This window comes from Schistocerca gregaria, chromosome 9, assembly GCF_023897955.1.
Source record: "Schistocerca gregaria isolate iqSchGreg1 chromosome 9, iqSchGreg1.2, whole genome shotgun sequence".
Classification (NCBI taxonomy): Eukaryota; Metazoa; Arthropoda; class Insecta; order Orthoptera; family Acrididae; genus Schistocerca; species Schistocerca gregaria.
The window spans coordinates 24,922,640-24,994,728 of NC_064928.1; the positions used below are offsets into that span (position 1 = coordinate 24,922,640).

At 44.4% G+C, this 72,089-nt stretch overlaps 1 non-coding gene across 1 annotated transcript; it reads left to right on the plus strand.

Moving 5' to 3' along the window:
* Positions 1 to 71,315: 71,315 nt before the first annotated feature.
* Trnad-guc (transfer RNA aspartic acid (anticodon GUC)) lies at positions 71,316 to 71,387 on the plus strand. The gene has a single exon. It is a non-coding gene; the product is annotated as a tRNA-Asp (tRNA).
* The last annotated feature ends 702 nt before the right edge of the window (positions 71,388 to 72,089 follow it).

The window sequence follows — 72,089 nt, forward strand, 5'->3', positions numbered from 1 at the left end:
CTAAATTTGTGATCCCTTGATGCCTCAAAACATGTCCTACCAACCGATCCCTTCTTCTAGTCAAGTTGTGCCACAAACTTCTCTTCTCCCCAATCCTATTCAATACCTCCTCATTAGATACGTGATCTATCCACCTTATCTTCAGTATTCTTCTGTAGCACCACATTTCGAAAGCTTCTATTCTCTTCTTGTCCAAACTAGTTATCGTCCATGTTTCACTTCCATACATGGCTACACTCCAAACAAATACTTTCAGAAACGACTTCCTGATACATAAATCTATATTCGATGTTAACAAATTTCTTTTCTTCAGAAACGCTTTCCTTGCCATTGCCAGTCTACATTTTATATCCTCTCTACTTCGACCATCATCAGTTATTTTACTTCCTAAATAGCAAAACTCCTTTACTACTTTAAGTGTCTCATTTCCTAATCTAATTCCCTCAGCATCACCCGATTTAATTTGACTACATTCCATTATCCTCGTTTTGCTTTTGTTAATGTTCATCTTATATCCTCCTTTCAAGACACTATCCATTCCGTTCAACTGCTCTTCCAAGTCCTTTGCCGTCTCTGACAGAATTACAGTGTCATCGGCGAACCTCAAAGTTTTTACTTCGTCTCCATGAATTTTAATACCTACTCCAAATTTTTCTTTTGTTTCCTTTACTGCTTGCTCAATATACAGATTGAATAACATCGGGGAGAGGCTACAACCCTGTCTCACTCCTTTCCCAACCACTGCTTCCCTTTCATGCCCCTCGACTCTTATTACTGCCATCTGGTTTCTGTACAAATTATAAATAGCCTTTCGCTCCCTGTATTTTACCCCTGCCACCTTTAGAATTTGAAAAAGAGTATTCCAGTCAACATTGTCAAAAGCTTTCTCTAAGTCTACAAATGCTAGAAACGTAGGTTTGCCTTTTCTTAATCTTTCTTCTATGATAAGTCGTAAGGTCAGTATTGCCTCACGTGTTCCAACATTTCGACGGAATCCAAACTGATCCTCCCCGAGGTCTGCATCTACCAGTTTTTCCATTCGTCTGTAAAGAATTCGCGTTAGTATTTTGCAGCCGTGGCTTATTAAACTGATAGTTCGGTAATTTTCACATCTGTCAGCACCTGCTTTCTTTGGGATTGGAATTATTATATTCTTCTTGAAGTCTGAGGGTATTTCGCCTGTCTGATACATCTTGCTCACCAGCTGGTAGAGTTTTGTCATGACTGGCTCTCCCAAGGCCGTCAGTAGTTCTAATGGAATGTTGTCTACTCCGGGGGCCTTGTTTCGACTCAGGTCTTTCAGTGCTCTGTCAAACTCTTCACGCAGTATCGTATCTCCCATTTCGTCTTCATCTACATCCTCTTCTATTTCCATAATATTGTCCTCAAGTACATCGCCCTTGTATAAACCTTCTATATACTCCTTCCACCTTTCTGCCTTCCCTTCTTTGCTTAGAACTGGGCTGCCATCTGAGCTCTTGATATTCATACACGTGGTTCTCTTCTCTCCAAAGGTCTCTTTAATTTTCCTGTAGGCAGTATCTATCTTACCCCTAGTGAGATAAGCTTCTACATCCTTACATTTGTCCTCTAGCCATCCCTGTTTAGCCATTTTGCACTTCCTGTCGATCTCATTTTTCAGACGTTTGTATTCCTTTTTGCCTGCTTCATTTACTGCATTTTTATATTTTCTCCTTTCATCAATTAAATTCAATATTTCTTCTGTTACCCAAGGATTTCTAGCAGCCCTCGTCTTTTTACCTACTTTATCCTCTGCTGCCTTCACTACTACATCCCTCAGAGCTACCCATTCTTCTTCTACTGTACTTCTTTCCCCTATTCCTGTCAATTGTTCCCTTATGCTCTCTCTGAAACTCTGTACAACCTCTGGTTCTTTCAGTTTATCCAGGTCCCATCTCCTTAATTTCCCACATTTTTGCAGTTTCTTCAGTTTTAATCTACAGGTCATAACCAATAGATTGTGGTCAGAGTCCACATCTGCCCCTGGAAATGTCTTACAACTTAAAACCTGGTTCCTAAATCTCTGTCTTACCATTATATAATCTATCTGATACCTTTTAGTATCTCCAGGGTTCTTCCACGTATACAACCTTCTTTCATGATTCTTAAACCAAGTGTTAGCTATGATTAAGTTGTGCTCCGTGCAAAATTCTACTAGGCGGCTTCCTCTTTCATTTCTTAGCCCCAATCCATATTCACCTACTATGTTTCCTTCTCTCCCTTTTCCTACACTCGAATTCCAGTCACCCATTACTATTAAATTTTCGTCTCCCTTCACTATCTGAATAATTTCTTTTATTTCATCGTACATTTCTTCAATTTCTTCATCATCTGCAGAGCTAGTTGGCATATAAACTTGTACTACTGTAGTAGGTGTGGGCTTCGTATCTATCTTGGCCACAATAATGCGTTCACTATGCTGTTTGTAGTAGCTTACCCGCATTCCTATTTTCCTATTCATTATTAAACCTACTCCTGCATTACCCCTATTTGATTTTGTGTTTATAACCCTGTAGTCACCTGACCAGAAGTCTTGTTCCTCCTGCCACCGAACTTCACTAATTCCCACTATATCTAACTTTAACCTATCCATTTCCCTTTTTAAATTTTCTAACCTACCTGCCCGATTAAGGGATCTGACATTCCACGCTCCGATCCGTAGAACGCCAGTTTTCTTTCTCCTGATAACGACATCCTCCTGAGTAGTCCCCGCCCGGAGATCCGAATGGGGGACTATTTTACCTCCGGAATATTTTACCCAAGAGGATGCCATCATCATTTAATCATACAGTAAAGCTGCATGTCCTCGGGAAAAATTACGGCTGTAGTTTCCCCTTGCTTTCAGCCGTTCGCAGTACCAGCACAGCAAGGCCGTTTTGGTTAATATTGCAAGGCCAGATCAGTCAATCATCCAGACTGTTGCCCCTGCAACTACTGAAAAGGCTGCTGCCCCTCTTCAGGAACCACACGTTTGTCTGGCCTCTCAACAGATACCCCTCCGTTGTGGTTGCACCTACGGTACGGCCATCTGTATCGCTGAGGCACGCAAGCCTCCCCACCAACGGCAAGGTCCATGGTTCATGGGGGGAGGCGTCTTACTATATAATATGGAAATGTTGTTTTGCGTTGAGCAAACGCAAATCCTTGTTATATCAATAACCAAACGTTTTTCGAAGAAGTTTCTCTCTCTTCAGTGGGCCCATTATTTCTCTGTCAAATTACATATAAAAAATTCTGAGATTGTGGTATCGATATGAATAAAGGTATTCACAGAAAAATATAAAAAGAACAAATACATACCTTAGTGCTACATAATGATGATGCGACTGTCTGGCAGTTTGCTCCAGCTTGTCAGAGGCAAATGATTAAGGTTTTGCAATGTTATGTTACGTAATTTGCCAAAATGTTTGGCCTAAAATGAAGTTATCGTCTTTTCCTCCTGTTCTGATGTTACATTGTAGTACTTATGCCGTTAAATTACATTCTGCTGTCAACAGTTGCTGTTTTATTCTTTAACTATCGTTTTTTATGTTAAACCACTAGTTTCGGAAATTTTGAGCAGTTAAGTTGATTATGAACGGGCTTTGTAAATTGGTTGAATGGGGAGAATAGGGAGGGTAGCTGCGTGTACTTACTTTTTATTTTATTTTATTTATTTTTTCGTGCTGTTCAACTTTATCTGCATATCTGTCCGGTTTGAGATTATTACCAATAAACTATAAATTTTGTAGACAACCCGCCCCTATGTTGGAGTTAGCAAATTAATTTTATTTGGTCCCCTTTCTTTGTAATATGGATTGGCCTGGACAGCCGTTTTGACGCCACAAGACGCGTTGTATACCTTCAAAAAGTCTCCACGTCATAAGATCATCAGTACATAGGGCCGATATTAGGTTAAGCGAACTGTTTAGTTGTAACCCAGTATTTATTCTAGAATTGCAACTACGAATTGCATGGTCAATATACCGAACAGCGTAGGGTATAAACAACAGACTTGTCTCACTCGTTTATTCGTTTCTGCATATATTTCGTTTATATCCAAGATCATTGATGCTTATGTATACAGATTTTGATAGCTGAAACACGCTGTTAAGAGCAATCTATATGCTTCATTATTCTCCATAAATATTCTCAAACCAAAGTTTTAGATGCCTTCTCATAATCTATGCAAAACAATGTGTGTATGTAGTGTCAAAACTTTACTGAACTACAGAACTCGTTTCATATAAGTGGCACATTGGCAACAGCAGGTGAAAGATGGGAACAACCGGAAACATGCTCCTAGGTTAGCACAAAAAGTACAGATACACTTCCCTGTAAAAGACTGTGATCAGCTGGTACAATGCTGAGCCTCGTTCACCACCAAAACTTTTGGCATGCGAAAATGTTCGCGCTTTTTTGTGCTGAAGGAGAGTAGCAGAGGGAAAATGGCATTGTAAGGAACAGGAGACAGTGTCATTGGCACTGAAAGAGATACCAGAGAGTGAAAGAGAAGTGGATGAAGATAATAGGAAGGAGCGAAAGAGAGAGAAGAGAGAGCCATGGTCAGTGAGAGACAGTGACAGTAAAAGAGAAGGGGAGATGAATGGAGACGGAAGCAGTGGGACGAAAAGAGGGACGAGGCAGTATAACTGGAAAATAGAGTGAGTAGAGACCATACATAGGCTTGGGGAGGGGAGGGAGGGGGCTGGCCGGGATCCTCTCAGAGCGCCGCAGGGAGAGGAGGGTGCATTTTGGACAGAAATTTTAACTATGCTAGTATAGAGGAAAACGTGTTGGACCATCCAGAAATTTTGGGCTGCTGAGGTGTGGTAGTGGAAAGAAAGACAAAAGGAGACGTTGTGTAGACAGAAGTCAGTGACACTGGGATATATTGTAAATCAACAGAAGAAAAGGAGGCAGTGCGACAGAGACATACCAGATCTGTTTAACAAATTCCGGAACATTCGTAATTTTGCGTCAAAGTTGTATTGGAATGAAATGCGGTTGGCATTGGTAAAGTTCAGATGCTAATATTCTCTGTTTGGAGGTAGTACTTGGCTCACACTTGCAGTTGTGTGGGGCAATCACGCAGATTATGGCGGCCTTGAAGCCTTTCCTGATACTAATATTCTCACTTGTGTTAACGCGCCACAGCAATGCCTCTGCGACGTGCATGGCGTCGTCGCTGGCGGCGCAGTGTACCTGTGTATCACAGCTTGAAGGCTATTGATATCGACCTTGTAACTGCCGTAAGTTTAATCGCTGTGTGACGGTTACTGTTGAGTGTTGCACCGAGTGGAACGTTGTGTCGCACAGTTTGCGAATTTCGAAATAGCAGAGTTACAGGACCAACGCGTCTGCATTAAATTTTGCGTGAAACTCACGAAAACCTTTACAGAGACACACCAAATGATGCAGGAAGCCTACGGTGATGAGTGTTTAAGCCGTAGTCAGTGCACTCAGTTCACACGGTTTAAAAATGGACAGGCGGAAGTTCAAGACGACTCTCGTCCAGGGCGCTCGTGTCTACCTTCGACGCTCATGTCAGGAGCATCAACGAAATTCTGCGTGCCAGTTGAAGGCTGACTGTCCGAGAGACTGCGGGAGAATGTAACATTTCAGTCGGATCACGCCGTGAAGTCCTGACAGAGCATTTTGGAGTGCATCATATTGCAACCAAGTTCGTCCCACGGCCCATGAGTCAAGACCAGAAAGACCTTGGCCTCGCAATCGGTGAAGAGCTTTCGGATCGCAAAAATGAGAGCGAGATTTTTCTTAAGAGAATCGTAACTGGTGGTGAGACATGGGTCTACGGTAATGATGATGAGACAAAGGTTCAGTCTTCACAATGGATCGGGAAAGGCTCTCCAAGACCAAAAAAAGGTCGTCAGGTCAGGTCAACTGTCAAAGCCATCCTGCCAGTTTTCCTGGGCTTTGAAAGATTAGTTCATCATAAATTAGTGTCACATGGAGAAACTGTTAATGGTACTGTAGGGACGTGTTGCGACCTCTGCGACAAAATGTGAGAAGGAAGCGGCTTGACAATTCATGGCTCTTGCATCATCATAGCGCACCCGCACATTCATCTGTGTTGGTGCGTGACTGTTGCACGAAAAACGAAACCACTGTGCTGCCTGATACGCCGTACTCTCCGGACATGAGCCGTAAGGACCTCTTTTTACTTCCAAAGTTGGGAACCCTGTTCAAAGGACGAACATTTGCAACGATAGGCGAGATAAAAGAAAATTGTGAGGCGCCGCTTTGCGTGATGCAGCAAGAGGCGTGCCAGGACTGCCTCCTCAAGTGGAAGCGGCGGTGGGAGTGGCGTTTCGATTGTGGAGCAGAGTACTTCGAAGGAGACCACGAACAATAAGTAAAAAAAAGTGTAGAAAAATTTTGCGGCCCAAGTTCCGGAAGGGCAGTGCCAGTGAGAGGGAGATATTGAGTATGAAGGCTTAATTAACAACAGAGAAAATCTGGGCAAAAGGATTTAAACCACGAATATGTTCGGATGCCAAATGTTTTACTGAGGAGGGCAGAGCGGCGACTGTGGCAGCTAGTTCCGTATTTTTATGACAGTCTTTTACAGACGAACGTATTCGCCTTCTTGTGCTCCGACAGGAGCGTTTTTCCCCCGGTACCAAAATACTCAGAAAATATACGTGAAAAGCTTGGGAGTATTTTGTTGGTGTAATTCGAGTCCATGTAGATGTAGCTGTTGATGACTTAGTCCTCGACGGGAGCTTTCAAAGTCGCATCCCTGCTGACGTCAGCACGTGCTCGTGGCGTCGTGCTGAGGGGGGAGGATGGACTTGCCGGCAGGCACTTTCTGCGTTTGCGACGCAACTGCGCCGAGTCTGCTGACTCGAGAGTCGGGGAAAAGAACTCCTGCTGACTCTGACGCGAGTCAGCTGCTGACCACAGCAACGCTGCGCCGAGCTGCCTCACACTCCTCTCACAGGCCACACAACGTCAACAACCACAGTTGTGCGTTGTAATCAGTCCGCAAGTCACGCCGAACTCGACGATGCCGTAAAGAGGCGAATGGAGTGCGTGGATAGTTGGAGAGACATTTTGCGGAAGTTTTTATTTTTTAGATCCCGTACCTTAATCGGTAAAAATAGAATCCTTATAGGAGCATTTTGCTGCCGTCTGTCAGTTTGACTGTCTGTTAAATACCTTTCTTCTCAGGAACGGGTGAACGTATCAAATGGAAATTTATCTCGCATACTAAGATCTATGTTTAAAAAAATGGGTAAATGGCTCTAAGCACTATGGGACTTTACACCTGAGGTCATCAGTCCTCTAGGCTTGTTGTTGCTGTTGTTGTTGTCTTCAGTCCCGAGACTGGTTTGATGCACCTCTCCATGCTACCCTATCCTGTTCAAGCTTCTTCATCTCCCAGTACTTACTGCACTACATCCTTCTGAACCTGCTTAGTGTATTCATATCTTGGTCTCCCTCGTCGATTTTTACCCTCCACGCTGCCCTCCAATGCTAAATTCGTCATTTCTTGATGCCTCAGAACATGTCCTACCAACCGCCTCTACACTTAGAACTACTTAAACCTATCTAACCTAAGGACATCAGTCACATTCATGCCCGAGACAGGATTCGAACCTGCGACCGTAGCAGCAGCGCGGTTCTGCACTGAACCACCTAGAACCGTTCGCCCACAATGGCTGCCAATCTATGTTCCATAGGCTGTGTAAAAACCTTAAGCTTCTGAGTCAATGTAATCAAAAAATACGACCATTTATGCTACATAATTAGATACTCGCAAACTGACTCATCAAAATGTATAGTGTAATTCCCGCTGACGTAGAAACGTGAATTTTGTAAAGAAGCAACGTTCCACTCTACAACTAAAGGAAAAAATCTAAAAAATAGTTAATTGTGCCACACGAAAAAAAATATTTTTGTCATTTTTTTTATCCAAATGCCTGTCTGCTAAGACCCCTTTTCTGCAGGAATGGATAGACGTATAAAGTTGAAATTTATATCACATACATCTACATCAGATGCTGAGAACACTAGCCCCTTACCGATGTGTTAAATGTAAGCGTCTAAGTCAATGCAATCAGAGGGTACGGCCATTTAGTCGGCCGGTGTGGCCGAGCGGTTCTAGGCGCTCCAGTCCAGAACCGCGCTGCTGCTACGGTCGCAGATTCGAATCCTGCTTCGGGCACGGATGTACATGATGACCTTAGGTTAGTTAGGTTTAAGTAATTCTCAGTCTAGGGGACTCATGAACTCAGAAGCTAACTCCCATAGTGCTTAGAGCCATTTTGAACGGCCATTTTGATGCGTCCAAAGTCACTCATCAAAACCTGAATAATAACCTAGAATCTTGAAATTTGGTCTGCAGAAAGGCTTCACAGTACAATCAAAAGCGAAAAAAAATATTCGAAAATTGTTGATTTGTAATTATATCACACCGAAAAATGTTTTTTTGTCATTGTTGAAAGTATTGGCAATTCTGGGATCGATATCTTCCCAGTATCGATACCGATAACAGGCAAAAATCTTCGAAATTCTCGACTTCCAGGATGGATGAATTATCTACACGCACGCTGGCGTTCCTACCGTGTGGCTGCACGGCGGCGGACAAATTCCGCCAACATGCAATGATTGCAACTATTGCACTGACTGGCCCGACCGCATGTTATGTATTACCGAGTACTACAGTTTCATACACCTGAAGATGGGATTTTAAAATCTCGAAAGCGCTCGTGGTCTGCATAAATATTAACACAACTGAGGTGGCTGCACGTAAATACAGCTCACACCAGCAGCTCGCACAGTGCCTTGTTGACAACTTGTATCCACAGCTTCGTGGGGTCTGCGCCGCACCCGAGCCCTACCATCTGCTCTTACCGACTGAGACCAGGACCCGTCTGACCAGGGTACGGTCTTCCAGCCGTCTAGGGTCCAGTCAATATGGTCTCGAGCCCAGAAGAGCCGCGGAGACTATGGGAAAGAAAACACGATCATTCCGGATGTGTGATGAGTTCAAAAAGATGTTCTTTAGTCGCTACTGGTCGCGATCGACGTAAGAGAGAATGAAACACGAACTGATGATGTATCGAGATATCGAGTCATGTGGTTTGAAAAGTGCTCTAAAATTCTTCGACCAAAGACCAAGAAAATCTACTTTCTGGACACTCCGAGCAGTGACAGCGAAATTGTATGGCTGTTCTTTACAAAACTGCTGCTTTCACACCAGCGAGTGCTGACTGGAAAGTGCGGCGACCACACAGTAACATTCCAAGGAATTTTACGAGAGGTCCAGTTCGTTCAGAGAGAAGAGCCAGCCAAGAATAAGCGAGGACAGAGCTACATGCGAGCAGCCACACAAAAATCATGATAGTCATCACCACAATGAAGGGGACTTGAGAAAACCAAATAATTGGAATGGAAATTGGAGCGGGCAACAATACAGCGCTCAGCAATTCTGGAACCAGAACAATCAAAGAAGAAACTGGAATAGTGGCGGCAGAAACAACGGAACCCAGTTCCAACGAAATGGGAATATACAAGGCAATGCTCAGCAAGAAGATCAATTTATAGAAGTTCGCCCACCAAACTTGGGTACGAAAGTTAAATACAAAACAGATACAGAGAGAAAAAGAAGTGTTAATATAAAACAGGTGACGGCGGCAGTCGATTGGGGTCACTGAATGCCGTAACGTCCTCGAAATGGGAGGCGGGCGCCAGTAAAAAGGAGTTAGATAACGCAACTTACTAAATTCAGCTAACTGTAGTGGTATAGGCAGCAGAATGTGTAGACTAGTAAACTAATAAAACACGTACTGACTATACACTTGTATGCTTACTAACCAAGCATTACAATTGCTAAACCACTGTAGCACTAACCTGTGTGAAAGTGACGTTCCAAAAAATATGTATAGACGAAGATTTTTCAGAATGTTGAGTCAAACATTTGAAGAATAATAAAGTTTTTTCAGTATTGCAAAGGATTTGTAACTCAGATTAATAAACCAGAAACAATATTAATGTCAACATTTACGTCGTTTCTCTTTATTACAAAGAATTCAACCCTTAATTCAAACTTAGAATTTAAATGTCATTTATGTAAATGTAAAGATGTTGTACTATTAGTCATAAACAGTAGATTACGATTTGATGTATATTTTGTGGAGATTACTGTTGTGGGGGCACTTAGCAGAGAAGCAAATGTTTCTCCGCGCTGCGGACTTGGGCGTGATTTTTGAGGCATGCTGTTAGTACCAGGAAGCCGGGCTGTCAGCTGGGCCCAGGTTCGAATTCCAGCGGAGCCGGGTGACGGCGATGAAGCAGGCGTGAGACCCCCCCCCCCCCCTTCCAAGCGGACGACCAGCCCTGCCATCTGCTGGTGGAGGTCGGTACCTCAGATGCACAGGTCTTGTTCTGGCACGCTGCAACCCAGTTGTCAGCTGCAGCAGCCACGACCGCAGGCACCAGCGTCGAGCGTCTGGAGTGCTTGCATGCAGTGCATCGGCTCCACCTGTGGTTGAGCAACCGACGCGCCTCAACCACTGCAATGCAGCACGCACTCTTTTGGTAGCGCATAAGTCGAACGAGTGCACTGCCTTCTACCACAGAGCCGGCAATACAATGCCTTCTCTATTCCAAACATACTGCCTCCTCTACTAAAAAAACACAGCATTCCCTGCTCAAAATACAGTGCTTCCACTGTTCAAATTCGGTGCTCAACCATTTACAGTGTAAGGTCAGTTCTTTAAAAGCAGTTGTACGGCACACAAGCAAAAGATCATTTTTGCACAAGTTATAATAACGTCTAACATTTTCAATATGTTTTACGTTTCTTTTTTCGTATTCAAATAATACTTCCAATTCCTGTGCAGCTTTTAACAATGGTATATCTTTTATGTTTATGCTTCCGTATTCATGTGATATTTCTTGTTTTTTATCATCAAATAGCGTCTCCGTTTGGCAAAGCCATCTGACACAATTTCTTTCTATGTCCTGTAATACTTTGATGTTTGCAAAATTTATGTTTCCAAATAAAATGTTTATGCACATGTGTGTGTGTGTGTGTGTGTGTGTGTGTGTGTGTGTTTGTGTGCGTGTATATATGTTTATGTGAGTTTTGGCTATTAATGATGACCAATACGAAAATAAAGTTAAATGCAGGCCATCAGTAGTTTATTATATACATTTCTTTGTTACGTTATAGTTGTGGTGCTGGTTGACATGCAACTTTCAGCATTCAACGAACGTAAAAATAAATGCAGATCTCTGCTAGCTTCTGTGTTAACATTCATTCACAGTGGTGATCCTGCTTCATTTTTGCTCTTCTTCTTTTTTTTTTAAAAAAAAAAGGAAAACAGACCAGTGTAATAACGTAAAAAGTAAATAATGCGGATCAGAATAATTCTAGGTGTATTACCAGATTAAGGAGGGGTCACACCAACTTTTGCACCTAAAAATGATTTTTCTGATACACTATTTCAGATGTCGATTGCATATTGATAATCAAAAGAATGTCCGCCCCCAGTACCTGGTAATTAATTTTAGTTTGTTTTATTACTTTTAAATGTCAGTTCAAAATTATGTATTACTGTAAAATGTTATGAACAATAAACTGAACATCTCAAAAAAAATGGCCAGCACGACAGAATGTCAATCACAAGGGCTCCAGTTCGATTCCAGGCTGGACCGGAGATTTTCTACGCTCAGGGACTGCGTGTTGTTTTGTCCTAATCATCATCATTTCATCCCCATCGACGCCCAAATTGCCGAATTTGGCATCAAATCGAAAGAGTTGCCCCCGGCGAACGGTCTACCCGACGGGAAGTGCTAGTGACACGACATTCATTCATTTAAAAGGATTATGAGGAGGAACGGCACAGACTTTCACTTTTTCATATTTTTTCATTTTCATTTAGAGTGTGTTTGTGGACGGATGGCATAAGTAGACTTGCAATCCATTACCGTACTTAAGGATAGTCTGAAGGGTGCATTTGCCAAGCAGACAGTCTAAGGAATTGTCCTCATCAAGGCTCATCTGCAGTAAATTTGCTTTTTGTGCCTTTGTCCTTTAGCCATTCTAAATGAAACCGCCGGCCGGTGTGGCCGAGCGGTTGTAGGCGCTTCAGTCCGGCACAGTTCGACCGCTGATGACCTCAGATGTTAAGCCTCACAGTGCTCACAGCCATTTGAACCAAGCACCAGATCACGGAAACCAGAGTTCTTCATGAAGAGGTGCCAACCAGTGAGGGAGAAATAATGGTGACAGGATAAATTCAGTAACTGATGGAGTCTCCAAACAAATCTCTCTCTCTTTCTCTCTCTCTCTCTCTCTCTCTCTCTCTCTCTCTCTCTCTGTGTGTGTGTGTGTGTGTGTGTGTGTGTGCGCAGATTGGCACAATACAGACTACGGCTATACTGATGACAACACGAGAATGGAATGTGTTCCGTAGAGCAGATTTTCAGCGTGATCAAGCAACGTCTCAACTATTGCCTGATCATAGCAGAAAATTGGTCGTTAATGGATGTGTTATGTAAGGAGCTGTCCCGTAGAGCAGACCAGTTAGACCGTTGTCAGAGGTGCCCGTGAAAGTTGAAAGGAAGCACTAAGCAAGCATCTAACAAGAACCGCCTGCAGTTTTTTTGCACTCTGTCAGAACGCGTCTCCTGGCATCGCTCACGAGAGCCTACGGTTTCCTCAGGCAGAATGCGCAGCACTTTCCCGCCGCTTTTTCCAAGACGCCCTGTGACTGGCTAAGCCCTTCAGGCAGACGTTTCTTTAAATTGTTCGAAATGCTTCTAGAACATTTTTCTATGAACTGCTCGGGGCTGGCTAGTGGTTTCATGTCTAGAAAGAGGGGGAGGAAATCAGGTTGTAATGAAGGCTAAGCCGCCAGCCCACATTAGTTAAACGATGCTTGCTAATGTCAAGGCAGAAGATATCGCCGACTTCCTGTTCAGTGTTTAGCCGACACACTTCGCTGGAGTGCGTATTATTTGTTTGAGACACTGCTGGCAAAGCGTCCAGTGGTCATTCTCAAACGTACTTCTTTGTCGACTCCTGTTTCTTTTCCTCCCACGTCACAGAGCCCAGTGAACATATATAACACACGCCCGTTGGGCATTTTGATCACAATAGCCATGCATCAACACGATATCTACCTTCTCCGCATTTTAACACGGGTAATGTACGTTTGTGAATATTACAGCACCATCTATCACAAACCGAAAAAAGTGGTCCAACTAAAACATTCGTATTTCTTTGCGTGCTGCGCGAGTGTGCAGTGAAAACTGGGGGTTCATATTTGGGCGCAGCTGATGTCCGTTTGACCTGTGTCGGCGCCGTCTGGCGGTACGGCTGTCGCGCTGTCTGGTTTCCTTCCCCCTTCGGGTTGGACGGGTTTCGTTCTTTGCGGTTTTTTTGTTTGACGTTTGTTTCGTGAGATGTTTGGCTCGGTCATGATCAGTGGACCACCCTGTATATAAATGACGTAGTAGAAAGCGTCAGATGCTGTTTAAGGCTATTCGCAGATGATGCAGTTTTATTTATAGGAAAGTAGCAACGCGAGAAGATAGTAATAATTTGCAGAACGACCTGCAGAGAATTGATGAATGGTGCAGACTCTGGCAGTTGACCCTCAACCTAAATAAATGTGACATATTGTGTACACATAGGAAAAGAAATCCACTACTGTACAGCTACACTATTGATGACAAACAGCTGGAGACAGCATCTGACGTAAAATATCTAGGCTTTACTATCCTGAGCGACCTTAACTGGAATGACCATATAAAACAGAAAGTGGGAAAAGCAGGCACAAGACTCAGTCAGATTCATTGGAAGAATCTTAGGAAAGGTAGGTCATCAACGAAAGAAGTGGGTCAGAGAGTGGTACCCTCCGCTATACACCATTAGGTGGCTTGCGGAGTATGATGCAGATGATGTACAGAGGCTTCAAGGTATTGTATTCATTTCACCTATCCGTTCTCTGCTCTGCATTCAACAGTGGAATTCCCACTCTGCTCTTAATGTTACCACCCCAGTTTTTAATTTCAACGAAGCAGTTTTGACTTTTCTGTGTGCTGTGTCGGCCCTTCCTAAAATTATTTCTTTTACGACATCCTCACATTTTTCATTTAACCTCGAGTGATTTCACTTCCTTACTTTTTCACCCTTTTGCGTGTTGTGGCACGGCGTTGGCGCCTCCACTGGCTGCTGTCACGACCAGGGTGGCAGCCGGCGTGAGGAGTTGGCGCGGTGGAAGGCGGGAACGCAGCTGGGCTAGCGAGGACTGCCGCCGCGCCACCTCCTCGCGCCGGCAGCAGGACGCGGATGTGCAGGGAAGCTGCTAGGAAGTTTACTTACTGTTTACCAGTCACTGTTTATTTATCTCCACGACATGTTTCAAAGGTTTAAACCCCCATCATCAGGTTGATTTACATTTGTTAGTATGACATTTGTGTGTGTGTGTTGTGTTACGATTTTTTGGAGAAACAAAACACTGATTCAGGGTATGGTTTTGGGTTTCCTTTGACAAAATATTACACGTGTATCTAACGGTGAACATAAAATATGTAAGAAACATGCACCTCAAGTGGTCACAGGTTCATTTCACTATCGTAACACATTACGTGTATTTTGTAAACAAATATGGAGTCGGAAACTATTGGGTTTGATCGTATAGCAGAAGAGAAAACATTATTACAAAGTACAAAGAATATACACGTCCTAACAACATTATTACAGTATAAAAATTAAACAATTTGGAGGTGTTGTTTTGAAGTGTCGAATACATTTGTTGGAATAAATACTTCAGGTGGTATACTGTATAAGTCCGATTTTGACAAGTTACAATAGCTAAAACTTCATACTCGTTTATACAATCAGGTGAAGTGTTACAAACTTTAAGTACAATAATCATATTGGCTACAGTGGTAAAGTCATACACAAATAACAATTTTGATTGGGACTCATAGATAGATATGAAAGGCTCGAAGCAGGGTGGGAGGAAGAGAAACAGAAAGTGACAGGGTGAGAGAGGGTGGAAAGAGTGTTTGTATGTGAGCAAACTTCACAAGGCAAGGGCTCTTAACATTCTATCTGTTACAGATAGCCGGCCGGAGTGGTGATGCGGTTCTAGGCGCTACAGTCTGTAACTGAGCGACCGCTCCAGTCGCAGGTTCGAATCCTGCCTCGGGCATGGATGTGTGTGATGTCCTTAGCTTAGTTAGGTTTAATTAGTTCTAAGTTCTAGGGGACTGATGACCTCAGAAATTAAATCGCATAGTGCTCAGATCCATTTGAATCACTTTTTACATGTAATAACTGTCTAAAGGTTAATTAATGGACATCGCCGCACCGTTTCAGTGGAACGGAATGGAAACCAGTCGCAAAAAATGGTAGATATTCCTTTCTTCATCATGTACCCATCAGAGAACTTCTGCGTACTACCAATGAAGCTTTGTTTAATTACATACTTGTGAATTGTATCTGGAGGAGTTAAATGCACAGCAATCTACGTATTTATCAATTTTATCTGGTGAAAAGAAGAATTAGTCTTTCAGCACATAATAAATGAATGTGTATATTGCTTTCTTTTAGTTTGGGAAACCCACTGAGATGTCATCGTGTACACCTGAGGGTGGGTCGGGCCACCCTCTGGCGCTATGTGCAGCCCAGTTTACTCCGGGGTGTGGCACGTAAAACCTGCCCCAAAAGACAACACATGAACATAAAATGAAATGTAAGGTTTTGAATATGATTACTTACCTTCACAGTAGGTGCTGAAAGTTCGTCCGTTCACTTCAGCACACATATGAGCACACTCTTCGTGTAAACCCATGTCAGTTCTTCTGCTGTGATGCTATTGATGAGATCTTGGTCTTGAGTTCTTCAACTGGGTTCAAAAAGTTTTCCACAGTCGTCTCTAACGTATTTTATTTTTTGCAGGAGGAGAATGAAACTTTTTTACGATCATACTTGGAACATTTAGTATAAGTTGACATATAAAAGCATTTTCTTTTATTTACAGGTGAGCCATAATGGCCCGTGAAGTAGATGTCAGGTTGCGACAATGGATAGTGATGGAGTTCCTCTTCAAGACTGCTGATACCTCTGCCACATCGATTCACGAGTAGTTGCTCCTCGTTTATGGGGAGAACACAGTGGATCGCAGCAGTATCCAGCGGTGGTTGCATGATTCCTCTCTACTGGACAGTCCACGATGCGCTAGACCATCGATGGCAGTGAGTGATGTGAATAAGGAGACTATTGATCAAATCATCCCAAGTGACAGATGTGTGACGGCACGACAGCTTGCTGAAATGACTCGTTTGTCATTGGGCAGTGTGGTATCAGTGGTACAGTCACTGGGAAACAGAAAAGTCTGTGCACGTTGTGTGCCTAGATTACTGACAAGAGAAATTAAAACGATTAGGAAGAATGTGTGTGAGGGTCTCATGAAGACCTTTACTGAAGAGTGGAAACTATTACCCAGGATGAAACATGGTTGTTTATGTCTGAAGCTGAGAGCAAAATACAGTCCATGGAGTGGTGCCAGATGCGTCACAGCTGATTGAGGCTACATTGAGTAGTCTCAAGGTATAGCTAAAAGTTCCAAGTATGTTCACAAAACATTTCGGTCTCCTCTTGTAAAAAATTAAAAAAATTGGAGACGACAGTGCAAAACGTTTTGAACGCCCTTTGTATGTTTCGCATACTCTTCCCTTTGACAGTGTTCACAAGCAAAAGTCACAACCGGACAAGCTTGGTGACCGAGGAGGCTACAAGTCGTTGTTGACTTTCCTGACTGGTGTAAACATCTCATGCACATTGGACAATGAGGCAGCTGATGTGTGGCATTTTGCAATGTCCCGGTGAAAGTAATATAACGGACGCTCCTCTACAGTCATGTCTGAATAAGACTCCTCCAGGATTCCCAAATACATGTCACTGTTCACTGTCTCTCGAAGAATATGGACCCCATAGGGCGTGTGGCGGAAATGCCACACCAAACTCCAACCTTCTCGTCACACAAGGGTACCTGGTGGATCGGGTGTGGATTTTCTGTCTGCCAATACCGGATGTTTTGGGAATTTATGTACGCAGACAGGTGGAACCGCGCCTCGCCACTCACGATGAGCCTTGGTGGCTCCAAACACTACTGGTAACATTTCTCAACAGCCACGAACAGAAATGCACTCTTTTGTGCAGATCAGAGTCTCTCATGTCTTGCAGACACTTACAAGTTCTGGTTGACTTACGAGGACTTCTCGTCATTACCTCCTGCATCTGCCTCTTTAATTCAGGAGTGCAGACAGATGGTGCTCTGTTTCTGGGAGCATTTTGAACCTATCCTGTACACCGCCATTTTTCAGGTAAGTACCGGTATGGTACTTTTTGCTGGCACGGAAGGTCCTGGAGATTTCTCCCGAAACAAATCTTTGTCTTCACAAAAGATCCAGTGTCAATGAATGCTTCGACATTGGCAACGCACTCGGGCAATGAATACGGCATTATCATACACAGATAGAAACCCCGCTTCACACAGCGAGGTCTTCTTGTCAAGTGGTTTGAACGAGTTTCACTGGCTGCGGCTGCAGCTGCTTCACACAACACCAAATTTCCGTGCAGTGTCGGTACACCAGAAGAAACTGTTAGTTCGTGCACGATTTTTTGGACAGCGTTTCCCGTGCTCCATTATTACTGAGAGGTCGCGCGCACTGGAACATTAACGTTGCATACGGCGGACCGGTTATAAGCCCCGCGCTCTGTACTTACTGCTTTGTTTCACCAAATGCGTGTGCTACAGTCTGCTTTCACCAAATGCGTGTGCTACAGACTGCTTTCACCAAATGCGTGTGCTACAGACTGCTTTCACCAAATGCGTGTGCTACAGACTGCTTTCACCAAATGCGTGTGCTACAGACTGCTTTCACCAGATGCGTGTGCTACAGACTGCTTTCACCAAATGCGTGTGCTACAGACTGCTTTCACCAAATGCGTGTGCTACAGACTGCTTTCACCAAATGCGTGTGCTACAGACTGCTTTCACCAAATGCGTGTGCTACAGACTGCTTTCACCAAATGCGTGTGCTACAGACTGCTTTCACCAAATGCGTGTGCTACAGACTGCTTTCACCAAATGCGTGTGCTACAGACTGCTTTCACCAAATGCGTGTGCTACAGACTGCTTTCACCAGATGCGTGTGCTACAGACTGCTTTCACCAAATGCGTGTGCTACAGACTGCTTTCACCAAATGCGTGTGCTACAGACTGCTTTCACCAAATGCGTGTGCTACAGACTGCTTTCACCAAATGCGTGTGCTACAGACTGCTTTCACCAGATGCGTGTGCTACAGACTGCTTTCACCAAATGCGTGTGCTACAGACTGCTTTCACCAAATGCGTGTGCTACAGACTGCTTTCACCAAATGCGTGTGCTACAGACTGCTTTCACCAGATGCGTGTGCTACAGACTGCTTTCACCAGATGCGTGTGCTACAGACTGCTTTCACCAAATGCGTGTGCTACAGACTGCTTTCACCAAATGCGTGTGCTACAGACTGCTTTCACCAAATGCGTGTGCTACAGACTGCTTTCACCAAATGCGTGTGCTACAGACTGCTTTCACCAAATGCGTGTGCTACAGACTGCTTTCACCAAATGCGTGTGCTACAGACTGCTTTCACCAAATGCGTGTGCTACAGACTGCTTTCACCAGATGCGTGTGCTACAGACTGCTTTCACCAAATGCGTGTGCTACAGACTGCTTTCACCAAATGCGTGTGCTACAGACTGCTTTCACCAAATGCGTGTGCTACAGACTGCTTTCACCAAATGCGTGTGCTACAGACTGCTTTCACCAAATGCGTGTGCTACAGACTGCTTTCACCAAATGCGTGTGCTACAGACTGCTTTCACCAGATGCGTGTGCTACAGACTGCTTTCACCAAATGCGTGTGCTACAGACTGCTTTCACCAGATGCGTGTGCTACAGACTGCTTTCACCAGATGCGTGTGCTACAGACTGCTTTCACCAAATGCGTGTGCTACAGACTGCTTTCACCAAATGCGTGTGCTACAGACTGCTTTCACCAAATGCGTGTGCTACAGACTGCTTTCACCAAATGCGTGTGCTACAGACTGCTTTCACCAGATGCGTGTGCTACAGACTGCTTTCACCAAATGCGTGTGCTACAGACTGCTTTCACCAAATGCGTGTGCTACAGACTGCTTTCACCAAATGCGTGTGCTACAGACTGCTTTCACCAGATGCGTGTGCTACAGACTGCTTTCACCAAATGCGTGTGCTACAGACTGCTTTCACCAAATGTGTGTGCTACAGACTGCTTTCACCAGATGCGTGTGCTACAGACTGCTTTCACCAGATGCGTGTGCTACAGACTGCTTTCACCAGATGCGTGTGCTACAGACTGCTTTCACCAAATGCGTGTGCTACAGACTGCTTTCACCAAATGCGTGTGCTACAGACTGCTTTCACCAGATGCGTGTGCTACAGACTGCTTTCACCAAATGCGTGTGCTACAGACTGCTTTCACCAGATGCGTGTGCTACAGACTGCTTTCACCAAATGCGTGTGCTACAGACTGCTTTCACCAGATGCGTGTGCTACAGACTGCTTTCACCAGATGCGTGTGCTACAGACTACTTTCACCAAATGCGTGTGCTACAGACTGCTTTCACCAAATGCGTGTGCTACAGACTGCTTTCACCAAATGCGTGTGCTACAGACTGCTTTCACCAAATGCGTGTGCTACAGACTGCTTTCACCAGATGCGTGTGCTACAGACTGCTTTCACCAAATGCGTGTGCTACAGACTGCTTTCGCCAAATGCGTGTGCTACAGACTGCTTTCACCAGATGCGTGTGCTACAGACTGCTTTCACCAGATGCGTGTGCTACAGACTGCTTTCACCAGATGCGTGTGCTACAGACTGCTTTCACCAAATGCGTGTGCTACAGACTGCTTTCACCAAATGCGTGTGCTACAGACTGCTTTCACCAGATGCGTGTGCTACAGACTGCTTTCACCAAATGCGTGTGCTACAGACTGCTTTCACCAGATGCGTGTGCTACAGACTGCTTTCACCAAATGCGTGTGCTACAGACTGCTTTCACTCACAACAATAATTGGATAACCGTGCGGACTGGGGCGCCTTGCCAGTGTTTGCTCCGCTCCCCCGTCGGAAGTTCGAGACCTCCCTCGGGCGTGGGTGTGTGTGTTGCCCTTAGCGAAAGTTAGTTTAATTATTATACAGGGTGGTCCATTGATCGTGACCGGGCCAAATATCTCACGAAATAAGCGTCAAACGAGAAAACTACAAAGAACGAAACTTGTCTAGCTTAACGGGGGAAACCAGATGGCGCTATGGTTGGCCCGCTAGATGGCGCTGCTGTAGGTCAAACGGATATCAACAGCGTTTTTTTAAATAGGAACCCCATTTTTTATTAAATATTCTTGTAGTACGTAAAGAAATATGAATGTTTTAGTTGGACCACTTTTTCGCTTTGTGATAGATGGCTCTGTAATAGTCACAAACATATGGCTCACAATTTTAGACGAACAGTTATTAACAGGTAGGTTTTTCAAATGAAAATACAGAACGTAGGTACGTTTGAACATTTTATTTCGGTTGTTCCAATGTGATACATGTATCGTTATGGTCTTATCAGTTCTGAGAACCCATGCTGTTACAGCGTGATTACCTGTAAATACCACATTAATTCAGTAAATGATCAACATGATGTTCGTCTGCCTCAATACATTTGGCAATATGTGTAACTACATTCCTCTCAACAGCGAGTAGTTAGCCTTCCGTAATGTTTGCACATGCATTGACGATGCGCTGACGCATGTTGTCAGGCGTTGTCGGTGGATCACGATAGCAAATATCCTTCAAATTTCCCCACAGAAAGAATTTCGGGGACGTCAGATCTGGTAAACGTGCGGGCCATGGTATGGTGCTTCGACGACAAATACACCTGTCATGAAATGTGCTATTGTGTACCGCTTCAACAGCACGCGAGCTACGTGCCGGACATCCATCATGTTGGAAGTACATCGCCATTCTGTCATGCGGTGAAACATCTTGTAGTAACATTAGTAGAACATTACGTAGGGAAGCAGCATACATTGCACCATTTAGATTGCCATCGATAAAATGGGGGCCAATTATTCTTCCTCCCATAATGTCGCACCATACATTAACCCGCCAAGGTCGCTGATGTTCCACTTGTCGCAGCCATCGTGGATTTTCCGTTGCCCAATAGTGCATATTATGCCGGTTTACGTTACCGCTGTTGGTGAATGACTCTTCGTCGCTATATAGAACGCGTGCAAAAAATCTCCACGAACCACCTGACACTGTGTGGTGGAGGTACGTCTGGTACCACTAAGTGATCCCGCCTTCCCTGTTCCACTCGCGAATGGCGCTTAGGAAGTGTGCCGGTAAGCGTCTATAGTAGTTCAAACTTCTCGAACTTTCTAGTTGTGGTAATTTTGTGAGATGTATGTGCGAGGAAGTTACATGTTGTCCAACTCTTCCCGGACAGTACTCCCTAGAAATTTCAGCAGCAAACCTCTGTGTGCTGCGCAACGCCTCTCTTGTAATGTCTGCCACCGGAGTTTATTCGGCATCTCGGTATCGCCCTCGAGTCGACTAAATAAATCAGCCTTTTTTGAAACTTCTCTGTCTCTTCTATCAGTCCTCATCTGTGCTGGCACTTCATGTCATAGCAGGACCCCTCTGGTTGTCACCGCAGCACCTTCTCGGAACAGTAGTTCCTCGACGATATTCTACGTCCCGTTCGTTACCCTTCATGGGAAGCGTCCTGTCTTACATCGGAGCAAGATAATACTCTCGCACATGGCGAGAATTTCTACTGCTTGTCTCCTTGCTTGCCAAACCACACCTTGACTAGCAAGATCGCCCAATCTCTCCCCAGATGAGAATGTTTGGAGCCTTATGGGCAGAGCCCTCGAACCAGTTCGAGATTTTGACGATCTAACGCACCAATTGGACACAATTTAGCACGAGCTCAGCATTTGCAGCATTGTCGTACAGTCGACAAGACTGACAGCAGAGCCGGCCGGTGTGGCCGAGTGGTTCTAGGTGCTTCAGTCCGGAACCGCGCTGCTGCTACTACGGTCGCAGGTTCGAATTCTGCCTCGGCCATGGACTTGTGTGATGTCTTTAGGTTAGTTATGTTTAAGTAGTTCTAAGTCTAGGGGACTGATGACCTCATATGTTAAGTCCCATAGTACTTAGAGCCATTCGAACCATATGAATTGATTGCAGAACTTTGGTGCAGAGCCGAATGGATGCTTTTTTAAAATTATTTTTATAATAATATGTCCAGATCGAAGAATTCTATTTTAAAATTAGCGATATGATGGCGGAGCAACAGTGATTGATAGTTACTAAATAACAAATTTGATTTCTGTAGCAATAAGAAATAAATTCTCCAGCTTTTGCGGATTTCAATGTTTATGTTATCTTCAGGTATTCAGTTACTACTGTTCTTGATCTGTATGGAGATGTGTCGTAAAGCATAACCTGTAAAGCGTAGTGCTGAACTTTTTCGGTGAATTTGTTTTTTGGGGATCTGTTTCCTATCTTCTCGACCAACTAATAATTTATCCCTTGTTTCTTTTGTGCCGTGTAATAATATCACCTTATCGTTTGTAGTATTAGATTTTATCCTTAACCGTGAAATTCGTTTTGCATGTTGTTAATAAAAATGCCGTTCGTTTAGTTGATCTAGGCCTATTTAGATGTTAATTTAAGTAGAATCATTGACTGGTTTTCTGTTAATAGCCTCATCCTCAATATAATAAAAGAAACACAACATGTTCAATTCAGCACAATATAGGGGCACTGCACCGCCGAGGAAACAATAAACTGGGTAGAAGCTCTACAATTCGTAGCTGTCCATATTGATGAGAATTTAAAATGAAAAAAAAAAAAACAAATTTTGGAATCATAAAACAGCGCAATTTAGCCACATTAGCCTTTGAATCGCTGCGAATCTTAGGGAGAGACGTATTTTGCATATTTTCAGTCAGCAATGTCATATAGAAGAATGTCCTGGCCTAACTTATCTTTGAAAGGAACGTCTACATTAATCAAACACGTGCTGTAAGAGCAATATGTGGTGCTCACCCAGAATCGTATTGTAGGTATCTGTTTAAGGAATGGGGCATTCTGACCACTGCTTCACAGTATACTTATTCCCTCGTGAGGTTTGCTGTCAATAATCCACTTCAGTTCAAAGGGAACAATGATATATATAATTACAAACCATAAGAGAAAATAGCATTCATTACTCCACAGTAAGGTTCTCTTTAGCACAAGGAGTGCGCAAAACCTCAACTAAAAGTTTGATGACTTACCCAGTGACATAGAATGTTTGAGAGACAGCAAAGTGAAATTTGAAAACAAACTGGAAAAGTTTATCTTTGACAATTCCTATACCTTAAAAGAAATTTTTTTATTGTAAAGTGGTGGTGGGTAAGAATTACTATCTCACATCTGCATGTTTAAAAACTTATAAATGTTCAGTATATAGCCACCTTTACAAATTGATTTGCGGTGTGAACGTAAAATGACTCGTTCCAGACCATTATGATTTATTGTGCAAAATGATCCAGGGAACAATGAACTAACAAAGTAATTAAAAATAATTCTGATTCCCACAAATCACCTAACAAAAAAGAACGCAATTTTGCACAAACCTAACTAGGTCCGGCAGTACCTCTTGTCCTACTTTTCAGCCTTCACACAAGTCTTCGCTCACACCTTGTGGGACTCGCACTCCTGGAAGAAGGATATTGCGGAGCAGTGGTTTGGCCACAGTCTGGGGGATCGTATCCAGAACGAATGTTTCACTCTGCAGCAGAGTGTGCGCTGGACACCTGGCGGATTAAAACTGGATGTCATACAGAGATCCAAACTTAGGCATTGTCTAAGCCACTTCTCTGCAGTATCCTTTCTTCCACGAGTTCTACACCCGCAGAGTATGAAGGCGGACTTCTGTGAAGTTTGAAAAGTGGGACAAGAGGTGCTGGCACGAGAGGAGCTGTGAGTCGAATAGTTTCGACTCGTAGATACCCTGCGATCAAACTGCCGACTCTTCCCAGAAGCTAAAGGCAACAGATACCTATGGCAGGCGGGCCATTTTACCTGCACACACTGTACCCCGTCCACCACCGATCCTGCGCTTCTAAAGTTTCGTGTGTATACACTCAATCAGCACTGACGGGCTAAAAATCGATTTGAGTTTACAATGAAATGAATATCCCTAGCTGCATACAGTCAACGGGAACATTTGAAGATGTGTGCCTCGAGCGGGAGTCGAACCCGGGATCTCCTGCTTAAATGGCAGACGCCCTATCCATTTCTTTTTTTCCATTGTGTTCGATTAGTTCGCTGCGTTTGGTCTGGGCGGACGTCACAAGACATCCGTTCAAGTTGATCGTTGATTCCTTGACGCTGTTTTATTATTATTATTATTATTATTATTATTATTATTATTATTGGAGAGAGCACGCAGCCCTCTGACGGAACACGTTGAGCTACCATGCCGGTATCCATCTGACCCTCCGAGGACACAGAGGATAGAGCGGCTGCAGGCACTTATCTCTGGCACGCCTCTCGTAAGACCCACATTCCCAACCGAAAGAACAGATACCATCTTCATATATTTAAAAATCGATTTGTTCTCCAGTAAAAGAAGAAATTTCGGAAGTTCCTTCAACAGACTCTATCTACGCCCTAGGGAAGCGATGACACTTTTAGCCCAAAAGTGCCCGTGTGTTGCGCCGATGTGCGTGGACGAAATGTTCAGTTTCCAAATGGCTGTATCCTTAAGAAGAGCCTGTGTCACAGAGAAGAGATCAGGTGATTTTCAAGAAGAACTTCAGTTGTTTGTTATTTTTCTCTGCCTTTCCCTTCATTACAGTTCCCGGAAGACTTTAGTTTGAAGATAGTTCTTGACGTTCAAGGAAGAATTTTAACTTCTAGAAAATTCAGCTACAAGGCGAATTTACTTTCCATCGTAGTGCAGAACCAGCTATAAGGCGAATTTACTTTCCATCATATTGCAGAAGATGTTTATAGGCCCTTGAAATACATTATTTTGTCTTCACAATTTTAAGTACAGAGCAGATTTTACGATGCAGAGTGGCATTTTTTCTTACGAGACATTACTTCCAGCGAGGACATTTACTTTGGTGTTTTCTTATGCGACAGAAGAGATACATTCCAGGAGTATAAAGTCATGATGAAGGCTACATAGCGGCACAAGAAAGTCAGATTTTATTTTGTCTTGAGGTACTTCGTATTTTTAATTTTTAAACCATTGTTATTACACTGAAGAGCCAAAGAAATTGGTACACCTGCCTAATATGGTGTGGGGCCCCTGCGAGCGCGCACAAGTGCCACAGCACGCCGTGCCATGGACTCCACTGATGTCTCAAGTAGTGCTGGAGGGAACTGACAACCATGAATCCTGCAGGGCTGTCCGTAAATCAATAAGGGATTTGATGTTTTATCAGATTCCTGATATTCACGACGCACTCGTCAAATGCTCTTACGGGAAAATGCCCACTTCCTAGGTACCTCGGAGATGCTGCGTCCCATCGCTCGCGCGCCGACTATAACACCACGTTCAGACTCACTTAAGTCTTGATAACCTGCCATTGTAGTGGCAGTAACCGATCTAACAACTCCTTCAGACACTTGTTGTCTTATGTAGACGATGCCGACCGCAGTACCGTATTCTGTCTGTTTACACATCTCTGTATTTGGTTCAAATGGCTCTAAGCAGTGTGGGACTTAACACCTGAGGTCATCAGTCCCCTAGACTTAGAACTGTCTAAACCTAACCAACCTAAGGACACCACACACATCCTGCGATCGCAGCAGCAGCGCGGTTCCAGACCGAAGCGCCTAGAACCGCTCGGCCACAGCGACCGGCTCTCTGTATTTGAATACGCATCCCTATACCAGTTTCTCTGGCGCTTCGGTGCATTTCTTTTGCTTCTGATTTGCGGATTTTTCACAAAGGAAAGGCTAAAAGAAAAAACTAGTATTTACATCGTCTAGAAGAACAATAAAAATGAACAAACAAAGAATACAAAAAAATCGTGCTATGTAGAAACACCGATAGCAGTGAAGAGGTTCTGGTGAGTGGCGCTATCAGACTTAAGAGAGGTCCGAACTGAGGAAATTAAACCTGCGAAACCGAAGCGCAAGGAAAAACACCAAAAGCTAACACTGAGGAGGCGAAATGCGAAGCCGTCACTGAGCTGAGATTTCCCCCTTCTCGCGATGGTCATGTGGCAGTATTCAAAGATACACAACTCTTGAGACGGATAGTTGTTATTTTTCATTCTGCAGAAGTAAATCTTAATTATGACGTAAAGAAGACGGTACTCAAGTAAGGCTGAGATGTCAACTATGGGGAACAGAACGAAGGGCTGAAGGGGCGAAAGGAAGCCTAAAAAGTAAAAAATAAAAACATGAAAAAAATATAATAGATCAGTCTGTAAGAGAATTGCGCCCAAAAAGTAGAGCTCCTGGGTTCGAGCCCTGGTGCGCCACACAGGGAGTTTAACAACAGTACACAACCAGTTGAAGAGAGAGATTCATCCTGGAATAATGATAAGCTTTGGGTGTGCTCGTACACGTGTCGGAGAAAGAGTTCAAACGATTTATTATCTGGTGCCGATATCCATCAGTGGACTTTGAGACGTATCTATCGGTAAGCTGCCAGATATAGCCCCGAAATTTATATCAGATGCACTCCGCTGTCATAAAAGATGATTTCATCCGCCGTGTGATAACCGCTATCGAAAACATGGCTCAAGGAACGCGTAAACACTTGAGCAACTATTAATCTCCAGATTTTCAAGTTTTCAGTATTTAATGTCGCCAGTTTCCCCCAACTGTCTTCTTCAAGCTTCGAGCTCAGATCTCGACTGCAGGTTGCCTAGATGCAAAAAATACATTCGAGCTGGTAACATTTTATCAGACATTATTTCAGACGACATTCTTAGGCAATGGAAATAGGAAATTAACCAAGGTGTGAGGTTAATACCGAGAAACACAATTATTAATAGTCTGCTCTTTGCTGATTACAGTTATTCAGAGGACAGAAAAAGACCTGCTATTTACAATACATGGCCGAAACGAAATATATAAAAACCATCATGTAAAAATATCAGTAAAAAAATCCTAAAGTAATGGCATTCAAACGGAAATTCCAAGAATCGAATATTAAATTTGAACTAATATTGCGAAAATTTTGTACTTGGATACTTAGAATGAAAATCTTTCCGTTTATTTCAAAGGAAAACAATTGATTTTCTAAAACATTGTCTGTCATGCACAACTTGAAACAGGTCACGTCGACCAAATCATTTTGAAGAACCGACAGTGACGTATATCGGAAGGCAGTAAGATCTCTTGCCTTCGGGTTTGGCAGTACTCGATAGCCATTTCTAGGCGCAAATAAATGAAGAAAGGCACCGCGTTTTTGTTATCAAGTAACGTCTTCATCAACTACTTCAGTTTTAATGTAATCTATGAGTAATTGCTGATGTTTGATATTAACCTGAAAAAAATTCCGTAGACAGGGAATGAACCGTGATGGGTTCGTATCTCTGTCACAGAAATTCACATCATGCACTTCAGAGGTATATCAGACATCTTTCGTGGTTAATTAACAGGGATGAAAGGGTCTTGATAAAAGTCCCAGTTTATTACAAAAATTGTCGTCTTTTATTTTCAAGTTAGATTTGGTTACTGGTATTAGCAAAAATTTCGGTAATTCATTACTCTTCATGGCTAGTCATCAATATGATATGTTTAGATTAGATTACATTAAATTAATTCTTGTTCCATAGATCATGAACACGATTATCATGTGGAACGTGTCATTTTAATGAATGATTTCTTTACATTCCATGATCCAATATCTTTACAATTTCTTACTCTCTCTCTCTCTCTCTCTCTCTCTCTCTCTCTCTCTCTCTCTGTCTCTCTCATTCTTTTTGATTTTTATCTCTCTCTCTCTCTCTCTCTCTCTCTCTCTCTCTCTCTCTCTCTCTGTCTGTCACACACACACACACACACACACACACTCACACATACACACACACACACACACACACACACACACAGACACACACACACACACACACATTCTTTTTTTATTTTTTATTTGTTTATTGTGCTCGGCTATCGGCGAGGCACGAAAACGTGTGCGAATGAGTTTCTTAGTTTTAAGTACACTTACGAAAGAAATAAGTACAACCATGAGAGTTAGTGATTTATGATGCTCAGTTTGCAGTCAGTTCTGAGTATTATTAGCAACTACGCTCCAGTCGATAAACCTAGCTACAGAAATGCGAATCAGACGTATTACGTACTCCAAGCCATTGCAGCCGCGACTTAGAGACACTAGCTATGGTCACTTCCCAGCCCGCTGTAAGATCACATCGGTTCGTCTTCTTCCTGATGGTATTGTAACTGAGATTTGGCAACAAGGCAATGTATGTTTGGCAACTCTGTGATCGACAAGTTACTTCCTGGTGTGCACGGAATTAAGCCTCAAAGTTCACTTGATTTTACCTGTCATTTCCATTGAATAATCTGAGTTATTACCGCTTGAGGTGTAACAGAAGACTGTAAATTTACGGTTTTCATCCCAGGAAAGTCGTTGCACGTGGAAATCGCAACTGATCTCGTCCTTCAAATATCGGTTTACGAGTTCTAGCCACTATCAGTCGCGTGAGAGGAAACTAAGACACTCACTTCTTCGCCAGCTCTGTAGTACCATGCTGACCTGTGAAACAACGTCTGTTATCGTTCACTGTTCCAGTCTTACTGAGTGTAACGTTTTTATCACTTCTATGAAAGAGCTACAAACAGTCAGATCAAACATCGATAAGGAAATCGCAAGAAAATACTTTCGGCTCATAGTGCAATGGTGAAAAACTTACAATGCTGCACAACAGGTAACGCCTCTTTCCGCTGCTGACAAGCAAATTTTGGGTTTCTAGGAATACATAACTTTATTTATGAAATGCCACATTTGCATGCATCTTAAGTATGACACAGCACACCAATTAAACACAAACCCAATCAAAATCTAAGTGAGTAGTATTTTACCAATTCGTGTCGATAGAGGCACGCTTGTGTACAGATACTCAATTTTATTAAAACAGACTTTCGTCGTAAGGTTATCGTGGGTAGTTTTATTTCATTTTTTATAATACAGTTGATAGTTTTCTTAGGGTTTCCTTTAACGTTGTTAAAACAATAGTAAACATGAGAGAGAAATTAATCATCAACGATGTATGCGAATTCTCTGATGTTATCTATAACAGTCTGAAAATGCACATGCAGTTTATTGATTACATGCATGTATAAAACTTGTTCTGAGGTGTAGCTCTCAAACAAGGTTCGAAGAAGAATAAAATTGGTGATTACAAAATAAAGTTGAATGTATGCACTGAGTAGCCGAGGCAGCTTGTTCATTGTGATTTGGTCAACCAAGTAAATGACTTTGCTAAGCATGTTGCAAATTGATACAGGGAGGCTGTGTGTCAGAGTTCTCAGCCAGTGTGGCACACCGGCGTTATGATAGAAAAGTGAGCCCCCCAGAAGAGGATATGGTGGTTCGTTGGGATGATGAGTCAGTCCGGCTTCCGCCGCCGTGCAGTGCGGACGTGTGGTTGTTTCCGCCTGCGCAGCGCGCGCGCTCGCTGTTGTTACATTTCAGCGGCCGTCACTTACGTGTCGCTTACGAGCACTAGAGCCATGGCCAATCGTTTTCGAAAATCAACGTTACGATTCAACTTCTGCAACGAATACGCACGTCCAAAGGCCTTGGAAGTGGAACGCTTCCTACGCGACGTTGCTAAGATCCCAGCTTCCGACATCTTGGGCATCCATTTGTCCACATTAAGCAGTACTGTGTACGTGAAAGTCGTCAATGACGCGGTGTGTGAAAGAATACTTCGTGACACCTACCGTGGATTACGCTTTTGCCACGCCGACGGCAATGTCGGAGCGGTCACTGTCGACCATGCCGGCTTAGGAATGCGCACCATACGAGTTTTCCAACTCCCGTTCGAGCTTCCGGCGGAAGACGTTATCGCGGCTTTCCGCCCCTTTGGTACTGTACATGGCCACACTGCCGGACGCTGGGCGCAATTCCAAACGCATCCCGTTCTTAACGAAAAACTACGATACCTCGGTATCATTTTCACCTCCACCGTGCGCCGCTCCGCTGCCATCAATTTTCGGAGTGCTCTCCAAACTAACCGCACGACGGTGCGACAAAATCTTCTCCGACGACTCGATTCTTTACAACGTGTCCAATACCTCAATCAACATGTGGCGTCCAGAATGGTCCACATCCCACAGGTCCTCCCGCTGCCGTCAACTATTGGACGTAGCCTCCAGGCTGCCTTCGGATACTTCCTTACGGCCGGTACGCTCTTTAAGGTCCGCTACGACACGCTCACCCTTCCCCCGCGAGCGGGTGCCCTCGGTCTTGTCAATGTGCGACTCCGCGCGGCGTCCTTGTACACGTCCACCATGCACAAGCAGTGGCACGGGGGCACCTCCCTTACGCGCAGCTTGCTGGAAATTCTTGTGCCCGCGACCATAACACCACCAGTACCAGTCGGACACATCAAGCACCATATGACGCACATTTCCGATTTCATCGTCGACTTCAGTTATGCTCACACACACTTACCGACCACGCGTTCTCCTCGACCTAAAGATTTTTACACCCCACTCCTGCGTTCCATATTCAGCAACAGTATCGAACTGAGACAGCCGTCCACGCGGTGGCCAACGGTTTGGCGTCACATCCACCAGCCTTTTCTTCCCTCCAACGTCTGGGCAACATGGTACCAAGTCGCAAATGAAAAATTCGCCACAAATCATCGTCTTCACGCCATCGGACTAAAAGACTCTCCACTTTGTTCCATTTGCCACCTCGCGGATGACGATGTCCACCAACTGACTTGTGCTGCCACCAGTGACGTCTGGAAACTTGCCCGACAGTTCGTTGCCTGTTACCTCCGTGTTCCGCCGGACTCGGTTGACCAATGGACTTTTATCCATCCTGAGAATACTTCTTTCCCGGCCACCAAAAATCATGCGATTGTATGGGTCAAGGGATGGATCATCACCTACATATATAATGATGGCGACAAATCACGCCTTGATTTCTGTCAGTACTTACAAACCGCCCACAGTGAAGTCGAACAGCGTAGCCTTCTTCGCCGATTACCTACATGCGATCTTTACGTCACCCCCACTCAGCTGGATGGTGCCACACACCGACACCACTCCCGCCCCCACCCCCCCACCCCCCCCCCCCCCCTCCCCTGCTGACATCTGAGACCCCTCGTGCTACTTTCTACATTGTAACCCACAGAGGAGTAGGCGCATGGACACGCGCCTCCTTTCTGTTATGCACTATAGCAGAAAACACTGTTTTTTTCCCTCACTCCACTGTATACTGCTTCGTACCTCTTAGCTTACATCCGTATTATTATTCTGTTTTTCCCTACACCTTGTTCATAAAAAAAAGAAATTGCTCGCCTTGTACGAGTATAATGCCTTGTGTCTTTTTTCGCCGGAAGGATGGCATTTCTGTTGTATTTACGTTTGTACCAATAAAGATCTTTTGTTCATTTACCCTGTTCCTGGTGAAAAAACATAACAAAAATAATAAAATAAAATAAAAATAAATCATAAAGCTACTTTGAGGGACTGATTCAGGGAGGAGAGGGGGAGACATCGCGGCCAGGCCTCGGGTTCCGACCCCTGCCCGCCTTGTCTCCACCTACTCTTAACTGAACACCCTTATAAAAAAAAAATACTAAACCGTTGCATGGAAGGTAGTGAGTTAGAAACTTACCTAAAAAAAAAAAAAGAGGTTCATATAGCAATGGTCTGGGTTGGATTCCAACTTCGGTCAGTGATTTTAGATAGGGGGGGACAGATTCCATTCTCCTCTGGCTACACCAAGTGAAGAAGATATAATGGCATTGTGGTCTGAAATGCAAATTAAAAATCGTATTCCTTCTCTACCAAGTAGACGTTAGGTTGAGCCACAATAAAGTCTGGAGTGGCGACATGTAGAAACTCTATCACCAGTAACCTTTCATATCCTAGTTATTTATTTCTAGTGACGAAACAAGACAATAGGCTCACAAGACACTTATTCCATCTTTTATCTGAGCTTCTGTATCTCGATAAAATTGGTTCTGAACTGGGAATGCAACTCAGACCGCCCTTAACGTGGAATTTGTTCCCTCATGACAATACAGCTCGGCTACAATTTGTTGTTTGTTGAAATTTGCAGATTCCTCAACATCTCCACATATTGCGCGTGAATGGGTTCGAATCCTGGCCAGGCACTGAAGATTTCATTATGTATTATCAAGATCTAGCATGAGAACACCTATCTGCTGGTGGATAATAATTTTGATTTTTAATGTATTTTCATTCGTTGTCAACTCTAACGATATCTGACGTTTTTGACTCCCAGTGAGACTCAGAACTATTTGCGAGATCACTGTTAAGTTCAAGGATGTTATTCCGAGCTGCTGGTGGAGAAAAATTCGGTAGCTGACGTCTCTTTGTGTTTAGTCAACAACGATATGTGTGGAGCTCTATTCCCAGTCAGCACTGAACTCTTCGCCATATTATTTCTAGTGCAAACATGCTCACATGTCGCTGCTGGTGCAACAAACCCATATTTAACGTTCGTTTTCTCTAAAATGTAACAGCGATAGGTGCCGGGTTGGTGTCCTGGGAAGGAAAAAATTAATGTTTCGTCTCGTCATTTCAGTTAAATCATTTAGCTGCTGCCGAGAAAATGCGATATGTCACAGTTGATTGTGCTTCGATATCTATCCGATTAGGTTCTGGGTTCGAATCCCTCTCCAATACAAAGCTTTACCTCACGGCATTTCAAATAAGTTACTTGTTAAGAAGCAATATTTAACATCTCTCGTAGTTCGTTAACAGGGACAATAGGAGCTGGGTGGGAATTCGGGTGCGTTAAAAATGTTTGCGTTATGTAATTTATAGTTGGTATTTGCTAATTGATACTCTCTGTATGCCTAATCCCGAATGACTGTTAGTTTCCGTCAGTCACGAAATCTTTGCTTAGTCTGCATGACCTGGGTTTGAATCTATATGCAGAACGAGACGGTTCGTCGTGTCATTTGAAGTTCATACATATTCTCAACTAGCTGCTCGAGAATAACTTAAATTTTAAATGTCATTTTGTGTTAAATAATAAGTACGGTATGTTACTTAGAAGAGGAAATCATGAATACGACGAACTTACTACGTGCATTACCTATCTGGCGTAATAATTAGAGTGGTAACATTTCAGGTATGTCATTTATTGCAATAAATGTGAGCTTAGAAGCCTTAAGGACAGTCTTACCTGTAATAAAGTGTTCCCTGATATGTGTATTATCGTAGTATTTCTTTACATCTAGATTTATTGCGATACAGAGTACTGTTTTGTAGTGGTGACTTGTTGGAACCATTTTCAATAGTCAAACGACTGTACCAAGGAGCGATTAGAGGACCTGCTAGAGAGCTGCGTTATGTGGGTTGTATGCGAATCAGGCGAAATGCAATTCAGGTCGTTCGGATACTTTTGAGCATGACTGTACGTAAGCATCCTGTCTCATCACCTGCATCCATTCATGTACATTGTGCGTTCCAACTTACTTGGGCAATTCCAGCAGGTCAATGCGACTCACCACACGTCCAGAATTGCTGAAGAATGGCTCCAGGCACACTCTTCTGAGCTTAAAGACTTCCGCTGGCTTCCAAAATCCCCTGACATGAACATTATTGAGCACATCTGGGATGCATTGCAACGTGCTGTTCAGAAGAGATCTCCACCGTCTCGTACTCTTACGGATTTATGGACAGCCCTGAACGATTCACTGTGTCAGTTCATCGCAGCAGTACTCCAGACATTAGTCGAGGCCTTGCCACTTCGTAATGCGGCACTTCTGCGTGCTCGCGGGGGCCGTACGCGATATTAGGTAGGTGTACCAGTTTTTTTGGTTCTACAGTGTAGAAGTTTTTGGATTATAATTGTACAGAAGAATGCTGAAGATTAGATGGGTATCTCGAATAACTAATGAGTAAGCTGTGTGGTGTGTTTGTGTGTGTGTGTGTGTGTGTGTGTGTGTGTGTGTGTGTAAGGGGTCCTGGGAAGGAGGACTCAACAACCATCTGGTCTGATCTGCGCCACAAATTCCTCTCCTGTGCCAATGTTTACATTTCAGAGTAGGTATTGCAACGAACGTCCTCAGTTATTTGTGGGATATCTTCCAATCACTGTCCTCCGCTGCAGTTTTCAGCTTCTAGTTACCTCTCTACTACCACGTAAATTACTCCCTAGTGTCTTTTGACAATATTTACCACATATTTCTGTCATCGCCGATTCTGCAGAGAACATCGTCATTTATTATCTAATCTGTCTGCCAAATTTCCAACGTCCTTTTGTAGCGCCACCTTCCAAACCCTTCTCAGCTGCCCCCCTTACTCCCCCCCTCCTGTCCACCGCCCCCCCCCCCCCCCCCCGCGCCCATACTTCATGATTCACTCTTATACAATGCTGTGCTCCGAACGTACGTTGTCAGATATTTCTTCCTCACATTATGATCGATATTACACTGTCCGGTCACGTTAATATGACCATAAAAATGGCTCGGAGCACTATGGGACTTAACATCTGAGGTCATCAATCCCCTACACTTAGGAATACTTAAACCTAACTAACACATCCATGCCCGAGGCAGGATTCGAACCTGTCTCCGTAGCAGCAGCGCGGTTCCGGACTGAAGCTCCTAGAACCGCTCAGCCACAGCCGTGGCAATGTGTCCATCTGTCCGAATAAAAGCTTTTTGTAGTGTTAACCGCTGCAACACGCGCAGGAACAGACTCAGTGAGGTTCTAGGGTGGACGCACAGCCATGTCAACTCCAGCGGCGCTGTCAGCTACACTGGGTTCCTCGGTTGAGCGGTGATAGCCCTATCGAGGAAGTCTCACAGATTCCCGACTGTGTCCAAATCTGGCGAGTTTGGCGGCCAAAGGGGGGGGGGGGGTTCATTGAGCTCGCCCTGGAGCTCTTCGAACCACACACATATTCTGCGAGCCGTGCGGCACGTTGCACTGCCCTGCTGGTAGGTACCGCCGGGACGAGGAGAAACACCTCCATGTCGGAGTGAACGTGCTAGACAAGGATGGACGCAGACTTGTGTTCATCCCTCGTTCCTTCCAGAATGACGAGATCACCCGAGTAATGCCACGAAAACATTCCCCAGACCATAAGGCTCCCTCCTGCGGCCTGGACGCTCCCGACGATTGTTGCAGGCTGTTTGATTGCAGACGTTTCGCGCCCTACAACCAACCCAACAGAGCACGAAACGTGATTCATCTGAAAAGGCGACCTATCGCCACTCAGTGGATGTCCAGGTAGGGCACTGGCGCGCAAATTTCAGCCTTCGTTCCGATTAACAGTAGTCAGCTTAGGTGCGTTGACAACGCGCCTTCAACGTAGGCCCGTACGCAATGATGTTCGCCGGGCGGTCATTCACAAGAGTCTGTTGGTAGGCCTTTGCTTCGTGTCGGCAGACTATTCCTCGACAGTCGCTCGTCTGTTTGCCTGTAAACGTCTTCGCAGCCGTCGTGCACTTCTTTTAAATGGTAACAATTATTGAACAGTATGAAATAAAATCGTCGTAAGTTCTGAACGGTTCCCGTCACCACGTTCAAACTGCACGGCTGGCCGCGGGGCATGATGGGAATTAGTATGCCCACGGTTTGTGGGGTTCAGCGACGAATAAATCCCCGTTTTCAAGAAGGGACGTCGAACAGATGGGCAGAACTATAGGCCTATACCTCTAACGTCGATCACTTGCAGAATTTTGGAACACGTGTTATGTTCGAGTATAATGACTTTTCTGGAAACTGGAAATCTACTGTGTAGGAATCAGCATGGGTTTCGAAAAAGACGGTCGTGTGAAACCCAGCTCGCGCTATGCATCCACCAGACTCAGAGGGCCATAGACACGGGTCCACAGTTAGGTGCTCAGCTTCTTGACTTCGGCAAGGCGTTCGATACAGTTCCCCACAGTCGTTTAATGAACAAAGTAAGAGCATATGGACTATCAGACCAATTGTTTGATTGGATTGAAGAGTTCCTAGACAACAGAACGCAGCATGTCACTCTCATTGGAGAGAAATCTTCGAGCGATTTCACGTGTGCCGCAGCGGGGTGTCGTAGGACCGTTGCTATTCACAATATACATAAATGACGTTGTGGATAACATCGAAAGTTCACTGAGGGGTTTTGCGGATGATGCTGTGGTGTATCGGGAGGTTGTAACAATAAAAAATTGCACTGAAATGCAGGAGGATCTGCAGCGAATTGACGCATGCTGCAGGGAATGGCAATTGAATCTCAATGTAGACAAGTGTAATGTGCTGCGAATACATAGAAAGAAAGATCCCTTATCATTTAGCTACGATGTAGCAGGTCAGCAATTGAAAGCACTTAATGCCATAAATTAGCTGGGAGAATGCATTAGGAGTGATTTAAAATGGAATGACCATATAAAGTTAATCGTCGGTAAAGCAGATGGCACACTGAGATTCGTTGGAAGAATCCTGTGGAAATTCAATCCGAAAACAAAGGAAGTAGATTACAGTACGTTTGTACGCCCACTGCTTGAATACTGCTCAGCAGTATGGGATCCGTACCAGGTAAGGTTGATAGAAGAGATAGAGAAGATCCAACGGAGAGCAGCGCGCTTCGTTACAGGATCATTTAGTAATCGCGAAAGCGTTACGGAGATGATAGATAAACTCCAGTGGAAAGCTCTGCAGGAGAGACGCTCAGTAGCTCGGTACGGGATTTTGTTAAAGTTTCGAGAACATACCTTCACCGAAGAGTCAAGCAGTATATTGCTCCCTCCTACGTATATCTCGCGAAGAGACCGTGAGGATAAAATCAGAGAGATTAGAGCCCACACAGAAGCACACCGACAATCCTTCTTTCCACGAACAATACGAGACTGGAATAGAAGGGAGAACGGATAGAGGTACTCATGGTACCCTCCGCCACACACAGGTGGCTTGCGGAGTATGGATGTAGATGTAGATGTACAAGTCCACTTTCATTTGGATGGGTTCGTCAACACGCAAAATTGAAGCATTTGGGGGACTGAGAATCTACATTCTCGATCAAGAAGTTTCTTCACCCTCAATGGGTGACTGTGTGGAGTGCGGTGTCCAGTCACGGAAAAATCGGTGCGATATTCCGTGGTGGCACGGTGACTACCAAACGGTACGTGGAGGTCTTGGAAGATGGTTTCAGCTCCATTGTCCAAAGTGACCCTGATATCGACAAGATGTGGTTCGTGCAAGTAGGAGAGTGTTTGATGTCCTGGAGGACGTCATTCTGGCTCTGGATTGGCCGCTGTATTTTCCAGATCTGAAAACATGCCACTATTTTTTATGCGGCTATATTAAAGACAGGGTATACAGCAAGACGCCCAAAACCATTGCTGAGCTGAGAACAGCCATTTAGGTCGTCATCGGCAGCATCGACGTTCCGACACTTCAGCGGGTCGTGTAGAATTTCGCTATTCGTCTGCGCCACACCATTGCTAATGCTGGCAGGCATATCGAACATATCATAACCCAAATGCAAATGCCTGTAGTGACGTTGACATGTCGAATAAAGTGTGTGCACGCCGTAGTTTGTAACTAGTTTACATTTTTCTCATGTGGTTCCATAATTGTCACCCTGTATACAGGGTGAAAAATATTTAAACCGACAAACTCTGGGAGGTTGTAGGGGACATGAGAACAAATATTTTCCCCCTAATGTCATCTTTTCCTATGAGGAGTATTTAAAATGGTAGAGGAAGATTTTTCTGGCGGCAAATTAATTAAACCAACAAACACTTTTCCTTTTTTTTTATGGCCAAGAGACAACACATTAACACAACCCAATTTCAATGACAGTGGATTTTCCTCCATTGACACGTAAACAAAAATTACACCGTCGGATCATGTTCTGTGTGACACGGGCAAAAACCCCAGGAGTATCCTGGATTGTTCCTGCTGCTGCTACTATCCGGGCAACCAGATCCTCTTCTGCTACAACAAAGTTGCGCATCTCTCCCCAGACAAAAAAGTCCAGGGGGGACATATCTGGCGATCGAGCAGGCCATGGTACAGGACCAGCTCCGCCAATCCACGTTTCTGGGAAGCGACGGTCCAGGAATTGACGCACACGACGACTGAAATGTGCCGGCGCCCCGTCATGTTGGAACCACATGCGTTGTCTTGTATGGAGCCGGGACCTCTTCCAGCAGTTCTGGCAAGGCTCTGGCGAGAAAATTGTAATAGTGCCTGCTATTTAATGGCCTAGGTAGCAGATACAGCCCAATTAAACAGTCCCCAACAACACCGACCCAAACATTAACGAAGAACCGCACTTGATGAGCGCTAGTAACTGTGGCATGTGGCTTATCCTCACTCCAAACATGCCAATTGTGCATGTTGAAGACTCCATCACTCCCGAACGTTGCTTCATCAGTAGAAACGTAGGATGCATTTCACACTGTTCCTGGTACCACTGCGAAAACTGTGTTCTGGGTGGATAATCAACTGGTTCCAGGTTGTGGACACGGTGTAAGTGAAATGGACGTAGCAATTGCTCCCGAAGGACTGTTCTTACATTCGTCTGATTCGTCCCCATGTTACGAGCAATTGCACGAGTGCTGATTGAAGGATCCCGCTTCACATGCTGCAAGACAGCTTCCTCAAATTGCAGCGTTCCTACCGTGCGACGGCGTCTCTGTCCAGGTAATCTGCTAAACGATCCGGTCTCACGCAGACGTTGGTACACAGCAGCAGAGGTAGTATGATGCGGCTACGGCGATTAGGATATTGTTGTTGATAAACCCGCTGTGCAGCTCGTCCGTTGTGGTGCGCTACGTTGTACACACCAACCATATCAGTGTACTCACTCCAGATGTATCGCTCCATTAGTAAACAGAGACAATTCACTACTACCCTGGTGGAAGGCAGTTGCGTACAACTGAAGAGCGTAATACGCCCTCTATCAATTGAAGATCGTAATACGGCCTCTAACAACTGAAGAGCGTAATACAGTCTCCACCGGTTTAAATAATCCTCATAGGGAAAAGTACCATTAGGGAGAAATATTTGTTTTGATGTCCCCTACAACCTCCCAGAGTTTGTCGGTTTAAATACTTTTCATCGTGTATATAGCCTGTGGTAAACCGTAGTTAATTCGGCATATGTTTTGGGTAGCGCTATTTTGTCGTTCTCAGTATACTTTAACCACGGTGGCACGTGAGTAGTTTACTCGTACAAAAGTAACAGTTTCGAAAATACTTCCACCCTTGTTCCGAGAGCCACTGACGATGCCTTTTGGACTTGGCTACATCCCTCCGACTGCGCTGTTTTCCGCGATCCCCTGACGCACTTCACACACCCGGCACTGCTACTGTTGCCACCAGCCGTGTGTGATTAGTCATTGCACGTTGAAGTCGATCGTAGGCGACGGTCACAATAATGTGAGTGGACCGTGTAAAATCAGCTGAACAGCTCAAGCATCACAATTGCTGGCGGGAGTAGTATGCAGAAAAATGAAAAAGCAAGATAATCAGAGACAGGGTGGTCAGAACCAGAGTGGAATGTTTGTAAGGACGTTGCAGGGTAGGTTGTGCCGAGAAATAATTGTTAACAAAACTATTCGATATGTTGCGCCGTTTCCGAGTTAATTAATATTGAAATGAGCCAGTCAGCCTGTTGCTCTCACAAATTCAAGCAGCCCGCCAGAGACGGTGTTTCTTAAAACCGAACTAGAGTGCGATGCGGAAATTGGACATAGGGCGGTAGTAAGATCAAGTACCGAACCCGAGACAAAGGCTTAGCACACGAGTGCGACACCATCTGCACTACAAGAACAACTGACAGCCGCGGTCGCTGGGCCGGCTGCTGGGGCTCGCCCGCGCGGCGGCCTGCTGCCGACTCGACGTCCTCCTTCGTTGCTGAGCGATGTATCACATTTCGTTCTGACGCCGTAACTCTTCCTTTCCTATATCTTTACTACTTTTTATCTATATAAAAGATGAACTATTGGTTTTGCCATTTAACAACTTTTTAATAACTGTGGGAGTATTACAGTCATCGGGTCCCACCTAGTGTGTCCCCCGGCTATACGTTTTACATGAACCTTTCAAGAGTCGATCGATCTGTTTTCAAAGAGAAAGCAGAATATCTCTTCCTTTGGCGTTGTCGAACAACGACCTAGGAAGCTGGACGCCCTCGCGGCCCAGGCTCTTCCGTGGCTCGCGCTAGTTTGCAGCATTCGTTTTATTCCTTCCCACTTGCCGCTACGTCGAACTTTCGTGGTGACCTTTTGGCAACGTCTTCCACGTTATCTGCAGCATAAATAAACTTTCTTCGCACAGTATTTCTGAAAACCCAAAAACAAACTCAAAGAACATAATAATAATAACTCTTCTTACAATTGTTCGTATAAGGTTTGGTCGATTTAATGAGGGGTAGGACAGGCCTAAGCCTTGTGACACCACAACTGTTCCTGACCACCCTGTACCAGATATAACGATTAGTTTTGCTTTGGGAAAGGTAAAACGGATACTAAGGAGAACTGAGAAAAATCAATATACGTTTATAGAAGTTGTCGACCTGGATAAAGCGTTCGTCAATGTAAAATGGCACCTTTTACACCCTCGGAAAAGTATGTGTAGACTGTACGAAAAGACGGGTAATATACTGTACAGCAATTACACTGATAAGCCAAAAAATTATGAGCACTGTCCACCGCAACGCTGGACGCCGCCTGATGCTGTGGGCACGGAAAGCGGTAACAAGTGTGTAAGCTGACTAGAGACGGACGGGGCATCACCCTAGCAGAGGTACGGGGAAGTCCAGTGAGGTAAGCAACTTTGACAAAGGGTAGATTATTACTACGCAGAGCCTCTGAACGAGTATCTCTAAAACGGCGAAGACAGTCGAATGATCACGCGCTACTGTCGTGAGCATCTACGGAAAGAGGTAGAAGGACAGTGAAACTGCCACAAGGCGCTAAGCGGTTGGACGTCCACGGCTCTGGGGATCGGAGGCTTGACTGCTCTGTAAAGTAGGATAGACGGTTACCTGTGGTATCTCTGCGCTGCTGCTAAGTCGCACGTTCAAATCCTGCCTCGGGCGTGGATGTGTGCGATGTGTTAAGAACACAGAAGGGGTTGAAAGCCCAGATACACGTCCTCCACTGCGATGACCGACAGAACGACCAACCATCGGTCGCTGCCTATCAACTCAGGCAAGGGAAACATCGGAGTATAAAACCGCCAACTGACAGCTTGATGGCAGGAGGTCACTTCGACGGACGGACACACACACCCACACAAAGTGAAAGTTGTACTACTCCAATATAACGATCCGTTCAACTTAAACTCGCCGAATCCGGGCACTCTCGCGACCGCACCCTTCCATCAGGCAGTGCATACCGTGATCAAAAAGTCAGTATAAATTTGAAAACTGAATAAATCACGGAATAATGCAGATAGAGAGGTACAAAATGACACATATGCTTCGAATGACATGGGGTTTTATTAGAGCCAACAAAATACAAAAGTTCAAAAATGTCTGACAGATAGCGCTTTATCTGATCAGAATAGCAATAACTAGCATAACAAAGTAAGACAAAGCAAAGATGACGTTCTTTACAGGAAATGCTCAATACGTCCACCATCATCCCTCAACAATAGCTGTAGTCGAGGAATAATGTTGTCAACAGCACTGTAAAGCATGTCCGCAGTTATGGCGAGTCATTGGCGTCGGATGTCTTTCAGCATCCCTGGAGATCTCGTTTGATCACGATACACTTTCGACTTCAGGTAACCCCAAAGCCAATAATCGCAGTCTGAGGTCTGGGGGCCTGTGACGTCAAGCATGACGAAAGTGGCGGCTGAGCACACGATCATTACCAAACGACGTGCGCAAGATATCATTCACGCGTCTAACAATATGGGGTGGTTCTAATAAAACCCCATGTCATTCCAAGCATGTGTGTCAATTTTTACCTCTCCATCTACATTATTCCGTGGTTTATCAAGTTTTCAAATTTGTACCGACTTTTTGACCACCCGATCGATATATCGCCAGCTCCCTCGGCGTGTACTCGCGCTGTCGGACCTCTCTGCCGCTCCGCCCCTCTCTGAACACACGACGACCCAGAAATACCAGAGCGCGCTCCAAAGATGTACCGCAGTACTCGCTATCGATAAACGCCGATGCTGCCGCTCACGGACAGACAAAGCGAGCAAACGTAGTGGCGCCAGTGAAAGCACTAAGAAAACGAGAGGTCACAATGCCAATACACGACGCCAACCTATCAACGGCTCAAACACGAACCGGAGTTCGTCATTGTTTCCGCAGCGCTATGCGCGAGCTTCAGTCGCAATTGATTGTGATGCCTGCTTGTTGGTCTTTTCTACATTGGCGAGTTTTATTCGTTTAAATTAACTAATATATCGCCAGTTGGCTAAACTGAAGAAATTTTGAGTAAGTGCCTGAATCATTTGTATTTTATTGCTGTTTCGGGTATCTGTACTGAGCCGTGGTAAAATCTGCTGTTTTGAAAAGCGCGCCGCAGCGCGTAATGTGAAGCAGTCGCCCTCCGTTTCTGGCGGTGGCGCCGCTGTGGCAATCGCAGCTTTGGTGTCTCCCTCTGGTGGGAAAGGGGAAAGGTTGCCTGTTCACGGGCATTTAAGGGGCGCTATCAGCTCGTCAAGGGGGCGCCTGCGTACGATCTCATTCCGTTCCCCCACCTCCTCCTTTTCCTTGAGAGGATACGGATCCTGTACACCTCCCGCAAACTCGGTCCTGCTCACCCGCTTGTCTCGCCCACCCTCTCCCGCCCCCGCCCGCTGCCGCGCCTGTATTCCCACGTCCCACCCGGTCTCCATCTCTCTACCCTCCTTACCCTCTCCCAAGGTGGCTTCCGCCAGCTCCCCCTCCCTGATGATGTCCTCCTTCCCTCCATATACCCCTCCTACCAACTTTGATCCTCCTTCCCTCTTCCTGTCTCTGTTCCTTTGGACATCCTCCCCCCCTCATCCCTTTCTCCCCACTCCTCCCCCAGGCTTCCCCTCCCCTGTCCCTCTACTCCTCCTCCCATCTCCTCAGCCATTGGCGTCTTTGTTCTCCCCTCTCCACCCCCCCCTGCCCTTCTTCCCCTCTTGGCAGGTCCCCGGATTCGCACACGCTACGTGGACTTTCGCGCGCCGGAGATCGTCGCCATCAGTGTCTCGTGTGTGCCGTCGTGTTTAGTGTTCAGTGTTCACCGTCGCACTCCATCGTTCACCTGTGCCATCGCCGTCTTCCGTGTTTGTGCGTCGTGTCAACAGTTTCAAGTGTGGACTATCGTCGAGTGTCAACGGCTCCGTGTTTGCCTTTCTGTGTCAACTGTTTTCTTGCCCACTGCTCTGTAACCTACGTGTAATCTTTCTGTTTTTTTCTCATTTTGTATCCTATGGCTGAAGAGCAGCATAGAACGCTGCTGACAGCCTGCTTGTTGTACAGGATTTAAAATTACAATAAAGAAAAAAAAAACTCATCAAGGGGGTTAGTTGGATGAAGTCAGTCTGAGTTAGTCAGTCTGAGAAGTGCCAGTCTGTCAGTCTCGGCGAGTCTGGTTAGTTGGCCAGCCGGATCAGTGTGGGGCAGTCAGTGTCTGTTGTCCGGAGTGCTAGTATGTGTTAGGCCACCAGTCTGCTCCAGTTGTTCAGGGCAACGGTCATTGGCGGTCGCATCGATCGGTTGGTCGGTCGCGCGCTGAGACACGAGATGACGTGTCCGCCTCGAGCGTCGGCGCATGTGAGGTCGCCACGTGAGTCCAGTGGGCCGTGCAGTGTAGAAAGGGGTAGCGGCTTCGAGGTTCACACAGGAGCAACAGGAGTCAAACCACGGCATAGGGCTGGCCGGGGCGAGCTGACACGCCGTGAGACGGGAGGTTGGCGCGCCTTCCTGCGTCCGTTGAAGCGGCTGGCAACGGACGGTTCGGGAGAGCATTGGGGGTGCTGCGCCAGGTCTTCGCCAGAAATCGCACTTTATTAGAAGTGGTTGGAGATATGTTGTTTCATTTACTTATTAAATTCTGCTTGTTTTCTTAGTCAGTCTCTCGTCCCCAGCTTGCTCGTCTGTCTCTCGTCCGCATTTGATGGGCGGTTAGTGTCTGTCTGTCTGTCTGTCGCTCTGCCGTTCGTTAATAGCTGCCTCTGTCATGTTTGTCGGATTCGGTGTTAACGAATTTAGGCCGAATTCCTGAAATATGTTTTTAATTTGCCTATCATCTTGCGAGGCGGTATATGTGTAATGTTGAGCGTGTTGTACACTTTATGTAAGTCTGAATTTCATAGGTTTTATTTAAATAGCCATTTTTATAAAGTTGCCACCCTTCCACCGTAAGAACCCTTTTAAAAACAAATTGCACTTTCGGTGGCAGATAATTTATTAGTGTGAGTGTTTGTACCATTTCCATCCCTCTTACGGAGTGCATACTTAATGTGTTCGTGTGAGTTGTTAAATTTTTTTTTAGTTTAAAGTAATCCGATGTGTTGCAAATTTGCACCAGTGTAGTCTTTCAGAGGTTGTTGTGAGCGGTCGTCACTACGGCCGTGTTGAAAGGGGGCGGAAGCTTCTCAGTCCGAAGGCTCCTACCGCACAACAAAAAAATTTTGTTACTCTGCCTCTCAATAATTGTAACTTGATATTTAGAGGGGTGCTTTCTGATTGTAATTTTAAATCTGTTTTTGAAAAGACTTTTAGAAAGAAAATTCACATTTGCTAAAGGTAATATTATTTTTCATCAGTTACTTTCTGGCACTACTTCCACGCTCACCTATTATGATTAAAAGTATTAATGCTCTTGGTAAATCGCTAGTAAATAAAGTAAATTCCTCTTTAGGAAAAAAATTTTGGAAGTAAATTCTAACGGTTCATGTACAATAAAAGATTGTTGAACTATTGTGAAGTAACAAATGACTTGTGATAAACGGCCTGCACCTTTCTCGTGTCCGTATAGTTGTTTCCTGCTCATGTGGCTTCCACTGATATTCCAGCGGTCACATTAATTAGACTGTACAGTGTACAACAATTTTTGCATTTATTTGAGGAGTTGGAGAGTCGAAGTACATAAAACTTGCCTGAAAGAAGTGTAGGCTGTGGGGCATATGCCGAGGCAGCAACATACGGCCAATTGGTGATCTAGGTGTGGCGACTGAAAACTGTAGCGGGAGACTGACACTCAGCTACAGAAACCCGATTCGAAAGGATGTAGGTTGCGGCCTTTGTGCAGAGATGAGCGGACTACCACAGGGTAGACCTGGGAGGAGAGTTGCATCAAACCAGTCTTATGCGTGCTACTCAAGACCACAGCGGCAACAAATGAAGAGTGTGCCCTTACGCTAATCAATCAGTGCTGTGCATTTGACTTCCGGTACATTCTTAAGGGGGGTGGGCGCGCGGGATTAGCCGAGCGGTCTGAGGCGCTGCAGTCGTGCATGGTGCGACTGGTCCCGGCGGAGGTTCGAGTCCTCCCTCGGGCATGGGTGTATGTGTTTGTCCTTAGGATAATTTAGGTTAAGTAGTGTGTCAGCTTAGGGACTGAGGACCTTAGCAGTTGAGTCCCATAAGATTTCACAATTTGAACATTTTGAGCTCTTAAGGGGGGGGGGGGGGAAGGGGATAGGACATCAAACGGGCCGACTTGGAGCAGGAGAGGCACCACAGAACATTTTGATTTCCACTGTCTATACTTTTAATAATAAATTCATGAAAATTTTACAGCATGAGCAAGAAGGATTCAGGATTCATACTCATAGCAGTGGAAGCTTAGCAACATAACAAAACACATTTGTTTTACATGTCAAATTTCATCCTTTTTTCACTTACTACTGGCTGCGTTTGTTGCTATAGGTACAGTTTTCTTCCTAAGTAAGAGAGATTCTTCGATGACTTTTGTGCAGCATACAAACCATAGTTACAGGTGCATGAAACTCTAAAAGTTATTTGATTTATGAAAAAATGAATGAACTGTTACATTTTAAACTTCATGTTTAGAAAAAACTCAAGTTTTATTTTTTCCACAGTTTTTAAATAGATTTGGAAAATTCTAGACTTTCATACTCCTGTAACTACTTTTTGTATGCTATGAAAAATTCATTGAAGAATCTCTCTTACTTAGGAAGAAAAGTCTACCTATAGCAACTAATGCAGCCGGTAATAAGAGGAAAAAATGATGAAATTTCACATGTAAAAAAAAAGATAATTTGCTACACTTTTGAACTTACACTGCGATGAGTGTGAGTCGTCAATCCTTCCTTGTAATGGTGACGAAGTTTTATGAATTTATTTGTAAAACTAATGACAGTAGAAATTAAAATGTCCTGTGGTGACTCTCCTGCTCCAAGTCGGCCCGTCTAACGTCCTACCCCCTTAAAAACCCCTCCCCTCCCCCTCCCCCTCCCCTCCCCGCGGAGGTTCGAGTCCTCCACCGGGCATGGGTGTATGAGTTGTTCTTAGCGTAAGTTAATTTTTAGTTACATTAATTAGTGCGTAAGCCTAAAATTCCCTAAAATTTCCTAATTTTTTTCTTAAAAACGAGAGCAGACGTGACTGTTGTGTCTGACTGCTGGTGCTTCATGCGTCTTCGTGGGCGTGCCTTACATAACGGTGACTCTGAGCAGTCTGACCTCACGCTAGTGCTCCGTAAGTCTCCCACGCACACACACGCACACTCACGTAACTCAGCACTGAGGGCATGCATGCGCACGAAGCCAGGGATTCACGCTTCACCGACGTCACTCGCAGGCGAGTTGAGCTGCGTAAGCGGCTTTAGAGGAAGGGTCCTCTTCTAGTGTTTACACTTTTCCTGATGTTCGTCCAGTTGGCGCTGGAATTCCACGAAGTTTCGTGTTGGGACCGTGAAACGTGCCTTCCTCACAAAGCAACTTCTTTAGAGGCCAAATCGTCCAGCTAAGAGACACTGAAAAACGCGAATGGTTTAAAAACTTCTCGTGCGTGTATTATGCTGCCATTAAAGCGATGGGATTACCTTTTATGCTTATAGGCTGCATAGATGCAGTTTGGATATGGGTCCCACATTTTATGCAAACACTGTTTTATCTTGTTACCCAAAGATGTTTCGGCATCTATGTGCCATCATTAGTGGGTTTGGTTATTGAAAACGTGATTTTACATGATATGGTTTTGCAGAGGCATCTGCATTCCGTGCTGCGCTGTTAGCTTGTCATCTGCAAGCCAAACGATATAACTGTGGATTCATCGGCGAGCTAACACATCTCTTGATTTTTAGAAGAGTGATTTTGGTGTGACATAACGTTTTGCGTGTATATTGTTATTACTCTAGTTTTGCCATCCCAGATCATTTTTTTTTAAATCAAGAGTTTATTAACTCCTTTGGTTTGCAGATGACAAGCTTACAGGGCAGTACACGATACAGATGGTCCTGCAAAGCCATTTAATGTGATATCACGGCAAGAACTAAAACGAACAAAAACTTTCTTTAGGCCTCACTTTGTTAAATCACTTACAAACTAAAATATTTTCACTTTTTGCAGCTTTCAGTAAACAAAACCCATTGATGATGGCATGGAGCGCGGGATTAGCCGAGCGTTCTGAGGCGCTGCAGTCATGGACTGTGCGGCTGATCCCGGCGGAGGTTCGAGTCCTCCCTCGGGCGTGGGTGTGTGTCTTTGTCCTTAGGATAATTTAGGTTAAATAGTGTGTAAGCTTAGGGACTGATAACCTTAGCAGTTAAGTCCCATAAGATTTCACACACATTTGAACATTTTGATGGCATGAAGGTGCCGAAACATGTCGTGCTCACCGCGTTTTGCGAAGTGGAAAGACGTTTGTAAAGCGAAATTACACGAAGTACATTAATACGTGTGGAGTGCCCTCAGAACGCAAAAGGAGAAGGATCAGTCACAACAAAAGGTGACAAGCTATGAGGGCAGGGCTCCTGCAAAACCGTACAATGTAAAATAACGTTTTCTATAAGCAGAACCCAGTGGTGATGGCAAAGAGGTGCCGGAACGTGTTCGGATAACAAGAAAGAACAGTGTTTTGCGTAAAAGGCGGAATCTATATCCAATAATTTAAGTGCAAAAACAGAAAGTAAGACAGATCCAAAAGATGCATAGATGTCTCTTGTAAGAAACCTTTAGCGATATGAAAAGCTATAAAATCAGTAATAGTTATTCCCATCGCCCTTAAAATAAAGACATTTCACGCAAATGTGTTCAGTGACTCTCAACTGTGAGAGTTCAGTAAAATAGTACACTGAAGAAATTTTTAAAATTAATGCAGGCGGACTTCGATATTGACGCAGGTAGGTTCTTTCGCTATTAAGAGAATGATTAACGAAAGAGCAAAAATAGAGCTCAAGTCGTTTGGTCATTGAAAAATCCGACTGCAGCCCTTTGAAGACGGCCTCTGAAAGTAATATGTTACGTATGTAATCCAAAAAATATTACGCAGATAATGGAAGTAAGCTATTCCTGTTAGTACTACGAAAGTGAAAACAGTTAGACGACAGACGTTAAATTATTATTCATTAAGCAGGCTTACACGTAACTTACATATCGCTTCCGTAGCGATGAGACAAGGAAATTTAGGTATTATATGCATGAAAGTAACAAATGAATGTAAAACACAGACTTGCTGAAACAAAGTAATGTAGCCTATAGCTAGCCCCTCTGGCTCTTATGTTTAGTAACATACATTGGTATTCAGAGACTGACAAATCAGAATCCTTATTTTGTAAACTCCGAGTGTGCAAAGAAAAGTAATTCCGTCAGATATTTTAGTTTGTGATTAAAAAGAAATTTTCAATCCTCCACCAACAAATAGCCTATTATCTCGCATACAAGAGATACACACATTTACAATAGCGTTACTGTAGGAGGATGCATCGTTACTTTACTTAGACAACAATATATTCAATATTCATGACAATATACATACATTTCTACTATCATTTCAGATGATTCTGATGGGTGTTCTTGGTGTAGCTTTGTACATTGGACAAACTAAACGCAATACTTTTCTTATCTTTTTCACAGCATTTGTACGACCTAGATTTCGGGTTGTGAGCCTGTTTTGCAGTACATGACTAATTTCAAAGATTCATTGTTTTGTATATAATCGTTTTAGTTATACTTGTGGTCATACTGTTCTGAGTGATTGAGTTCTGTAGTCGAATAAACGATTCCTTTGGTCAGTCCTATTCTTAATATCTTCTACTCTATTTCCATTTGCAAGTAAAGCTGCACCAGGACGTTGCGAGAAGTACTACAATCAATACTAAAATTCCAAGCATCCAAATCTTCGTCACTATCCACTACAACATACTCAGTTTTATTTGCTTTTATTTTTGTACCCTACTCGTCACAATCACAACAGTAAAAAGCGCTCATAGTTGTTGTTGTGTTCAGTTCGAAAACTAGTTTGACACCGCTCTGCATGCTACCCTATCCTGTGCAAAGGATCTCCGAATAATTACTGCAACCTACATTCTTTTGAACCTGCCACTGTATCTCCATGTTTCCCTCTAAAATTAACACGCCCACCCCTCTTCGCTCCCACACACACACTGTTTCTTCCAGTACTAAGGTGATGATGCCTTGGTGCCTCAGAATGTGTCCTGTCAACCAGTCTGTTCTTTCAGTGAAGTTATGCCACAAATTTCTTTTCTTCCAAATTCAGTTCAGTATCTCATCGTTATACACATGATCTTCCCACCTGATCTTCAGTGTTCTTCTACAGATAGCGAAAGCTCCCATTCTCTTCCTGTCTGAACTGTTTACTGTCCATACAAGGCTACGCTCCAGACAAATACCTTCAGAAAAGACTTCCTAACATTTAAACTTATGTTCGATGTTAACACATTTCTCTTCCGCAGAAACGCTCTCCTTGCCATTGCCAGTCTATATTTTATATCCTCTCTACTTCAGCCATCATCAGTTATTTTGCTCCCCAAATAGCAAAACTCATCTACTACCTTAAGTGTCTAATTTCCTAATCTAATTCGCAACAATAGCACACAGAGTATTTGTATACATTTCAGTAGTCTTGTAAGCTGTCAGGGAAATCCAACACCTTCCATGAAAACCCTGACATGATAAGCAAATCCAGTAGTATGTCACATAGCTCCGAATAAATCGTGACATTAAATTAACCAAAGTAATACGAGTAATGAGTGAGCAAACGGAATACCACAGACTAACACAAGAATGCCTAAATGCATGTCATACCTTCCCACTGTGAGACAGACGCAGTTCCGAGGGGAAAAACGAGAACAGAAGCCAAGAGCAGAACCGTGTTAAGCTAGAAGGTCCTACGATAAGGGACGGACTGGACACCCACGTCGCCAGCTAACTACTAGAGCCACACAACCCGCACGTTATAGTGTGAGACTGTTTCGCGTCTCTGTTACGTCAAGGACACCCCCCAGCCCATGTTAAAAGCTACAGCCCTCCAGAAAAACAGTATAGATCTTACGATAACACAAAAAGGGCCACTACAACCCGCAAGTTTTAGCGTGAGACTTTTTCGCGTCTCTGTTACATTAGGACAACCCCCCAGCCCATATTAAAAGATAGAGCCCTCCAGAAGAACAGTATAGATCTTACGATAACGCTAAAAGGACCACACCAGCTGCAGGTTTTAGCGTGAGACTTTCTCGCGTCTCTGTTACGTTGCAAACTTTAAAAACATTGCCCCACCACGAAAAGTATAACGTTTCTCATTGGATAGACAGAATTTTTGTAGGCGGGGGTTAAGTTTTACATTGAGACCCTGATTGGTCAGATGAAAACACAGCCAGATAGTTTTTTTAAACCAACTTCGGTAAATTGTAGTAAGGAGAGGAGTTGTGTCCGAGGTGGCGAGGTGAGTGGAGCTGCGCCGGCCGCTGCCCCCCTGAAGCTGCCTAACCAACGACAAGGTAATGAACGCACGCGATGCCTCATTTTTGAGCGCATAAGGCTTCACTCAGAACTGCAGAAGTCTCATCTGTTACACCCCCTTTTTGCGTAATACTAGTATAGATCGTTAATTAAAACTCATGGTGCTCACATTTGCCACTTGAAGAAAAGATCTGAAACGCGATGATTTTTGTGTTATATAGTTATTGAGAAGCCATATCAGCCACTGTAATTTACGTCAAGTTAGATAAGTAATTATAGATAATTGTCACTGTAGACCATTTTGATAGTTTTCTCTTTTGTGAAACTTAATTTAAACCTAGATTATAGACATGATATGGCATAGATCATCCTTTGATCCATTGTAGAACTTGGAAACCTATTCAAGGAATATTCTTTCACATTTTTTGTTGAACGCAGTTGGTTTTTACCATCCTGTATTAAAATATCTCCTTTTATCAATAGTGCAAATTTATAAACAATGTTTTATGAGTAGAATAAAATTTCCAGTGGTAAACTTAACTGCTTTCTCGACGTTATTTTACCAGCTAACTAAAAATAGGAAAGCCTTGAACCCCTTCCACTAAATTTAGTTAGTATTATGATTCATTTACAGGGAGTGCAGTGGAGCTGACGCTGAGATCATTAAGTATTTGGTTATATCATCGCTAGTCTCACTGAACTCTTCTGAATTCTACATGTCATGCGTGGTCTGGCGTGTCCTTGCCAGCAACACGTCCCTGGTTCAAACTAGTCAATAACCTAAAAAACATGCTCAGAGCGTAGTTGCGCGAAAGTGGTAGAGAGACACGATATAGAACAAACAGACACCACCATGAATGTTAGAAAATGGCGACACTGCCAGGATGGTGAAATACTATGATTGAAGGTCGACCACATGCCTAACTAGGTCAGAAAAATATCCTGCTAAAAATTTGCGTAGTAAAAAATTTTTTTCTAAAGTTATACATAGTCGAAAACAGTAGCTGCAGCGATAGATAGTAAAAGTATTAAATAGAAATGAGTCTGGCGCAGACAATAGCATAATTAAGTTATGAATTTTAATATTGTTAGAATTAAGTTTTCTCTCCAATGAAAGCGCGCAGGTGGCGGATACATCGTTGACAAGTTGGTTCTGACCCAACAAGTAAAGGAATGGTTTGTCAAGTCGTTCAGTTCACCTCATCCTCTCAACTCTATCTGCTCCTCCCCATTCTCTCTACCTGTTTATCTCCTCTTGCCCTTCTCTTTGTCCATTTCCTCCACCTCCTTCTTCTCCCTCCCTCCCTCTGACTGTCCTCCCTCTCTTTTCTGATCTCTTCTTCCTCCTTTCCCTTTTCCACTATCCCTCTACATCTTCCACCTTCCTCATGCATCTCCCCCTCCTCCACTCTCTCTGTCCATGTGCTCTTGCCCCTCACTCTGTCCATACCCATGTAGGCTGCCTTGGAAAGCACGCTGACTCGTCAGACCGACATTGTTCCCATGTTCTGCAGGGCATCCTATATGCGAGGGGCTGAAGAAAACATCTTTTTGCTTGTATCTCCGATCCTATTGCAACTAGGTGGTTACAAACCCCACAGTGCTGATACTTGTGAGGTCTGATGTTATTAGGGATAGTATTTTAAAAAATGCAATAATTGGTAAATTATATACTGGGTATTACAATCTGCAGAAAGAGTGATAAAAATCAGAAAAAACCAGATCATTTCGAAAGACTAGAGATAGGATGTTCATATTCAGATAACGTGTACATTAGCACGTTCTGCAGATATGATTAGCATTTCATTCACATCAGTTCAGCATGTGTCCTGTGGCCTGGTAGGTACAGGGTCCAACATGTTCCCTGATAACCCGTTACATGCATGATGGTGTCAATGCGTATAAAGCATAAATGGGGTACTGTGGTATAGCCCTCCATGCTGCATTCATTTGGTTCCAAAGTTCGCTTGTGGTGGTTGGCACTGGGCCACAGCTCTGCACCCGTCGTCTCACCATACCCCACACTTTTCGATGTCTGGTGATCTGTGTCACAAGAAGGGATCTATTGGTGCTGCTGAACAGTGGGGTCTGTGGAGGTGCCAAAAGCCTGTGGCTCCGTGTTGCAAAATGCCTTGTGCGAATAGTCGCTGCTGCCCCCCCCCCCCCCCCCCCTCTGTGTGGCGAACCAAACGACTTGGATTCGTCCGAGAACACTATCTGACAACATTACTGGCCTCAGTGAAGCCGTTCCATACACCATTGCCGTCCAGTATGTTTCTAAACATTCTTTGAAGGCAGGCGGCGAAATGGACAATGCACACGTAACCCATGCCGTAATAAATTGCGACGGACTCTCATTCCTGATAGTGCAGGATGTGTGACACTGTTCCCCTGGTGCGCCACAGCCGAGAAGGAAGCAGATCTGTTCTATAATGCCATTCGGATGAGGTGTCGATTTTCTCGGTGAACGGTCTGGAGGAGCTCGCCATGTTCTGCGGCCCTCCGTGTAACATTCGGCACTCACCTGTTGCACTGCTGAAACACTTCGTCCCACAAGACCAGCAGTTTCCTGGGTGGATGGAACACATTCGCTGATGCCAATAATGTGCCCTCTTTCAATCTCACTGATTTGAAGGCACGGTTTTCTCACACGTCTGCGATGTGTGCTGGACGTCTGCTCAAGCCACGCTGATCCACTACCTTCAGTTCGTACCTACAACGACACTCGCAATCACATTTTATCTGTAGGTGGTGCTGCACTGTGAAATCTATGTTGATGTTGGACCTGAGGACCGACATGGTCCAAATCCTAATAATTTCTGCACAACAAACGAGGGTTGGAACTTTAATAGTAACAACTACTTATTTACAGCTCGAACAAAATAGATACGTCTTTCAAAGTTTAACTGACCTTCAAAGAAGTCACCAGCATTGTGTATAAGCCGTTGCCAGTGATGTGGAAGTCGTTGCATACTGTTAGCAGTGCCAATTGTGTTGACAGTTCGAGTGGCGCGGTCTATTGTCTGACGAATTTGTATCGGTTCTATATCGAATGCCGTGAAGTGTTTCCTACAGTCTAGAAATCGAGTTGAACTTACGAGGGCTTAAGTCAGGGGAGTACAGTAGGTGGTATAGCACCTAGCAACCCCCACCAGTCAAACAAATCAGTAACAGCTTGCACAGTATGTGCTTGAACATTGTCCTGCAAAATGATGGTCAGGTCGTGCAGAATGTGGTGTCACCGCCAGACACCACATTTGCTAGGTGGTAGCCTTTAAATCAGCCGCGGTCCGTTAGTTTACGTCGGACCCGCGTGTCGCCACTATCAGTGATTGCAGACCGAGCGCCGCCACACGGCAGGTCTAGAGAGACTCCCTAGCACTCGCCCCAGTTGTACAGCCGACTTTGCTAGCGATCGTTCACTGTCTACATACGCTCTCATTTGCAGAGACGACTGTTTAGCATTGCCTTCAGCTACGTCATTTGCTACGGCCTAGCAAGGAGCCATATTCAGTTACTGTAAGTACTATATTCAAGAATGTATTCTGAACAGATAATATTGTGAATCATGTACCGTCAAGAGCTACGTTCATCATTAATGGATTAAAGTTAAGTGTCAAACTAATTACGTCCGCTTTCTCAATTCTACTTCCTTGTCATGTTCCGGACCTCACGTCAGCATACTTCTTCCCTTCTCACGCCAGCTTGTGTGAGCTAAAACGCGTGCAATATTTTTCCTTAATGTCATTTTTTCCTATGAGGATTATTTAAACCGGTGGAGACCGTATTACGGTCTTCAGTTGTTAGAGGCCGTATTACGCTCTTCAGTTGTAGGCAACTTCTGTCCACCAGTGTAGTAGTGCATTGTCTCTGTTTACTAATGGAGCGATACACTTGGAGTGAGTACACTGATATAGTTGGTGCGTAGTACGTAGCGCACCACAACGGACGAGTTGCACAGCGGGTTTATCAACAACAATATCCTAATCGCCGTATCCCGCACCATACGACCTTTGCTGCTGTGTACCACCGTCTGCGTGAGACCGGGACATTTAGCAGATTACCTGGACAGGGACGCCGTCGCACGGTAAGAACGCTGCAATTTGAGGAAGCTGTCTTGCAGCATGAGGAGCGGGATCCTTCAGTCAGCGACGAATGAGACAAGTGTAAGAACAGTCATTCGAGAGCGATTGTTACGTCCATTTTACTTACAGCGTGTCCACAACCTGGAACCAGTTGATTATCCACCCAGAGCACAGTTTTCGCAGTGGTACCTGAAACAGTGTGAAATGCATCCTGCATTTAGATCCTTTGTGTTGTTTATCGGTGAAGCAACGTTCGGGCGTGATGGAGTCTTCAACATGCACAATTTGCATGTTTGGAGTGAGATTAACCCACATGCCACAGTTACTAGCGCTCATAAATTGCGGTTCTTCGTTAATGTTTGGGTCGGTGTTGTTGGGGACTGTATCTGCTACCTAGGCCATTAAATAGCAGGCACTAATACAATTTTCTCGCCAGAGCCTTGCCAGAACTGCCGGAAGAGGTCCCGGCTCCATACAAGACAACGCACGTGGTTCCAACATGACGGGGCGCCGGCACATTTCAGTCGTCGTGTGCGTCGATTCCTGGACCGAAGGTTCCCAGAAACGTCGATTGGAAGAGGCTGTCCTGTACCATGGCCTGCTCTATCTCCACTTTTTTGTGTGGGGAACAGTTCAGGACACTCCTGATGTTTTTGCCCATGTCAGACAGAACTTGATCCGATAGTGTAACCTTTGTTTACGTGTCAATGGAGACACTTTTGAAAATATACTGTAATTGAAATTGGATCATTTTAATGTGTTGTCTCTTGTTCATAAAAAAATTGAAAAGTGTTTGTTGGTTTAATTAATTTGCCACCAGAGAAGTCTTTCTGTACCGGTTTAAATACTCCTCATAGGAAAAGATGACATTAGGGGAAAATATTTGTTTTGATGTCCCCTACAACCCCCCAGAGTTTGTCGGTTTAAATCCTTTTCAGGCCGGCCACGGTGGTCTAGCGGTTCTAGGCGTTCAGTCCGGAACCACGTGACTGCTACGGTCGCAGGTTCGAAACCAGCTTCGGGCATGGATGTGTGTGATGTCCTTAGGTTAGTTAGGTTTAAGTAGTTCTAAGTTCTAGGGGACTGATAACGAAAGATGTTAAGACCCATAGTGCTCAGAGCCATTTGAACCATTTTTTTAAAATACTTTTCACGCTGTAGATATAGGAGGTTAGCCGTGGTCTAGTGGTAGCGTCTTTGATTCATAAACAGTTCAGTGACCGGGTTATTCTAATCAGAATCGACAGCAGACCAACACCGACAACGATAGTTCAGGTATACATGCCGACGTCGCAAGCTGAAGATGAACAGATAGAGAAAGTGTATGAGGATATTGAAAGGGTAATGCAGAATGTAAAGAGGGGCGAAAATGTAATAGTCATGGGCGACTGGAATGCAGTTGTACGGGAAGGAGTAGAAGAAAAGGTTACAGGAGAATATGGGCTTGGGACAAGGAATGAAAGAGGAGAAAGACTAATAGAGTTCTGTAACAAGTTTCAGCTAGTAATAGCGAATACCCTCTTCAAGAATCACAAGAGGAGGAGGTATACTTGGAAAAGGCCGGGAGATACGGGAATATTTCAATTAGATTACATCATGGTCAGACAGAGATTCTGAAATCAGATACTGGATTGTAAGGCGTACCCAGGAGCAGATATAGACTCAGATCACAATATAGTAGTGATGAAGAGTAGGCTGAAGTTCAAGACATTAGTCAGGAAGAATCAATATGCAAGGAAGTGGGATACGAAAGTTCTAAGGAATGACGAGATACGAAGTTCTCTAACGCTGTAGATACAGCAATAAGGAATAGCGCAGTAGGCAGTACAGATGAAGAGGAATGGACGTCTAAAAAGGGCCATCACAGAAGTTGGGAAGGAAAACATAGGTACAAAGAAGGTAGCTGCGAAGAAACCATGGGTAACAGAAGAAATACTTCAGTTGATTGATGAAAAGAGGAAGTACAAACATGTTCAGGGAAAATCAGGAATACAGAAATACAAGTCGCTAAGGAATGAAATAAATAGGAAGTGCAGGGAAGCTAAGACGAAATGGCTGCAGGAAAAATGTGAAGACATCGAAAAAGATTTGATTGTCGGGAGGACAGACTCAGCATACAGGAAAGTCAAAACAACCTTTGGTGACATTAAAAGCAACAGTGGTAACATTAAGAGTGCAACGGGAATTCCACTTTTAAATGCAGAGGAGAGAGCAGATAGGTGGAAAGAATACATTGAAAGCCTCTATGAGGGTGAAGATTTGTCTGATGTGATAGAAGAAGAAACAGGAGTCGATTTAGAAGAGATAGGGGATCCAGTATTAGAATCGGAATTTAAAAGAGCTTTGGAGGACTTACGGTCAAATAAGGCAGAAGGGATAGATAACATTCCATCAGAATTTCTAAAATCATTAGGGGAAGTGGCATCAAAACGGCTATTCACGTTGGTGTGTAGAATATATGAGTCTGGCGACATACCATCTGACTTTCGGAAAAGCATCATCCACACAATTCCGAAGACGGCAAGAGCTGACAAGTGCGAGAATTATCGCACAATCAGCTTAACAGCTCATGCATAGAAGCTGCTTACAAGAATAATATACAGAAGAATGGAAAAGAAAAATGAGAATGCACTAGATGACGATCAGTTTAGTTTTAGGAAAAGTAAAGGCACGAGAGAGGCAATTCTGACGTTACGGCTAATAATGGAAGCAGGGCTAAAGAAAAATCAAGACACGTTCATAGGATTTGTCGACCTGGAAAAAGCGTACGACAACATAAAATCGTGCAAGATGTTCGAGATACTGAAAAAAGTAGGGGTAAGCTACAGGGAGAGACGGGTCATATGTAATATGTACAACAACCAAGAGGGAATAATAAGAGTGGACGATCAAGAACGAAGTGCTCGTATTAAGAAGGGAGTGAGACAAGGCTATAGTCTTTCGCCCCTACTCTTCAATCTGTACATCGAGGAAGCAATGATGGAAGTAAAAGAAAGGTTCAGGAGTGGAATTAAAATACAAGGTGAAAGGATATCAATGATACGATTCGCTGATGACATTGCTATCCTGAGTGAAAGTGAAGAAGAATTAAATGATCTGCTGAACGGAATGAACAGTCTAATGAGTACACAGTATGGTTTGAGAGTAAATCGGAAAAAGACGAAGGTAATGAGGAGTAGTAGAAATGAGAAGAGCGAGAAACTTAACATCAGGATTGATGGTCACGAAGTGAATGACGTTAAGGAATTCTGCTACCTAGGCAGTAAAATAACCAATGACGGACGGAGCAAGGAGGACATCAAAAGCAGATTCGCTATGACAAAAAATGCATTTCTGGCCAAGAGAAGTCTACTAATATCAAATACCGGCCTTAATTTGAGGAAGAAATTTCTGAGGATGTACGTCTGGAGTAGAGCATTCTATGGTAGTGAAACATGGACTGTGGGAAAACCGGATCAGGAGGGAATCGAAGCATTTGAGATGTGGTGCTATAGACGAATGTTGAAAATTAGGTGGACTGATAAGGTAAGGAATGAGGAGATTCTACACAGAATCGGAGAGGAAAGGAATATGTCGTAAACACTGATAAGGAGAAGGGACAGGATGATAGGACATCTGCTAAGACATGAGGGAATGACTTCCATGGTACTAGAGGGAGCTGTAGAGGGCAAAAACTGTAGAGGAAGACAGAGATTGGAATACGTCAACATATAATTGAGGACGTAGGTTGCAAGTGCTACTCTGAGATGAAGAGGTTAGCACAGGAAAGGAATCGTGGCGGGCCGCATCAAACCAGTCAGTAGACTGATGACCAAAAGAAAAAGATATTTCAGTATTTTATCAGCAGGCCTAGTCTACACCACGTGGAGAGCTTGAAAGCGACCACTGCGCCGGCGAGCTCGGAGCCTGGCCACCAGAAGGCGGCTCGGCCAGCAGCGGGAGGCGGTGCTGCCCTGCGTGGGTGTTTGTGTCGGTGTTCGTGCGTGGGCGGATATCTCAGCTGGGATGTGACGCAAGTGTAGAGCTGTAGGCGCGTGTGGCCCCCTGGAGCTGCTATCTGGCCGCCTTAACTGCGTCGTCCCTGTCTGGAGGGGGGGGGGGGGGGGGGGGAGGAGAGAGCGCGGCCAACCAGCTGTATCCGAAGGACTTCTCTCCGGTCACGCCACGCCGGAATGTAGGTGGAGGGCTGCAATGGGAGAGGAAGAGGCAGTTCACTGGCCCTTGCCAGCTGATAGTCAGCCACTGTCTCAAGAGAGTTGCGCAGATATCGAGTCAGATCTTGATAACAATTCGGAGTGGTCCAAAGATCGGGAATTTGTTTTTTAAAGTCCGGCAAAACTGTGCACGTCACAAAAGGAAATAAGTAGTATCCTGTCTACATCTACATCTACACGCATACTGTGCAAATCTCATTTAAGTGTCTGGCAGAGGATTCATCGGACCAACTTCACAACAATTCTCTATTATTCCAATCTCGAACAGCGCTTGGAAGAAACAAACACATGTGTGTTCCCGTGCGAGCTCTGATTTCCCTCATTTTACTTTGATGATCGTTTTTCCCTATGTAGGTTTTCATCCGGAGGAGAAAGTAGGTGATTGAAATTTCGTGAGAAGATTCCGCTGCAACGTAAAGCGCCTTAGTTTTAATGACGTCCCTGGTCTCGGCGGAGGTTCGAGTCCTCCCTCGGGCATGGTTGTGTATATTTGTCCTTAGGATAATTTAAGTTGTGTCTAAGCTCAGGGACTGATGACCTTAGCAGTTAAGTCACACACATTTGAACATTTTTTTAAAAATGACGTCCACCCCAAATCCTGTGTCATTTCAGTGACTCTCTTCCTCATTTTACTATAGTACAAAACGTGTTACCCTTCTTTGAACGTTCTCGATGTACTCGGTTGATCCTATCTGAGAAGGATCCCAGGACGCGCAGCAATATTCTAAAAGAGGATGGACAAGGGTAGCGTTGGCAGTCTCTTTAGTAGATTTGTTACACTATCTAAGTGTTCTACCAATAAACGGCAGTCTTTGGTTTGCCTTCCCCACAGCATTTTCTATGTGTTCCTTCCAATTTACGTTGTTCGTAATTATAACTTGTAGGTATTTAGCTGAATTTACGACCTTTAGTTTTGACTGATTTATCGTCTAACTGAAGTTCAACGGATTCCTTTTAGGCCTCGTGTGGCTAACCGCACAATTTAGGGTCAATTGCCAATTTTCGCACCATCCAATCTCTTCTCAATCGTTTTGCAATTTGATTCGATGACTTTCCTAGACGGTAGATGACGGCATAATCCGCAGACAGCCTAAGACGGCTGCTCAGATTATGTCCTAATTTGTTCATACAGATAAGGAACAGCAGAGGGAACATAACATTGCCTTGAGGAACGCCAGAAATTACTTCTGTTTTACTTGACGACTTTCCGTCAGTCACTATGAACTGTGGTCTCTCTGACAGGAAATCGCGAATGCAGTCACGTAACTGAGACGATATTCAATAGGCACGCAATTCGACTACAAGCTGCTTGTTTGGCACAGTGTCAAAAGCCTTCTACAAATCTAGAAACACAGAATAAATTTGAAATCTCTTGTCAATAGCACTCAACACTTCGCGCATGTGAAGACTTAGTTGTGCTTCACAATAACAATGTTTTCTAAATCCATTTTGACTGTATGTCAATAAACCGTTCTCTTCGAGGTAATGTTCCAGAATACTGCTGCATATGGATGTTAATGTTATGGGCCTCTAATGTAGTGGATTACTTCTACTATGTTTCTTGAATACTGGTGTGACCTGTGCAACTTTCCAGTCTTTGGGTACTGATCTTTTGTCTATCGAGCCATTGTATATGATTCATAAAGATGGAGCTATTGCATCAGCCTACTTGGTATACAGTAGGATTACAGTATCAATGAGTCGCCGGTGGAATCAGCCAGCTCAGACAAACTGTAGATGTTGTGGCTTCCGTCGGTTCTCTTTTAACCCCTAACTAGCGTTGCGCAGTCTCAGGGACTTCACAGAAGAATGAAGTAGTAGTAACTTTAATACCTGTTAAGGGAGCACTCGCTGTTCACTACTGAGCCATGGTAAAAAAAAAAAAAAAAAAAAAAATTGCTTTGAAGAGCGCATGGCAGCGCGTTGTATGAAGCAGTCGCCTTCCGTTTTTGGCGGTGGCGCCGCTGTGGTAACCGCAGCTTTGGTGTCTCCCTCTGGTGGGAAAGCGGGAAGGTTGGCTGTTCACGTGCGTTTAAGGGGCGCTACCAGCCCGGCAGGGGGTCAGTCGGAGTGAGGCTGGGTCGGTCTCGCGCCACCAGTTGGTGGTCTGTCTCTCGTTCCCATATGTGCTGCAGTTAGTGTCTGTCTGTCGTCGGAGTGCGAGTATGTCTGTCGTTTGGACCAAACGTTAAAGCCAGAAAATGAGAGTCTTGCCACTCCGCCAGTAACAGAACTCAGCTAGTGGTCGCCCTGTCGGGGCTTATTTCCTGCATCTGAGTCTGCGCGTTAGGTCGCCAGTCTACTCGAGTTGCTCGGGCAACGGTCATTGGCGGTTGGATCGGTCGGTTGGTCGATCGCGCACTGAGACACAAGATGACTTGTCCGCCTCGAGCTTCGGCGCATGTGAGGTCGCCACGTGAGTCCAGTGGGCCGCGCCGTATAGAGGGGGGTAGTGGCTTCGCGGTACACACGAGTCAAACCACGACATGGGGTTCTGGCCGGGGCGAGCTGCGACGCCGTGAGACGGGAGATCGGCGCGCCTTCCTGTGTCCGTTGAAGCGGCTGGCAGCGGACGGTTTGGGGAGCGTTGGGGGTGCTGCGCCAGATCGTCGCCAGAAATCGCAGTTTATTAGAAGTTAGTGATTGGAGATATGTTTTTGCATTTACTTGTTAAATTCCACTTGAGGTACCAGCCGCTTTGTTTTGGGGTCGTCCCACCATTCTTCTCCGTTTGCCCACCCGCGCGAAGGTGGCTATTGTGAATTGGGTGGTCCGTTTTTTCCATTGTGGAATTGAGGAGGTTTAAAACAATCTGCGGTTCGGATTGTTTAGTACCCCCTCCCCGTCCCCTCCCTCCTGTCAATCTGCCATACGTTAATAGCTGCCTCTGTCATGGTTGTCGGATTCGGGGTTGACGAATTTATTGCTTCAAGGCCGAATTCTTGAAATATGTTTCTATCTTGCTTATCATCTTGGGAGGTGGTATATGTGTGATGTAGAGCATATTGTACATTTTGTGTAAGTCTACATTTTATGGGTTTTATTTAAATAGTCATTTTAGGTTATAAGGTCGGCACCCTTCGGCCGTAAGAGTCCTTAAAAAAATGCACTTTCGGTGGCAAATTATTTGAGGGTTGTACCATTTCCATTCCTCTTACGCGGTGCATAGTTTACATGTTTGTGACAGTTGTTAATTTTTTTTGTTTAAAGTAATCTGGTGTGTTGCAGATTTGCACCAGTGTACTCTTTCAGAGGTTGTTGTGAGCGCTCATGACAGCCCGAAGGCTCATACTGTTAATATTGTCTTTGCCTCTAAATAAAACTCTAACTTGATATTTCGAGAGTGCTTTTCTGCTTATAATTTTAAATCCGTTTTGAAAAGGCTTTTAGGAATAAATTCACATTTGTTAACACTACTTTTCCATCAGTTACTTCCTGGCAACTACTTCCACGATCACATAGTGTGATTAAATGTGTTAATGTTCTTGGTGAATCGCCAGTAAATAAAGTAAATTCTTTAAAAAAAATTTTTTTTGAAAGTACATTCACGGTTCAAGTACCCTCACATCACGTGACCAGACGACTGCAGTCTGTTATCAAGCAAAGCACAGTAAACAAAGAACTTAAAGCCCTGGGACTCCGCGACGCAGCTCGGTGTAATACTTCCAGTTCAGTGAATATGAGCGCGAATCTAGAAAAAGCTCATCATCATCATCATCAGGATTTCCTTACAGCGAGCCGGGTAGGAACTTGGTGAACGGTATGCCTCCATTCGTTTCTGTCCTGGTGAAGCTTTTCACTCTCCACTAAATCCCATCTTACTCCTTTCCTCTTGAGATCTTCCTTAACCTGGTCTGTCCATCTCTTTCTAGGCGGCCCAATTAGTCTTCTTCCTGGTAACTCTGGCGTGGAGTCCGAGTCGGGTGCATTCACTTCACATGACCGAACCACTTCAGGCTGAAAGCGCTCGTCCTCTCCTCTGTAATCAGTGTCGCCTGCAGGTCTCTCCTTACGTAATAGTTCCTGAGTCTGTCTCTTCGTAGTTTTTTGTAGAGCTGACCTAAGGAGCTTCGTTTCACACGCTTGTATTTATTTGACTCTCTTCTCTCTTATTTACGCACAGGCCTCTAGACTTTACATCACGATTGGCAGGAGATAAGTTTTATACATGGTCTGTTTGGCTCTTTGAGGGACTTCCTTGTCCCAGATTAGATTTCGTACTTGATGGAAGAAGCTAGAGCCTTTTGTTATCCTGTTTAAGACTTCTACTTCAGAACTTCCAGCGCGTGATATGATGCTACCCAGATAATTGAAGCTTTCCACACATACAACCTTTTCCCTCTCCAGTATGACGTGACTAGGTGTTGGTTGGTTGTTTTGGGGAAGGAGACCAGACAGCGAGGTCAACGGTCTCATCGGATTAGGGAAGGACGGGAAGGAAGTCGGCCGTGCCCTTTGAAAGGAACCATCCCGGCATTTGCCTGGAGCGATGTAGGGAAACCACGGAGAACCTAAATCAGGATGGCCGGACGCAGGATTGAGCCGTCGTCCTTCCGAATGCGAGTCCAGTGTCTGACAAGGTGTGGGTGTCCTGCTAATCTTCATTGCCACTGTATTGTTCCTACTCACAGTCCATTTTTTTAAAATTTTGTGTTCCAATAGTCTCCTCTGAACCTCCATTTTCGTCTCTCCCAAAATTGCGATGCCATCAGCAAAAACAAAACCATAGAGGTCGTCATTTCCTTCTTCCTTGATTTATAGAAAAAGTTAACACTACAAATCCTAACTTTGAGGTATGTGAATCAAGATGGACTGAGGAATGTGATGCTGACTGTTTAGATCAAGATGACGATCCCGAGAGCAACATTACCGTCGAAAATACTATTCCAAGTGATCACGAAACAGCAGGTGCACGTTCTGGTGATGAATCTGATGGCGTAGGTGAGATGTAGGCTACTGGAAGTGAAGACAAAGATTGTCTGTTCAGTGCACTGCAACTCTGAAAGACTGCTGAATATTATTTCTTTTTATATGCGTATTTGGATCGTTGTCAATATTATACAGTTTTCCTATAGAAGTAAATGTATGCTCCCAAACGCGTATTCGACAAAGAAAAATTTTTACTTGTCAGTTTTTTCTTGGATTATAGATATAGTAGAAAGATTATGTTTCTTTTTTTAATAACTTCAGTTTCACATTTTTTTCACTTTAGTTTGTCACTAAACTGGTTGTAAATAAATAAGTTTGTTTCTTGATACATCCTGGATTACGTGTACGTCCCAAAGGAACAGCAACAGAAAATCATTACCAGACACAATAAACGTTTCTTTCGTTGTTTGGAATCCCAAGAAGTACGAAACGCATTTTGTATTAAAATTTCCGATCACGCCAGTTAAGGGTTAAAACAACGAACGTAGCGGTACGGGTGATAGAAATGAAAATGGCTGCCTGACTTCCGATTCGCAATTAACTGGTACATTAGACATTACCTGCCGATCTTCTGCTGTCTTCACCGCGTTCAGCATCGGACCCCATCTTTTCCAGCAGGGGTTACTGATTATTAATTAAAGATATGTATGAGGTTTGCCGATGACATTGTAATTCTGTCCGCCATAGCAAAGGACTTGGAAGAGCAGCTGAACGGAATGGACAGTGTCTTGAAAGGAGGTTATAAGATGAACATTAACAAACGCAAAACGAGGATAATGGAATGTAGTCGAATTAAATCGGGTGGTGCTGCGGGAATTAGATTAGGAAATGAGGCACTTAAAGTAGTAAAGTAGTTTTGCTATTTGGGGAGCAAAATAACTGATGATGGTCGAAGTAGAGAGGATATCAAATGTAGACTGGCAATGGCAAGGAAAGCGTTTCTGAAGAAGAGAAATTTGTTAACATCGAGTATAGATTTAAGTATCAGGAAGTCGTTTCTGCAAGTATTTGTATGGAGTGTAGCCATGTATGGGTGTGAAACATGGTCGATAAATGGTTTGGACAAGAAGAGAATAGAAGCTTTCGAAATGTGGTTCCACAGAAGAAAGCTGAAGATTACATGGGTAGATCACATAACTAATGAGGAGGTATTGAACAGAATTGGGGAGAAGAGAAGTTTGTGGCACAACTTGACTACAAGAAGGGACCGGTTGGTAGGACATGTTCTGAGGCATCAAGGGATCACAAGTTTAGCATTGGAGGGCAGCGTGCATGGGAAGAATCGTAGACGGAGACCAAGAGATGAATACACTAAGCAGATTCAGAAGGATATAGGCAGTAGTAGGTACTGGGAGATGAAGAAGATTGCACAGGATAGAGTAGCATGGAGAGCGGCATCAAACCAGTCTCAGGACTGAAGACAACAACAACAACAACAACAACAACAACAACAACGTGAGCCAACAGGGAATTGTATAGGAACAGGACCCGCCACGGAAACCGTCTTACTGCAACATAAACGAATGTCCTATTAATTTATGCAGCCCTCGATGAGAGAGGGAGACTGCAAATGTACACTGGAAGACAAATTGTAACGATTATTATTATTCACGAGAAAGAATAAACTGAAACACAGATGGGGCCTGTACACAGTGCCACCGAGCGGCTACGCTCTCTGCGTACAGGGTTCGACGAGGCAACTTGTTGTGGTCACCTCGGATTATTCTTGCGGCGGAACATGTTCTCTTGTATAATGTTTGTCGTTTTACGATGTCAACAGTGTAGTCCTCCCGTCAGCCTGGCGTGGGTTATTCTATCGTGTGTTGGGCATCGGACGTTAGGTAGATTTCGCGAGTGTTGGTCTTGCGTTTAACTGTGACATCCTGTTAAGTGAGCATAACACTGCACTGCCTGTCTCACCTGACTTACGTTTGAGGGACTTTGCCAGGTCGATCCTTGGAGCACTGTCTGTGAATCACTCCCTTCTTTATTTGGTCTGACTGTGTCAACTGTTTAAAAAATAGTATTTTGTTTAAATTATTCCTATTGCTGGTGGCTTTCAGCTGGCAAATAATTTGAGTTCTTCTTAATAAAACACCTTCAGCCGTCAGTGTAGCTTGTGTTAGTCAATTTTTAATGACTGTTTGAAAAGTTATTTTGGTATTTTTTAACGTGTAATTGACTTCCTCGTTTGTAGTTCAGGCCTTCAGCCGTTAGTTGTTCTGAAGTATTACTCGTGGCCTTTAGCCGATAAACAATTTTGAATTCTTTCTTAATAAGGCCTTCAGCCGCCAGTGAGTTTGTATTACAGTCAATTTTTTAAAATGATTGTTTTTTAAAAAAATTAATTCCTTAAATAAAGTGTATGTGTTTACTATGCAAGCGACGATAACTGAATAGGCCCCTTTCACACCTTTTCCTGCTTTCCTTAAGTCTCACGTTTCACATATATACGTGTGATGTCTGTTTTGTCAATTATTGAACTATATGGAAAAAAAAACGTAAATTAGTTACAAACTACGGCGTGCACACATTTTACGCAACACGTAAACGCCACTACAGATATAAATTATGACTCGTTTGATATGCCTGTCATCATTGGCGATGGCGACGCGCAGATGAATAGCGAAATTCTGCGTGACCCGCTGAAGTGTCGGAACGTGGACCCTGTCGATGACCTCCTGAATGGCTGCTTTCAGCTCAGCAACGATTTTGGGCTTATTGCTGTGCACCTTGTCTTTAGTACAGCCCCACACCCGAAAGAAAGTGGCATGTGTTCAGATCCTGAGGATATGGCGGCCGATCGAGTACCGTGCCAGTGGCCTTTGGGAACCCCAGAGCCAGAATGTCGTCTCCAAAGTGCTGCTGCAGGACATCAGAGACTCTCCTGCTTCGATGGGGTTGAGCTCCGTCTTAAATGAACCACATCTTGTCGAAATCAGGGTCACTCTAGATAATGGGGATGAAATCATCTGCGAAAACCGTCACGTACCGCTCGGTAGTCACCTCGCCATCAAGGAATATCGCACCGATTCTTTTGTGACTGGACGTTGCGCACCGCAGAGCCACAGCCACCCGTTGAGGATGAAGACACCTCTCGATCGCGAAACGCAGATCCTCGTCCCCCAAATGCGCCAATTTTGCTTATTAGCGAACCCATGCCAATGAAAGGGGCTTCGTCAAACCAAACAACAAGGCGCATTCTAATCCCCATATTGCCCCGCGGCCAACCGCGAAGATTGAACGTCCTAAGGCAAACCTTTCAGAAGCTATGAAGGCTTTATGCCATATAGTTCAATAACTGTCACCTTGTATACAGGGTTTTCCGAAACTATTCAAATGGTTCAAATGGCTCTGAGCACTATGGGACTCAACTTCTGAGGTCATTAGTCCCCTAGAACTTAGAACTAGTTAAACCTAACTAACCTAAGGACATCACACACATCCATTCCCGAGGCAGGATTCGAACCTGGGGCATGTGTTCAATGTAGCCGCCTTTTGTAACACAATAAATGTCCCATCTGTAATCAGCTTCCTGCCAAACCCTATGAAGCAAGTCTTGCTGGCAACTGCTTGTGTAGTTTGTCTTTAACGTAATCCTGTTCACATAAATCTCTTGGGGTTAAATCAGGTGATCTTGGTGGCCAGGATGTTGTTACACAACCTCCAATCTAAGGCGGCACATTCCCATCGAGATACGTGACAACTTCACGATGATCATGTGGCGGCACGTCATCTTGCTGAAAAATAAATGATGTGCCCATATCCTGTTGTAATTTAGCCATTAGATAACGTTCAGCCATGTCCAAGTAGGATATGACAATTAATTCGGCAGAAAACAAAGGACGGTAACAGTTTCTAGCGCAAAAAAATTAATCTTAGGCGAGTCCCGTACATATTGCATTAGGTGACAGCTTTCTGCTCGCCCCACTACGACATGTACTACTTGTCTCTGGATTGTAGTAACGGATTTGGATTCGTGAACCACGCACGCTCTGCGCCGTTATACGACTCCACGATGACTGCTCGAGTAACTGATTAGCACATACCAGCTAGCGGGAACGTCAGGAACTAACAGAGTTACGCAGGAATAAACCTTGAAGATATGCTCCATTCAGTGTTGCATCAAACATTTCTGTAATTTACACTCCTGGATATTGAAATAAGAACACCGTGAATTCATTGTCCTAGGAAGGGGAAACTTTATTGACACATTCCTGGGGTCAGATACATCACATGATCACACTGACAGAACCACAGGCACATAGACACAGGCAACAACGCATGCACAATGTCGGCACTAGTACAGTGTACATCCACCTTTCGCAGCAATGCAGGCTGCTATTCTCCCATGGAGACGATCGTAGAGATGCTGGATGTACTCCTGTGGAACGGCTTGCCATGCCATTTCCACCTGGCGCCTCAGTTGGACCAGCGTTCGTGCTGGACGTGCAGACCGCGTGAGACGACGCTTCATCCAGTCCCAAACATGCTCAATGGGGCACAGATCCGGAGATCTTGCTGGCCAGGGTAGTTGACTTACACCTTCTAGAGCACGTTGGGTGGCACGGGATACATGCGGACGTGCATTGTCCTGTTGGAACAGCAAGTTCCCTTGCCGGTCTAGGAATAGTAGAACGATGGGTTCGATGACGGTTTGGATGTACCTTGCACTATTCAGTGTCCCCTCGACGATCACCAGAGGTGTACGGCCAGTGTAGGAGATCGCTCCCCACACCATGATGCCGGGTGTTAGCCCTGTGTGCCTCGGTCGTATGCAGTCCTGATTGGGGCGCTCACCTGCACGGCGCCAAACACGCATACGACCATCATTGACACCAAGGCAGAAGCGACTCTCATCGCTGAAGACGACACGTCTCCATTCGTCCCTCCACTCACCCCTGTCGCGACACCACTGGAGGCGGGCTGCACGATGTTGGGGCCTGAGCGGAAGACGGCCTAACGGTGTGCGGGACCGTAGCCCAGCTTCATGGAGACGGTTGCGAATGGTCCTCGCCGATACCCCAGGAGCAACAGTGTCCCTAATTTGCTGGGAAGTGGCGGTGCGGTCCCCTACGGCACTGCGTAGGATCCTACGGTCTTGGCGTGCATCCGTGCGTCGCTGCGGTCCGGTCCCAGGTCGACGGGCACGTGCACCTTCCGCCGACCACTGGCGACAACATCGATGTACTGTGGAGACCTCACGCCCCACGTGTTGAGCAATTCGGCGGTACGTCCACCCGGCCTCCCGCATGCCCACTATACGCCCTCGCTCAAAGTCCGTCAACTGCACATACGGTTCACGTCCACGCTGTCGCGGCATGCTACCAGTGTTAAAGACTGCGATGGAGCTCCGTATGCCACGGCAAACTGGCTGACACTGACGGCGGCGGTGCACAAATGCTGCGCAGCTAGCGCCATTCGACGGCCAACACCGCGGTTCTTGGTGTGTCCGCTGTGCCGTGCGTGTGATCATTGCTTGTACAGCCCTCTCGCAGTGTCCGTAGCAAGTATAGTGGGTCTGACACACCGGTGTCAATGTGTTCTTTTTTCCATTTCCAGGAGTGTATTAACCATTCCCACAATTAAAGTTTACTTTTGTACAACTACATGGTGGCGCACGAAATGTGTTACCAATTGTTTCTTTCACAATTTAAGACGCACATTAGGAAATGACGTGTAATTCACGATACTGATGACTTTTCTTTGGAGGTACCGAAAGGAAAAATATTTCCCGATGCGTCCACGTGATTTAACGAAGCTCTGAAGACTTATTCTTCAAGCTTGCTCTGAAATTACGGAAGACATGTGCCATAGGGTAATCACTAACTTCAGTGTTCGTTTGAAGGAAGTTAGGAAACGAAATGGTGGACATATTGAGCATGTGCTGAGATAGAACAAATCTCCATGGACGGCTCTTCATTGTAGTATATGTTCCTTCCAGATTGTATTGACAATAAAGTTTATATTCAAAAACAAAATGGTATCACATTTTGTGCGCCACCCTGTAGTTCATAAACATCATACCGCGGAGATGCTGTGTTCCAGACAGGCACAACAAAAAGAAAGTAAGCTTTCGTTCAACAAGGCGTTCATCGGATCTTGGTGGCCTAAAGCTTAGTTTCTGACAGTCTTTTTGTAGTGCCTATCTGCGACTCAGCATCCACGCTGTAATGTAAGGTGATTAGCAACTATCCTTTTCATAATATTGCCATCCCTGATCTTCCATTATTCAATTTATAAACACCCTGTACCGTACATCGAAACCACGACCGCTCGAGAATACTCTTATTAAAAATATCCGGGAAATGTTACGGTTTATTCGTATCACGGATATGTTATCACTCACTAGTTCTTGTTTGCAGAGTACTTGTATAGCGACTGCTAACAATCAGATCACTGTTCCGTTCGATGTCAATAGCAGTCACGATAAGTGCTAACCGAAAACGTTCGCTTTTAGACTGATGTATATGTAACAGATACTCTGTTGTAGCTATAATTATCGTCTTGTCCATTATCTCATCCGCTGCACAGTCGTCGGAGATTTACTGCGCCAAATATAATACAGTACAATCGTAGCGCTGCGCCAGCCATTACGTCATCTCCGCTTCCTGTACAATCTTGAGCCTCTTCGAATTTTCTGACAGACAAGGCATTCTACGTGAGAATAGATCAATTGACAGGAAGCCTAAACAGCACTTTCAGATCAGGATAGCGTACACAGTACCTTCTTAGACGCTTGGCGAGTTGCATCATAACGATAGCTGTCGATTTTGCAGCCGCCACAAATGTTTGGCTGTTTGTAAGTGACAGTTACTTATGACGTTCTATTTCAGAGACGACATACTAGCAAAAAAAAAAAAAAAAAAAAAAAAATGCAGATGAAGTACGGATTCTACTTGTAGAATACAATTGAAAGGTATTTGTGAAGTATGAGTCCTCGGTAGTATAGTGGTTAGTATCCCCGCCTGTCACGCGGGAGACCCGGGTTCGATTCCCGGCCGGGGAGAATATTTTGAAGATCTGTTACATTGCTACATAAACATACTGCTGGAAATACAGTACTGTTAATGTACAGAACATCATCCTTGCTTTGTCTTACTTTGTTATGCTAATTATTGGTATTCTGATCAGATGAAGCGCCATCTGTCGGACATTTTTTGAACGTTTGTATTTTTTTGGTTCTAATAAAACCCCATGTCATTCCAAGCACATGTGTCAATTTATACTTCTCTATTTACATTATTCCGTGATTTATTCACTTTTCAAATTTATACTTGCCTTTTGATCACCTGGTATATTCTGAGGGTTAATTTTTATGCGGTTTAGTTGGTTTGTTGATGTGTTGGCGTCAATGTGGAAGGAATTAGGTCTTTCATCGGCTTTTTTTTCTTTTTTACAGTTTAATAGTGCTTTTGTTTTATTGGGTTCACGTGCAAGAGAAATTGACTGATGACATTGTAAAAACAATGAAGAATGGCATGGCGGCCATGGAGTGACCGTAATGGACGTCAACACACTGCTCCGCTTGAGCAAACATAGTTCCTTTACGGGGTATGAGCGGAAGAAGAATTTCGTGCCAGAATTTTGCGACTGTTTTTATTTTGTTTTAATGAAAAAGATTTAATTAAAAACCAATTTAAAAATTAAAAAGCAACCTGCAGTGCATCGCGCTCGCTTCACGTCAGTGTCCTGGCGCCATCAGGCCAGG